Here is a 71,721-nt window from a genome sequence, read left to right as displayed (position 1 = left end):
TGAGTGATGTCAGGGGCAGAGCTTCCGTAGGCCCCTCTCCCTCCTTCCCGGCAGGACCATTATTTCTGTAGCAAGATGGACGCTACTGCCGGATTTGGAAAACTGGGCGGCGTCCCCAGTCACTGAGCAGCTTTCTGCTTTTCTGCCCGGGTCTCCCTGCTCTTGTCACCGTTGCCTGTGGTTACGGAGGCCGGGCTCAGCCGCCTGGAAGAGAGGATGCTGACGGGCGTCACGGACAGGGCTGAGGTCAGGGCTGTGAGGCCGGGCAGGCTGAACCAGGAGGAGTTCTGGCTGGTCCGACTCCAGGGCAGGCTGAACCTCCACCGCGGACTCAGGTTCAGCCTCCTCATCAGGGGCAGGTTGAACTTCCTGGAGGAGGAATCGCTCTCTCTCTCCGGGGCCCTCGCCAGCTGGCGTTTGGGGCACTGTAATGGGTTGGAGGGCACCAGCGGCACCTTTTTGGACTGTAGCTTTTCAAAGGGATCGGAAGCGATGTGGTCCTTGAGGTGCCACCAGTGGTGGAGCGGCTGCACTGGGATTGGCAGGAAGGTGAGGATGCCGAGGAAGGTGACCCAGTCCAGGGTTCTCTGCAGGTAGGGCTGCTTCACCTCCTGGCTCTGGAGGCGGAGAGAAGGGAGCGGGTGGGAGGAAGGCGGCGGGCGGGAGTGGGGTTCGGGCCCTGTGATGCTGGGGACTCCGTTTCCCCGGGGTCTGGGAAGCTGGCTAAGGGCCCCTGGGGACGGAGGGAGTCCGGATCGGGTCCCCCCCCCCCCCCCCCCGCTGTGGGATGGACAAAGGGAACAGAGACCTGGAGTGGGTCCCTGGCTGGGTGGGCCCTGGGGGCGTGGACATCACCTCCTGGCTCCATAGATCCAGGCCAGGGCCACATTCTGGAAGGCCACAATGACGACTAGGGTGAACGGGACCAGGCAGTCATCAAACAAGGACATCACGTAGCTGCCAGCGTGGCTGGTGAAGACGAGGCTGCCCAGAAAACCTCCCAGGCAGATGAACACTGTGACAAAGCAGGTTTGGCCACACTGAGGTCTGTGTGCAGGGCCGGGCTAGGGGTCGAAGTGAGCTCTAGAGAATGGGGTGGCCTGGTGAGAGGGGGCGTCAGGGCAGGGTTTTTGCTAGGCCGAGAGCCCACGGTACCTGAGAGCAGCTTGGGATACGTCCTGAAGAGGGAGAAGGAGGTCTGGAGGGGACAGACGATGCCTTCCAAGATGCTCATCAAGGTGCTCAGCCCCATGATGACCAGGCACAAGAAGAAGAGGATGGCCCAGAGAGAGGCCCCGGGGAACAGCGAGACGGCTTGGGAGAAAGCTGCGAACGCCAGGCCGGGGCCCTCCAAGAACTGTGGGGGAGAAGGGCTCTCAGGCAGTGGTGGGTCTGGATCGGGGCGGGGAAACGGTGCAGTGGTCGATTAGCAATGTCTGTCTCAGACAGAGGAAAGAGGCAGAGAGCGGTGGGCGGCGTGGCCGACGGCTGAGTGTCTGCCCTGCTTGCTTTCCTGAGCTGTGTGAGCTTTCACCTCCTGAGGCCTCTGTTTCCTCCTCTAACAAACTGGGCTCCTAGGGTTGAGGTGATTATTAAATTAAGTGACCACTTAGCGAAGACCCTGGTACTTAGGTTACGGCGGTGGAGACACGTGCCTTGGAAGATGCGTGGGTGGCCCAGGAGGCTCCTGGGAAATACACTTCCCAGTGTCCTGCGGGGCCTCTGGGAAGCACCCTCCCGCCCCCACAAACACACCTTCTCCTTCAGTGTCGTGATGCTGCAGGACGGGGAGAAGCGGATGACCTGGCCCTGCAGGTGCTGAGGGAGATTGCGGATCCAGTCCAGGTAGTCCAGGGCGGGCAGGAGGAGGATGTCTTCCGGGGGCTTGGCTTCCTGAGGCAGCACCCCAGTTTTTATCAGGCTCATCAGCTTCGAGACACTCCTGGATGGGAAAACCAGGGGAAAGGAAAGGAAAAGTGGTGAATGGGACGGCCCCTCTGCTGTCCGAGAGGAAGGTCAGTTGCCCAGTAGTTCAGCCGGGTAACAAGGACAAATGGACAGGGACTGGAAGTGAATCTTATGGACTTGAGGGGGGGGGGGTTGTGCTGGGGAAGCCCCCTAAAGGACAGGATACTCTAGATTTGTTGTAGCTAGGATTCCTCAGTGTTTTGGGTTGAAATGTGCCCCCCACTAAATTCATATGTTCAAGTCCTAAGCCCCACTACCTCAGAATGTGACCTTGTTTGGAAAAAGGGTTGTTACAGAGGTAATTAAAGATGAGGTAGGCCCTTCATCCAGTAGGACTGGTGTCCTAATAAATAGGGGAAATTTGGGGGCACCTGGGTGGCTCAGTTGCTTAAGTGTTGGACTTCGACTCAGGTCATGATCTCGTGGTTCATGAGTCAAGCCCGTCGGGCTCTGCGCTAACACCTCAGAGCCTGGAGCCTGCTTCAGATTCTGTCTCCCTCTCTCTCTACCCCTCTCCTGCTCATACTCTCTCTCTCAAATATAAACATTAAAAAAAATTAAAAATAAAAACTCCAACATTCATTTTCATTGGCAGATAGTATCCCATTCATTGAATGAATATACTAAGATATGTTAGCTATTCACCTCCTGGTAGACGTTTGGATTGCTTGCAGTTTGGGCCATTGTAAGTAAAGCCGAAAGCAACATTTGCTGCCCTGATTCTTTCTCCTCTCCTCCTGCAACTCCAGTTAAACATAGATTAGTCTTGGGATGTCTGGGTGGGTCAGTTGGTTAAGTGTCCAACTCTTGATTTCGGCTCAGGTCACTATCTCATGATTCGTGAGATCGAACCCTTCATCAGGCTCCATGCTGACAGCACAGAAACTGCTTGCGATTCTGTCTCCCTCTCTTTCTGCCCCTCCCCCGCTCGCTCTCTCTCTTTCAAAACAAATAAAAAATAAACTAAAAAACCCCCCATGTATATTAGTTCTATAGGTCACCAAGGCTCTTCTTCAGTTTTTTCATTCTTTTTTTTCCTCTCTGTGTTTTACTAATGTAGAACTTCTATTTATGTGTCTTCAAATTAACTGATCCTTTATTCTGCTGGATGTATACTAAATATATCCAGTGAAACTTGTTTTCATCTACTTTTTGAGTTCTACAATTTCCATGGGGTCCTGTTAGATTTTCCGTATCTTTCCTAAAATATCTCCCTTGCTTCCATTTTATTCATCTTCTCTATGCAATCCCTTGATATATTTATAATCGTTTTAAAGGTCTTGTCTGCTGATTCTAATGTCTTGATCTTTGGGTCTTTTATTTCTTGGCTCGGGATTCTATTTTCCTGGGTTTTGGAATGTCTCGAGAGTGTTTAGTTCCATGTGGGATGTTGTAGATAGAACAACAAAGGAGAAAGGCCCGTGATTTATATTGTGTAATCTTGGTAAATTTAAGACTTTTATTCCAACAGGCTAGAGTTAGGGGTATTTAGAGTTTTCTAAGCATTGAGGCGAGCTGGGGTGGGTGACAGTTTTCATTAGTTTTTTTTTTTCTGCCTTCAAATGGATTAAGGAGGGCTCACGTTGCCCTTGGGCCATGCCCCCAACATTCTGCACACTGCCCTCCTCTGCCCCCCCCCCCCCCGCCTCCCACTGTGCAGTGAGGACTAATCTTTGATGCTGTCATTATTTGGGTTGAAGTGGGCTGGATAGTGGCTGTAGATGTTTTTGGTTTGTCTTTGGATACAGCTTCAGTGGGGCCACAAATCCCGGCACCACGAGACTAGGCGGAGCACCTCTGCTTGCCCACCTTGTCTCCCTTGTGTCTTCTGCCTCTTCTCCAAAAACCATTCTTGGGAACAGAGAGGCAAACTGTTGGGTCGAGCAGTTTATTTCCTTGTTGGGGGCTCATTGCAGTTCCAACACCACTGGCAGCCCATGCTATTCTTAAACACTTGCATGGTTTCTCCTTATCAGTGCAGTCTCCCTGCAGGCCTGTGCCTCCAGCCACATGCAGCTGAGGCAGCCACTTACCCCGATATAAAGGCATTCATGGTTCTTTGCTCACATATGATGATCCCATTACTCTCCAGGCTTTAGTTCATGAGGGCTCCTATGTGTCCACTGCTCTTCAGGAACGTTATAGGAAAGTATTACTTTTATTTTATCCATTTTTTAAATTGCTGCTACCAAGGAAGCATGGACTTTTGCATCCTTCAACATCCTAACTGGAAGAAAATTCCCACCTTGGAGATTTTTTTTAAAGAAAAATTTTTAAAATTTTTTTACATTTATATCCAAGTTAATTAGCATATAGTGCAACAGTGATTTCAGGAATAGATTACTTAATGCCCCTCACACATTTAGCCCATCCCCCCTCCAGTAACCCTGTTTGTTCTCCATATTTAAGAATCTCTTATGTTTTTGACCCCCTCCCTGTTTTTATATTATTTTTGATTCCCTTATGTTCATCTCTTTTGTGTCTTCAAGTCCTCATATGAGTGAAGTCATATATTTGTCTTTCTCTAATTTTGCTTAGCATGTTACCCTCTAGTTCCATCCATGTAGCTGCAAATGGCAAGATTTCATTCTTTTTGATTGCCGAGTAATACTCCATTGTGTATATATGTATGTGTGTGTATATATATATACACAACATCATCTTTATTCTTCCATTGATAGACATTTGGGCTCTCTCCATACTTTGGCTACTGTGGATAGCGCCACTATAAACATTGGGGTGTGTGTGTCCCTTCGAAACAGCACACCTGTATCCCTTAGATAAATACCTAGTAGTGCAATTGCTGGGTCGTAGGGTAGTTCTATTTTTAATTTTTTGAGGAACCTCCATACTGTTTTCCAGAGTGGCTGCACCAGTTTGTATTCCCACCAGCAGTGCAGAAGAGATCTTTCTCTGCATCCTCGCCAACATCTGTTGTTGCCTGAGTTGTTAATATTAGTCATTCTGACAGGTGTGAGGTGGTATCTCAGTGCGGTTTTGATTTGTATTTCCCGGATGAGTGATGTTGAGCATTTTTCACATGTCAGTTGGCCATCTGGATGTCTCTTTGGAGAAGTGTCTATTCATGTCTTTTGCTCATTTCTTCACTGAATTATTTGTTTTTTGGGTGTTGAGTTTGGTAAGTTCTCTATAGATTTTGGAATACTTATCCTTTATCTGATATGCCGTTTGAAAATATCTTCCCCCATTCCATCTGTTGCCTTTCAGTTTTGCTGTTTCCTTCACTATGCAGAGGCTTTTTATTTTGATGAGTCATTTTTGTCTTTGTTTCCCTTGCCTCCAGAGAGATGTTGAGTAAGAAGTTGCTGCAGCTGAGGTCAAAGGGTTCTTGTCTGCTTTCTCCTTGAGGATTTGGATGGCTTCCTGTTTTACATTTAGGTCTTTCATCCATTTTGAGTTTATCTTTGTGTATGGTATAAGAAAGTGGTCCAGGTTCATTTTTCTGCATGTTACTGTCCAGTTTTCCCACCACCAGTTGCTGAAGAGTCTGTCTTTATTCCATTGAATATTCTTTTCTGCTTTGTCAAAGATGAGTTTGCCATAGGTTTGTGGGTCCATTTCTGGGTTCTCTACTCTGTTCCATTGATCTTTGTGTCAGTACCAAAAATGTCTTGATGATTACAGCTCTGTAATATGGCTTGAAGTCCAGGATTGTGATGCCTCCAGCTTTGGTCTTTTTCAAGATTGCTTTGGCTAATAGCCAAAGTCTTTTCTAGTTCCATACAAATTTTAGGATTATTTGTTCTAGCTCTGTGAAGAATGCTGGTGTTATTTTGATAGGGATTGTATTGAATATGTAGATTGCTTTGGGTAGTATTGTTATTTTAACAATATTTGTTTTTCTATCCAGGAGTATGGAATATTTTTCCATTTTTTTGTGTCTTCAATTTCTTTCATGGGCTTTCTACAGTTTTCAGTGTATAGATTTTTCACCTCTTTGGTTAGATTTATTCCTAGGTATTTTATGGTTTTTGGTTTTATAAAAATTTTTAAATGTTTGTTTATTTTTGAGAGAGAGACAGAGAGCAGGGGAGGGGCAGAGACACAGAATCCGAGGCAGGCTCCAGGCTCTGAGCTACCAGCACAGAGACTGATGTGGGGCTTGAACTCATGAACCGTGAGAGCATGATTTAAGCTGAAGTCAGATGCTTAACCTACTGAACCACCCAGGTACCCCCCACCTTGGGGATTTATTAAAAAAATCCCAGCAGCACCTGGGTGGCTCAGTCGGTTAAGCGTCCGACTTTGGCTCGGGTCCTGATCTCGTGCTTTGTGGGTTCGTGCCCTGCGTAGGGCTCTGTGTTGACAGCTAGCTCAGAGCCTGGAGCCTGTTTCAGATTCCGTGTCTCCCTTTCTCTCTGACCCTCCCCTGCTCATGCTCTCTCTCTCTCTCTCAAAAAGATAAAACATTAAAAAAAAAATCCCAATGCCTGAAGACCAAGTAAATCAGAATCTCTGGAACTGAGACTCAGGTTTAAGTGCTTTCTAAGGCTCCCCAAATAGTTTCAATATGCAGCCTAGGCCAATGACCTTTGATTGTGGCTCAGGATGCTGTACAACCTCCTCTGTGAGTTAAAGAATCGATTTTGAAGTCTTCTTTACACCAATTACAATTTATGGAAACCTTTGGAGAGTCCTGTCTCTGGACCTATTTTCTTATCTATAAAGTGGTGGATATTAGAATATTATCACTTGGGGGCACACACGTGGCTTAGTTGGTTGAGTGTCTGACTCTTGGTTTCAGCTCAGGTCATGATCTCACAATTTGCAGGATCAAGTCCTACTTTAGGCCCAGCGCTCACAGTGCAGACCCTGCTTGGGATTCTCTCTCCCTCTCTCTCTGTCCCTCCCTCCACCCTGTCTCAAAATAAATAAACATTAAAAAATATTTTTATCATCTTATCATTTGCCAGCTTTCTCTGAGAATGTGATATTATTATGACTATAATTACTATTGTTATTGTTGTTATTACTGGAGAGCCCTGAGCGTGAAGGCCCATGAATCTGCGCGACTGCTAAGGTAGAGGGACGGACCTCCTGTTGGACCTGCAAGGCTGTGATTACTCACTTCTCAACACAGGTGTGGCCGCTGGTGGTGGCCCAGAACCCCAGCATTATAAAGATGATGGAGGTGAGGAGCAGTGAGGTCACCAGGTTGACCAGGGCCACCAAGGAAGCCACCTGGATATAGTTGTTCCCTCTAGCCTTGGAGAAGTTGATGGTGGTGCCCATGCCCAGGCCTAAGGAATAGACCACATGGCCTCCTGCCTGACGCCACAGGTCCAGGGAGGCCCAGGAGGAGAGCTGTGGATGGGTTTGGGAGAGAGACATTTGGGGGTGGGTTCGAGGGTAGACCCGTTGGTGAGTTGGAAGAGGGGCAAGCTGGGCTGGGGAGCAGAGGGATGAGGGGCAGGCTGGGATAGGAAAGGTCTAAGGAGGAGAGTCAGAGAAGACCTGGTGAGTTGCGGGAGGGGGAGGTGTGGAGTCCCCAGCCTCACCTCTGTGGTCACCATACGTCTGAGGCTGGTAAGTGCGCCTTCCAAGAAGAGACTTCGGATGAGGAAGCAGAGGAGGAGGATGTAGGGGAGGAATACCGAGAAGGTCAGGATCTGGCCAGGTGGGTCAGGGCAGAAAGCAGGAGTCAGGAGAAGTGGGGACGGGGGCAGGCAGAGGCAAGCATTAGCAGGGAGTGCAGGTCAGCAGGCCCAGACAGGGACAAGCTGAGCCAGGTGAAGGTGGCCTGGGTGTGACAGAAGGAGCTGTCGGAGGATTATTCTTGGGAGACAACAGTGTTGTTTGGGGCGGGGAACAATCCACCAATAAGCTGCTCAGAGGGGAGAGGTGAGACAGCAAGTAGAGACGAAGGTTACATGGTAGGGCAGCTGGACGTTATAATCATCTGCCCGGGTTTATGGTCTTTGTGCGAGTTAACCGCACGGAACAACATCATAGGTGAAGATGGAGGAAAAGCAACTGAGGAGAGACTTTGGGAGAGGGTAACATGGTCAGTGGGAATTTTGAAGTATTTCTGGTTCTTTCTGCCCTGGGAGAGGAAGGCGGGCCCCCCTCCCTCCATGTGCCCCTACTGAACCTTTAGTAAAATCTGCTTTATCTTGGAGGCTATGGAGAGATGGTGGGGTGAGGCCCCAGGGACACATGGGGCAGAAACAGACTGCGTGAACTGTTTTGGGGCCAGAAGCTGCGGGTAAGGGTAACCGAAGTGACCTAACACACACTGGAATAAATTTTCCATGTAAAGAGACAATGATCCAAGTGGCAGAGGTATGAATTGGAAGTATGGGTTGGAGTAAAATAAAATGGAAGACTCTGGGAAGGAAACGGTAGCCAATTGGCTCCTTCGGGGATTAACAGGCCCTGAAGGCGTGGGGTGCGAGGATCACGGGGTGAGGCTGTGGCCTGCTCTAGAAGGTCTCCACTGCTGTGATCTGGGGCTGAAGTATGGGGAAGAGGGACCTTAGTCAGTACCAGGCACTCCTTCCTGCAGTGGGTGGGACAAGGGCAGTTCTTTGTGACAGGAGGGATTGTGCTGCTGCCTTGCTGAGCCCTGGATGGCGAAGCCTGTCCTCTGGGAGTGGGGGAGGGTCTCGGGGATTAGAGAAGAGAGGTCAACAGGAAGGAGTCCCTGGTGGCAGGCAGATTAGGGTGGGGGGGTGGGGGGGCTTACCGGCATTGAAACCTTCAGCCCCGTGGTCATGGTTAAGAAGAGGAGGAACCAGGTTGCGAAGATGCCCAGGGTGAGGTGCAGGACGAGGGCGTCGACCCCTTCCTCAATGTGGCCTGAGGCGCTCAGGGTGGTGTGGTACCAGAAGTACTGGTGGGACTCAGTACTAAGGCAAGAGAGGTCTGGGGGGGACCGAGGCACTTAGTTAGGCCCCACCTCACTCGGTGCCTGTCCCCCCCTCTTCACTTCCTCCCCAATGGCTCTCACTCCGTGTGTCTTGTTCCTTGGTGCCCTGGCCTCCCTTGGGCCTGCTGGCCGCCTCTCTCCCTCTCCTCACCAGTGACATTGGTGGTCTTCACCAGTGGGCACTGGTTCCAGGGCAGGGAGTTATCAAAGGAGTTGGCCAGGTAGGAAAGGCTCCAGGTGATGATGATGCTATTATACAAGGTCATCAAGATGCACACCTAGGGATGGACACAGCGGGCCTGAGGGACAGGATGGACAGAGACGGGGGACCTGGAGACCGCAGGGGGTGACTTGGGGATGCCTCTTGGCCTGGCCCCTCATTCACCAATATGCTAGCGTATCCTATGCCGCCCAGCCAGGGGACGAGCTGCTTCCAGACCCGGATGTTGTCCACACGCAGCCAGTGTCCCATGATCATCTCCATGTACAGGAGGGGAATCCCGAACAGGAGGAGCATGAAGAAGTACATCAGGATAAAGCTGCCTGGAGAAAGGAGGCAGGAGCTGTGCTCAGGCAGGTGGGGGTCCTGGCCCCCCTCCTCTTTAGCCCCTAGAAGTCTGGGTGAACCTCCAGGTGTCTGCTCCCCCAGGACCCAGGAGTCTGGGCTTTGAGCCTTCAAACTCCTTCCCCAAACTAAGGATCCTGATCCCTGGCCTTACCTCCTCCGTTCCGCTGACACAGGTAAGGGAAACGCCATATGCTGCCCAACCCAATGGAGAAAGCGACCTGCACCAAGATGTCCTTGGTTCTTTTAGCCTGAGCAAAGTGGTTTTGGGTCTTAGTGGCCAGAATCTCCTTGGCTGTGAGCTTCCTGGACACACATGAGGAAGTTTGGGGTTCTTTGAGATCCTCTTCCTCTAAGATTTCTTCAAGGGACTCCATGACTTTCTTCTTTCAGGCCAACTGACTCCTGAGGGAATCTTGGGGTCATCAAGAATAGCAGACTTTAAGGGCTGTGTCTCAGATACTGAAACTTCACGACGGCAGCATTTCAGGGCAACAAAGGGCAAGAACTTACGTCTTGGCTCTCCTCACTGGTTGAGTGTGGGCAAATAATTTCATTGCCCTGAGACTCAGTTATTGTGTTTTTCCCCTTCTCTTGTCTTACAGGCACAGATGGATTTCAAAATATTTCATGGCTCTTATGGTGTGAGCACCAATCCAAATGAACTAGCCATAGTTGCTGGAATGTCAGCTGAACATCAGCCCCATCTGGGGGCACTTGGGGGACTCAGTCGCTTAAGCATCTGACTCTTGATTTCAACTCAGGTCATGATCACACGATTTGTGAGTTCAAGCCCCACATCGGGCTCTGCGCTGACAACACGGAGCCTGCTTGGAATTCTCTCTCTCCCCCCTCTCTGCTTCTTCCCCACTCAAGCTCATGCTCTCTCAAAATAAATAAGTAAATAAAAAAATTCAGTAAAAACAAAAACACATCAGCCCCATCTGAAAGGATTAAAAATGACATAGTGGATACTGAGTGCCAAGGAGACTCCGGGAGCTCGGGTTTCTTTCCTTTCTCCTTCTAGTCTACTTGGCCCCGCTAATGCGCACGGGCTTCCAGGCCAGCCTTTCTCAGACCTGTGTGTCCCAACCAATGCAGGAGCTCTCAGAACCCTCCAGGCTCCTGCCTTTCATTCTCTTAGCCTCACTCTTCCAGATTCTGATTCAAGAGATCTAAGGTGGGGTATAGAGATCGGTGGAATTAAAGAGCTTCCTGGGGTTCCATTTCTGGAAAGGCAGCACAGGGAGGGGGTTCTATGGACCCATCCCCTAGTGAAACAAACATAGCCTGTGAACAGTACCAGGAAAGAAACATGCAAGGTCTCTGGAAAATGTCTCCAGGGCATGCAGCAAACATTTAGTCAAGAAAATCTACTAAAACTCACTAAGAACAGGAAGCGTCTGTGGCATGTGAGCCAGGGCCTGCTCCCTCCCTCCTCATTCCTGGCCTAGTGCTGCGGAGACTGGAGACTGCGTGGCTTCCCACTCAGAGGCTACAGGAACCTTCCCCTGAGGGGCGGACCACGGGCACTTGTCATTTCTTTTTGGCAACATGTGGCAGAGACGAAATCCCAGGAGAGTGTGGTATAAAGGTGCCACTCTGCCCTCATCTGTGGCCTGACGGGGACCCTGGTACCCTCCCCCCCCCACCTGGCCCCAGCTCATTTGGGCAGTGGAGGTTATATGTCAGGAGCGGCAAGTCAGTAGGGCCAGAGGCTAATGCTGCACATGGAGCCCTGCTCCAAAAGCACTCAGAGAATCAGGCCGCTGTTCCCATTCAGCTCTGAAGATCTTGTCCTGGGAGAGAGACAGGCCTTCAGAACAAATGGGCCCAGAAGTTTTCCCAAAGGAACTGACTTTATTTGAAACGGTGTGAGGAAGTTTGAGCCTGAGGGCACACTCAGAATCCGTAGATTGTAGGCCAGGAGTACACTAGAGAGAACGAAGGAGGAAAGAGACAGCTAAGAAAATCCCTCCTGGGGTCATAACGAACCTCAAACACTGAGTTCAAAAACTACTCCTGTAAAAAAGCCCGAATTTAACTGGATTAGATTTTGGAACAATTTATGCATCAGACTACTGTCAAAAATAATGGAGCGATCCGCTGGAAACTAGTGGATCCCCCAAATTATTTCAAGAATTAAGACAGAATAAAGACACAACTTCAGAGAGTGCTGTCACCAGAAGCCCTGAACTCCAGGACATAAGACAGAGGATTCTTCCGTAAGAGGGAAAAATCATCTTTTTTTTTTTTTTTAAATATTTATTTTTGAGGGGGGGAGGGACGGCGGGGGGAACAGAGGATCCAAAGTGGGCTCTGCGCTGTCAGCACAGAGCCCGATGTGGGGCTCGAACCCACAAACCGTGAGCCCAAGTGGGATGCTCAACTGACTGAGCCACCCAGGTGCCCCAAGAGGGAGAAGTCTCTTTGATGGAAGGTCGGACATGCAGAAAGGACTCAGGAGTAATGGAAATGCAAGTATGGGGATGGAACGGAGACCGCACCAAAAGTAACGGTAACATCTTGTTTGGTTTTAACTGAGTAAAGAATAAGAATTGCACCACAGTGAAGATGAGAGGGTGAGGATGGCGTCCCATTGTTCTAAGCAGTTTTTATTGTCTGGGAAGAGGATAAAAGTCCCGAGACCAGGGATGCAAGCCTCCTGCAGATCGTACAATTTAGACGCGTGGCTCTCAGCTGCTCCTGACCAGAGTCACACAGCCCTTAGCTGCTGTTAAAGAAACTGCCTCAGGAAATGCCACTGAGTCGCCAGCGGGATGCTGTTCTGCCAGGGTATCAAGTCTAAGGTGCCATGTTTGCAAGAAAACATAATACGTTGGGACTTAGTAGTCACAGGGTATGGAGCTTCTGCCTCTGTACTCTGGAGATGATGTCGCTAAATGCAGTCGGCCCAGAATGGTTTAGGCCCCTAAAGCAAGCGACTACCATGCTACGCTACAGTCACACCCTAACCAGACAGGAAGGTGCCAGAAGTTCAAGATGGTCAAGAAAGGAAATAAAGCTGATCTAATCCTTAGTCAACATGATCCAGGGTGCCTGGGTGGCTCAGTTGGTTAAGCATCCAACTCCGGCTCAGGTCATGATCTCAAATTTGTGTCCCTCCCCGACTCATGCTCTGTCTCCCTCTCGTCTCTCAAAAATGAATAAACATTAAAAAAAAACTTTAGGAAACTAGGGCTAGAAAGGCATACCTGTAATTTCATAGAAGTTATTTATGAAAAAGTTTACAGTAAACACTGTACTTAATGATGAAAAGTTGAAAGCTTTCCCTTGGAGTTCGGGAATAAGACAGGGATGCCCACCAGTGACTTCTAGTCAAACTGGATTAAAGTTTGGGCTGACTGATAGCATTCATGGTTCCAAGTCTCCAGTTTTTCCTATATGCACACCCTTTGCAATGTGATTCTGTAGTTTCTCTCACTAACGAGGCCATAATCTACTTTCCTACCCCTTGAATCAGGGCTGGTATGTCCGTTCAGAGCCTCACTGCAAGAGACCTCCTTGTTGCTTCTTGCTCTCTTAATTTTTTAAAAATTTTATTTATTTTTGAGAGAGGGGCAGAGAGAGAGAGAATCCCAAACAGGCTTCATACCATTAGCACAGAGCCTAATGTGGGGCTTGAACTCATAAACTGTGAGATCATGACCTGAGCCGAAACCAAAGTCAGATGCTTAAACCACTGAGCCCCCAGGCGCCCCGCTTCCTGCTCTCTTACACTCTTGTTAACAGCATGAGGACATAGCTAGGCTAATTTGCTGGAAAATGAGACATGGAAACCTGAGCTGGGCTGAATCACTCCAGTGGTCCCAGCTCAAGCTAGCGGCGATCAATCATAGCCAGTCAACTAACTCCCTTACATATTAGCTGAGCCCACCTTCATGGCTTATGAGGTATAATACATTCCTGTTGTTTAAAAAAATTTTTTTAATGCTTTATTTATTTTTGAGAGAGAGAGAGACAGCGTGAGCAGGGGAGGGTCAGAGAGAGAGGGAGATATAGAATCTGAAGCAGGCCCCAGGCTCTGAGCTAGTTGTCAGTGCAGAGCCCGACACGGGGCTCAAATCCACGAACTTTGTGTTCATGACCTGAGCCGAAGTCGGACGCTTAACCGACTGAGCCACCCAGGCGCCCCACATTTCTGTTGTTTTAACTCACTTCATTTTAAAGTAATTTGTTCTGCAGCATTTGGGTGGCACTAGATAATTGGTACAAGACCCTACTTAGCAAGTGCAACAAGATTTTTTAAAGTGTAAAGTTTGGATAGGAAGTAAAAATGTCATTATTTACAGATACGATTGTGTATGTAAAACATAAAACAGAATCTATAATCACATTATTAGGACCAGTAAGTGAATTTAACAAGGTGGCTAGATACAATGTTAATGGAATACAATTAATAGTATTTCTAGATACCAGCAAGAAATAAACAGGTAATGAAAAAAAATCCCTAAGGGTGACATTAATAACAACATTAAGATATTTCAAGTGTTTAGGAATAAATCTAACAAAAAAATGATAAGACTTCCATACTAAAACCTAATAAAGGATTATTAAGAGAAGTAAAAATTTTAAACAAATGGAGAGATATTTCATGTCAACCCAAAGTATTGTGGAAACGACAGTACTAAATAATTAGGATGGGAAAATGTATATTCATATGGAAACAATGAAATTTGACTATTATCTCACATCATACCAAAAGTAATCCATGAAATTAAAAAATGAAAGGCAAATTCATAAAGCTTCTAAAGAAGTTAATATGAGGGAGTATCTTCATGATCTGGAGGTTGAGAAAGATTTCAGAAATAGGACTTGGAAACCACTAACCATAATGGAAACAACGGGTAAATTTGAGTTCATTAGAATTCAGAAAATCTGTTCAAGAGGCAGCATTAAAAATGTTAAAAGCCACAGAGAAAAAATTTGCCACGTATACAGCTGATGGAGGATTTTTAAAAATCCAGAATCTATAAAAATCTCTGACAAATAAGAAAAATATAAATAACCCAATAGACAAATGTTCCAGGAAATGTGAAGAGACCTTTCACCAAATTCATTCTCCAAATGGCCAGTGAGAAACATATCATAGGGTTCAAACTATTTAAACAGAAAGGAAATTAAACCCTTAAAGGGAAATTAAAGGGTGATTAAAACCACACTGAGGAATGGGCACCTCAGTGGTGGCTCAGTCGGTTACACGTCCGACGTCAGCTCAGATCATGATCTTGAGGTTTGTGAGTTCGAGCTCCACATCGGGCTCTGTGCTGACAGCTTGGAGCCGGGAGCCTGCTTTGGATTCTGGGTCTCCCTCTCTCTCTCTCTGCCCCTCCCCTGGTTGCACTCTCTCTGTGTCTAAAAAATAAGCATTTAAAAAATTAATTAATTAAAAAAAAAAAAAAACACCCACACTGAGGGGCCACCCCACACCAGTCAGACTGGTAGAATGGAAAGGCCAAGAACACCAAATACTGACAAAGATGAGGAGCCACGGAGAATATTATATACCGCTTGGGGTGATGGAAACTTACAGAATTATTTTGAGAGACGGGTGGGCCATTACCTACTAAGATTGAAAGTATACAGGGCGTTTGAGTGGCTCAGTTGATTAAGCATCCAACTCTTGATTTCGGCTCAGGACGTGATCCTGATAGTTTGTGAGATCGAGCCCTGAGTGGGGCTCTATGCTCAAAGTGGAGCCTGCTTGGGATTCTCTCTTTCCCTCTCTCTGCCCCTCCCCAGCTCATGCTCCCTCTCCTTGCTCTCAAAATATGCAAATAAACATTTTTAAAAATATGGAAGGTATACATATCCCACGAACAGCAATTTCGCCATGTGCGACAGAGCACACATACAGGAATTTCCCTAAACAGCACTGTCTGCAACAACCCCAACAGGAAACCATCTGGACGTTCTACACAGTAGCGCGGATATACAGTGATATAGCCAGTCCCAAAGAATACTGCACAACACAGAAGAAAAAAAATGAACTACAGCCACACTTAACAATATGGATAAATCCCCAAAACTTCCTATTTGGTGAAAGAAGCCATACCCTAAAGAATACATATCATATGACTCTATTTATATCAAAGTCCAAAAAACAGGCAAAACTAAAGTGTTTAGGCATGCACACTGAGGTGGTAAAACCATACATGAAAGCAAATGACTAATGGTCCTAAGGGTCAGAATGGTGAGTCCCACTTAAGGGAAAGAAGGGGTCTGGGAGAGGCTCAAGGGAATGTTTTTTTGAGGATACAGGCAACTTTCTTCTGACGAGGATGATTGGGACATCTGCTTGAGAACAACCACTGAGCTCAATGTTTCAGTTTCGTGGACTTCCATGAATTTGTGTAATATTGTATAAATATATTATTAATATAGTAAACGAGGTATATAGGTATGTAAGACCATAACAAAGTCTCCAAAACACACTTCTGGGTGAAAAGTTACAGAATATCAAATGTCCAACACCATTTATGTAAAAAAAGAATCCACAGAAAGAAGATGTCACATTCCCAAGTGTTCATACACATGCATGTAAATGCACAGAGGACTCTTTCTGGCTGCGCTTTCTCACATAACACCCTCCCTTCTGCCCCTTCCCATCCTCCCTCATCCAGACAACTTCAACTCATCACTGATGCCTCCTCTCAGATCTAACTTCCTCCAGGAAGCCAGCCTTGATCACCTTTGCCACTTCCCTGATATGTAGTTGGAACTCTCCAGAGGTCTCTTGAGGTTTTAATACACCTTACACATAAACACCCTTTCTCATGACTAGTGCAAGGCCCCCAGTAGCCTCTCTTGGGAATGTCCTGATTAAAATGCTTCCACAGGGCACCTGGGTGGCTCAGTCGGTTAAGCGTCTGACTCTTGATATCCGCTCACGGTTGTGAGATCCAGCCTACCATCAGAATCTGTGGAGCCTGCTTGGGATTTTCTCTCTCCCTCTGCCCCTCCCCTACTCGCGCTGTCGCTCTTTCAAAATAAACTTAAAAAAAAAAAAAAAACAAAACGCTTCCACAAACTGTTGAAATCTGGAAATGTTGCTATTTTGGTACTCGGATTGCATCTCCCAGGCTTTTCCTCTTACTAGAACAGCCCTTTGTAGGGTAACCAGTTTCCAGTTAGAGGTTGGGAAGTATATGGCCCCTCTCCCACCCCACCCATTCAAGAGCCCACTGCACAGACTCCAGCCAGAGGGGCAGCCAGTCACCCTGCCCTGCAGATGCCTCTCAGCTCCTCTGTGGCCAGTACTGGCACCAGCGTCAGCTTCTGTACCTATGCAGCACACAGCCCGGCCCAATTCAACTGGTGACTTGAGAAGATGGCTCAGGGTTGTTGCTATTTGTAAGGCAGGCCATCTGGCCTTGTCTTGCTTAAGTTTGAGGTTTTAGTTTAACTAAATGCAATGTCTACACAATCTTTAAAAATACCATGATTTAAAATGTTTGCTCCTAGGGGCGCCTGGGTGGCTTAGTCGGTTAAGCGTCCGACTTTCGCTTAGGTCATGATCTCACGGTTCATGGGTTCGAGCCCCGCATCGGGCTCTGTGCTGACTGCCAACTCAGAGCCTGGAGCCTGTTTCTGTCTGTGACTCCCTCTCTCTCTGACCCTCCCCTGCTTACGCTCTCTCTCTCTCTCTCTTTCCTAGAAATAAATAAAATATTTTTAAAAATAAAATAAAATAAAATGTTTGCTCCTGGGGCACTTGAGTGGCTCAGTCGATTAAAGCATCTGACTTCAGCTCAGGTCGTGATCTCACGGTTTGTAAGCTCAAGCCCTGTGTCCGGCTCTGTGCTGACAGCGCAGAGCCTGGAGCCTGCTTCAGATTCTGTGTCTCCCTCTCTCTCTGCCCCTCCCCCCTTGTGCTCTGTCTCTTGCTCTCAAAAATAAACCTTTAAAAAGAAAATAAAATGTTTGCTCCCTTTAGTTCTTTCTTTTTTTTTGGAGACATTGCTGGAATTTCCTTTAGGTTTTAGAAGGAGGTTAGAAGGAGGCACAACCAATTTTATAAATTGGGTATTATTATAGTATACGTACATATGCATATGTTACACGTGTGTATTTCTTACAAACTGGATATTACTATATATTATGTATCTGATAATGTTAAATGAAACATGCAGCGTATTAATACTCAATGAATGTGTATTACTTGCAAATTGGAGATAATATTGGAAATTATATATATATATATATATACACACATTTTATCAAGAGTGTTTTCCTATGTGATATTCTTTACAAATTTGATTTCTAATGGGTACTTATTCCAGCATCATTATATAAACCTGACCAAGTTTACCATTTGCTTAAATCTTCCTGAGGGGACCTAGCCCTGTTTAAGTCAGCACTCAGGGCCCCTCCTGAATGGCCCTCTGCTTCCGGCTCCTCCCAGCCCCCACCCCGGCAGCAGCAGTCACCCATCACTCCATCAAGGCTACCTGCAATTCACTCTACTGCCAATGCTCCTTCTGTCTTTACCCCCCAGAGGTGTCAGCCCAGGTAGTACTTGCCTGGAATAGTTGTCTCTGTCACCAGTGCAGTCGCGCCTGGATATGGGAACTCCGTCCTTCTGGGCTTCCGTGCCTCCTGCTTTGTCTACTCTCCAACAGGCTCCCAGAGAATCAAAGGAGCAACAACCAGTTTGAAGACCAGGCAAGAAACTCTTTGATCCAGACAGGAGAGTCCCAGGAGTCCACCTCGGAGCTGGTCAGGGAAGGACGTGCCTACAGCATCCCAACCCCACAGACTCAGCCCAGGTGACCTGCTGGGGAAAGTTGGTGTCTCCAGCGCAGGCCCAGCAGCGAGCTGTGTTAAGGAGAGAAAGGGGGAGAGGGGAGGTGGGATGGGGAGCGAAGAAGGGGCAAGATGTGCCACCAGACTTCCGAGTTACCAAGGGCTTTTACTACTCTGCCCCTCAGTGTCCGGGGTCCAACCCTCCCCTTCCAAACTCAGGGCATCCTGGATCCCTAAATTCCTGGAGAGAAAGGAAGATGGGAGAGGAGGCTCGGTGGTATAGGTCCAGAGGCGGAGGGGGTGAGGGGGTCGGGTGGCCAGGGGAACAGACGCCTGGCACCCGGAGAGGTTAGGAGCTGGGGGCCGGGACCACGGCATCGCCCCCTTACCCGCCACTGACGCGCGAGTCTGGAGAAGACCGGTCGCTTCTGCAGGCGTGGTGGGGGGTGGGGGAGGCGGCCTGGGCGCGCGCGACGAAGGTCCGAGTTTCTGCGGGAACCACTGCTATTGGGGCCAGAGGTGATTTTAATATTTTGCTGCAGCCATAAGGCGACTTAGGCAATTCACCTTGGAGATGCACACACCTGAGCCCAGCCCCTAGGCGTGCGCCCGCCCCCCCTCCAGCCCCACTGCCTGCGTCTGGGCCCCATCTCTCTAGAGTGACGCCTGGTCCGCGGTTCCGAGCTCAGAAACCCGAAGAGCTGCATGCTTAAGTGTGAAGTGAGCACCATCGGTTCTCCCCACCCCGCCTCCATCCCTTACTCCCTGGAGCGTCATCTCTCCAAGTTAATTCTTGGGGAAGAGCCCGGGGTCACCAGCTACCTGCCAGATTCGGCCTTGCAGTGGGCGGAGTGACGTCACCGGTTGCCAAGCCGATTTAGTCTGGCTGGTAGACTTCATGGTTAACACATTTGGCCGACTGAGGTTAGGGGAGAGGCAAGATACGAACCGAGGGGGCGCCCGTTTCAGCCTCACCCGTTTTAACGTTCACGCTCTTAGCCACTGTGCCAATAAAGACTCAACACAGTATAAAGCTTCCACATCTAAAACAGGGAGGTTCCGGAGGAGGTTTACAGTAACTTGATGGCATAGAATACAAAGTGTAGACGTGTAGAGGGGTAGATGAGGGCTCCAGTACTGATGGAAATCCGGATGATAAGGCAGAATTTCAAATGAGTGGACAAAACATGAATTATTCAGAGATTGGGTTGAAACAATTGGCACCTGGGAAAGATTATGTTCCTTACATCACAATACATTTCAGATGGTTCAAGGATCACGATGTAAAAAATGAAAACAGAACTCACTAGGAAGCAACATGGGTGAACATTTCTATAATCTTGGCACCAGGAAGGGCTTTCAAAGAATAACATAAAAACAAGAATCCATAAAAGAAAAATCTGGATGGGGTGCCTGGGTGACTGTCGGTTAAGTGCTCGACTTTGGCTCAGGTCATGATCTCATGGTTCGTGGGTTTGAGCCCCACGTCCGCCTCTGTGCTGACGGCTAGCTCAGAGCCTGGATCCTGCTTCGGATTCTTTGTCTCTCTCTCTCTCTCTCTGACCATCCCCTGCTCACGCTGCCTCTCTCTCTCTCAGAAATAAATAAAACATTAAAAAAAATCTGGTAAGTTAGACTGTATAATAGAAACATCTCTGTAGGGCAAAATAATAAGAAATGAAGTTAAAAGGCATCAAACTCATAAAACATTCATTTATAACAAAAAGCTTAATTTCCCTAATATACCAAGAATTAAAAAAAATTTTTAATGTTGATTTTTGAGAGAGAGAGGGCGGGAGACACAGAATCCAAAGCAGGCTCCAGGCACTGAGCTGTCACCACAGAGCCTGTCTCGGGGCTTGACCTCATGAACCGTGAGATCATGACCTGAGCCGAAGTTGGATGCTTAATTGACTGAGACCCCAGGTGACCCGTCAGTTGTTTCTTAAATTCCACATATGATTAATCTCACATTTTTAATACTATATTTTCTCTGTGCTACATTGTTGGTAATTTCTTTCCATTTGTCTCTTCCTGGTTTTCTAATTGGTTATTTAACCCATCCACTGATGTTTTTAATCACTGATTTTTTCATTTCTAAAAGTTTTTTCATTCCTCTACAAATACCCTGGTCATTTCTGAGAGTCTTTTGTACCTTGTTTTGAAGTCTGGCTCTCTTGTCTTTAAGTATATTAACCATATTGAGTTTATATTATGTATCTGGTAATTCCACTACACTAGGTTTTTGAAGGTCTAATTCTGCTCCTTGTTATTTCTACTAATCTTCCCTTAGGGTACCTTTTTCCTTGCATGTTCTGTGATTTCTTTTTGTGACCTCATGTTCATGGAACTCTGTGGAGCTTGGCAGAGGCTGTGTTTCCCCCAGAGATTATGTATATTTACTTATGACAGGTGCTGGGGGCAAGGCGCTATCCACTGGCACCTTTAAAAAAATTTTTTTTTAATGTTTTATTTATTTCTGAGAGAGAGAGAGAGAGAGACAGCGTGAGCAGGGGAGGGTCAGAGAGAGAGGGAGACACAGAATCGGAAGCAGTCTCCAAGCTCTGAGCTACCTGTCAGCACAGACCCCGATGGGGGGATCGAACCCACAAACCATGAGATCATGACCTGAGCCGAAGTCAGACGCTTAACCAACTGAGCCACCCAGGTGCCCCTCCACTGGCACCTTTTATATTAATCTCAACCTGGGTTTTTCAGACTATGCATGTTGTATGACTCTGAACCAAAATCCCATGTGAGAGAAGTTTTGGGTTACAAATTCTTAAAAAAAAAATACATTATTTGCCTGCTATCAGAGACAGAACCAAGACATATAGTTTTTTGCTGTCTAGCCCTTTCACAGCTTTCTGTGTGAGGGGATTTCCTTTTCTTTCATGAACCCAAGTTCTTTAGTCAACTTTAAAGCCAAATCACTAACATCCTAGAGTGGCAATTGTCCCAAGGCAGTTGCTAGCTTTAACCCTTGCTGAAGCTTAGGTTTAATTTTTTTAAATGTTTATTTATTTTTGGGAGAGAGGGAGAGAGAGAACAAGCAGGGGAGGAGCAGAGAGAGAGACACAGAATCTGAAGCAGGTTCCAAGCTCCTTGAGCTGTCAGCACAAAGCCTGACATGGGGCTCAAACCCATGAACTATGAGATCATGACCTGAGCCACCCAGGTGCCCCAAGCTGAGGTTTAACTTCTGATTACCCTTAATTTCTTCTAAGCTCATCTGTGAATTTAAAGAGGATTGTTGGGCCTCAGTTGATTAAGTGTCTGACTCTTGATTTCAGTTCAGGTCATGATCTCACAGTTCATGAGTTCGAGCCCCACCTCAGGCTCTGCACTGTTAGCGTTTGGGGTCCTCTCTCTCCCCTGCATTCTCTTTCTCTCTCTCTCAAAATAAATAAGTAAACTTAAAAAATTAAAATAAATAAAGAGGATTGTTTTAATATCTTTGATGTTACACTTTAGGTGTCAATCTATGGAGTGGCTTGTCTTATTTTGTTGTCACATTGCCTTCAATGAATTCCTCCTTGAGTCTTCAAACTCTGCAGTTAGCCTCTACGGTCTCCATCATTCCCTACAAAATATCCTTCCTCCAGGCTCCTAGACCTCCCTAGGAAAAGTATACACTGTTGGGTACAGGTTTAAGCTCCTTGGTAGACTTGGTAAAGTGATCAGCTATTCCAACTGCTTATGAGAGACATGAGGAAGCTGCCAATGAGCAGAGAGCTAACCACTTTGCCATAATCAGTGGTGTTCTGAGACCACTGTCCCTTATCTGTTTACTTACAGGAAGGGCCAGGCAGAGAGGGCCTGGGATTCTAGCATGTGAATTGAACAAAGTCAGTGGAAGGCAAGAGTGGGAGCTGAGCATTATTTTTTTCAAGACAAAAGCAAAGTTCCATGGGTACTAGCACCACTTTTACCTTAGTTTAGCAGGGATCAGACCTGACACGCACCAATTCCAAGAGGAAGGCAGGCTAGGAGAGGTAGGGGGTCAGCTGTCACCATCAATCAAATACTGGAAGTCAAAGAACACCATTATTATGTGTTTGGTGAGGGCAAGTATAGGAGATGCGGAGAATGACAGCTGTGTTAACCTCTATCTGGCCAGAAAAACCTTCCCGATCCAGGAAAACAAAACATCTTTGGGTCCAGTTACATTAGTAATTGCTAATTTTACCTTTTCTAATGTCAAGTTGCCAACTGGGGAGTTCCACTTTGAAAAAGAAGTGATGTTTTGCCAAATAAAATCAAGTATTTATTTCCAAGATGAATTACTCACATGGCAGGGAGGTTTTTCCTTGGTTGTTTATCCATTTTATTAGCCTTCTTTTGGTTTTGCCTCACCTGAAGCCGTGAACGGGGGTTCAGTGAGTTCTTTTTAGCTTCAGGTTTGAAGATAATTGTGCCCTTACTGTGAATCATGGAGACTGGAAAAGCCACATCAACGAGTGTGTATAGGAAGTAGGCAGGGACAGGCAAGATGGCGATGACAATGAAGATGACGAGCAAGACTTTAGCCCATGACGGATAAGTTCGGATCACCTCATTTGACTGTGGAGAAACGGAAGGTTTAGAATCCCAGTTTCTCTGAAGAGGAAGGCTACAGAGGTTGGGGGTAGGACATGAACCAAGGCAAGAGACTAGTTAATTGGATCCCCAGGGAACCCGGGATGAGGCGACATAGTCCTAGAGGCCAGAGAAGATCAAAAAGTCCTCACCCGCTCCCTAGGGGGTCTGGGGTCTGAGAGGGAGGCTCACAATGCTGGAGTCCCAGGCCAAGTAGGTGATGCTCTTCAGAGACAGGTGAATCAGGGTGTTTATAAACAGGACTATCAGCACAAATGGAGACAGAAAGGACCACAGCCAGCGAAAGATCGGGGAGATGGGACGGCCCAACATGATAATCAGGTCTGCAAGGAACCTGGGAGGAAGGGCCACAAGACTTTGGAGGGGCCTGTTCAGGCCTTTCCCAGCCTTGGGGAGGGGTCAGTACAAACCCTGCCCGGGAGACAGAGCTTCACATTTCTTAAAAGCTTCTGTTCGCCTCCACAACCAGTTTTCTTCTAATTCATCCCCTTTGTCTGATTTCTGTCCCAGCCTCAGGATTAAAACAAAACATTTCTCTCCTCCATCATCCTCAGAATAAAAGCGGAGTTCCTAAATGTAGTTTCTTCAAACCCACATATCCACCTTTCCTTGGCGCACCTTCTTAACCCCAACATATATGTACATTGGGTTCCTTTTGCCTAGAATGCCCTTTTATTCTTTCCCTTGACAAACTCCCCTTCATCTGTCTAGGTTCTGTTCAAGCATCCCCTCCTTGCCTGACTCTATCTTCTTTAGAGTATCTGTGTTCCCAGAGTGCCCTTGGCTGCCTCTATCATAGGCTTACTACCCTGCCCTCAAAATCTGCTTACATACGTCTCCTTGGGACTCTAAGAGCAGAAACTCAGTCTCATTTATCCCAGGATCCCCAGGGGTCACAAGACCTGCCTGCCCCTTGGGCACACTCTGGGTAATATCTGAGAGTATTTGAATCAGCAACTGATGCCAAGAACCACTATCACCTAGAAATGCTGCCACATTTGGATTATACAATGCTTCTCAAATGCTAATGTGCAGACAATTTAAATTCTTGTTAAAATGCAGATACAGATTCAAAGGTCTGGGGTAGAGCCCAGGGGTTTTCATTTCTAATAAACTTCCAGGTGAGGCCATTGCTGCTGGTCCAGTACGCATCTGAGAAGCGAGGGACTGTATGCCCACACTACCCTGGTTAACAGTAGGGCTCAGGAGCTGCTAGGACTTGATATAGTCTGTTCATTGCTTTTCCATTTTATAGCTATTTTCTCCAGGCATCAGCCCAGGAGTTCCTCTTTTCCACCCTCCTGGGGGCTCACCCTAAGCCCTGGGATCAGGGACCTGGTAATGAGAGTAAGAGGGGCCAACACTCCCTAGGGACCCTAGCTGTGTGGGTGCATGGCTGGACATCCTGGGCTTGGGACATCACCTCCTGGCTCCATAGATCCAGGCCATGGCCACGTTCTCCAACATGACAATGAAGAAGAGGGGCAGAGATGCCCAGTAATCATCCAGCAAGTTCATGTAGTAGCTGCCAGAAGGCCTCACGAAAAAGAGGCTGCCCAGGAACATAGGCACACAGATGCCCACTGCAGGAAAACATAGATTTGTATCAAGGTCAGAATTCAAACTAGGTTGTAGAAGAGTCCCAGTGGGGTTAAGCTAGACAACGGTCACAGGTGGGAGTGGGGTCATAGGTCAGAGTACCTGTAAGCAGTTTTGTATGTTTCCTGAGGGAAGTGAAGATGTCCTGGAGAGGGGTAATAATGCCCTGCATGATCCCTATCATGGTGCTCAGCCCCAGGTTCGCCAGCAACACAAAGATGATGATGGCCCAGAAGTTGGATCCAGAAAACAAAGAGATGATATCGGTAAATGCCACAAAGGCCACACCAGGGCCCTCCATAACCTGTGAGCGAAGGGAGGAGCGGCAGGGGCTCTGAACTCATTCTGTAGAATCCTACCTGCATTCCAGTCCCCTCCCCTAGGAAACCATCTGTAGCACTGCCAATGGACATTGTTAAACTCTTCTAGCCCTGAGGCTGAGGGTTTCCTTCAGTGAGAGCTGCTGGTCTGGCAACTCTTTGGGGTTGGGGTGAACAGGCTTATATGAACTCCGATGCTTGGTACTACGGAGGCTCTACCTGCCTTATCACAAAAGGATACTGTGAACCTTGGTCTTGGTTGTCCAGGATGCTGCTGAAAATTGCCTTTCTGGATTCTAGAGGCACCTCAGGAGAGCTGAAGTTTCTGGTGCACCGTGGGCTTTGAAGGGAACATTTGGACCCCACTCCTAACCCTTACCTACCTCCTTCAATTGTTCAGATAAGTTGCAATTGGACAAATGGGGTAGGATCATGCTTTTCACTTGTTCAGGAAGGTTCTTGAACCATTCGGAGTAGATGGAGCTTGGATCATAATACAGACTGTCTGGGGGCCGGGCCTCAGGAGGCAACACCCCAGTAACTATCAGATTCATCACTGTCTCGACATTCCTGGGGAGAGGGGTGGAATCACATAAAACCATTTGGCCCTTTAAGATAACTTCTCTCTTATCTTCCACATGAGAAGGAAAACCACTAGCCTGGAGTTTTTGATCTAGTTAAAGTACAGCCTGCACTGAAACCTGGGTCTCCAGGGTCCTAGCGCTCACTGCCGGACACCTACTTTCATAATGTGTCTGCCAGAGGCCACAGAGTTTCTACTTAAGACCTGGAAGGGTGTTTCCTACAGGGTCATGCAGGGCTTTAGGGCCTATACCTCCTACTATACAATTTCAGAACATTAAAGCTTCTCAACTTCCTTGACCTGCTGGCCTCTCCAATCTCTTAACATACAAGTCTTTATTTTCTCTACTTTGGACTCTATCATTCAACCTCTTCCACTTGCCATGCTCCCCATTGCTCAGTATCTCTGGCATTCTCTCTGCCTAGCACCACCCACTCTGATCCAGCCAGTCTTCCCCAATGCTACCACTATATCGTTCTCCATATGCAAATTCCTACAAATCCTTACTCAGCTCCCTGAACTCTGTTTACTGCCATGGAAAATGATTCAAGATCTATTTCCATAAGGGCAAGTCAACAAGCTGCAGCAAAGTAGCCTGGTGTGATCCAATCTTTTTAATGGTATGTTTTTATATGTAGGTCTATGAATGGGAAACATTATGAAAGAATGCTAATGGTGGTTATTTGTCAGGAGACAGACTCAGCTCGGGATTGCTTCCGCTGGGAAGTCTTCTCTGACTGCCCCCAGGAAGTTAGTGGTTTGCTCTTCTGTGTCTCCTCATCATCCCTACTGCCAGTTATCATCTACTTTGTAGTTATCTGTTTAGTATCTGCTTCCTCAAAAGACTGTGGTTTTCTTGAGGACAGAGATGGTAGGCTGCCTCACCATTGGCTGTTTCCAGAACTCAACACGGTTGGCAGATAGGAGATGTTTTATACATGTTTCATGAATATTTTTTAGAATGAATCTTATAGGAGAAGAAAATCAGGAAGGGGCTCTGGGAGCTCTGGTGGTGCCATGGGTCCCCCCCCACTTTTTTTTTTTTTTTGGCCTCTTGTCTAATGATTCAGCTGAAGCTCTTCTCCTAATTTTCCATGGCAATCTCCACTTAAGAACAGAGTGAACACACCATCGAAAACCTCTGAGTTTGGGGCTTTACTAGTTTAGAAAGGCAGCAGTGAAAGAGAGTTGGAGCGATTCAGGTGTTTCTAAGGTTTAGGATGCTCCTGTTTGAGGGTCCCATACTGACTGAGCCAACAACCCTGAGGGATGGGGGCCTAGACTAGAATTCCATGGGCTGTTTCTAAGACTTTGGTCTTTTTGATGATCTCCATATGAAAGATTGGGCTCACTTCAGGTAACATTTGTCGTTGTTCTTTGTGGCCAAGTGGCCCATTATGGCAAATACAAACACCATGGCAGTCAGTGAGGCAGTCAGGTTGAGCAGAGCCACAACAAAGGCATCCAGGACACAGTTGTTGGATCGAGGGATGTATGAGCTGATTGCGGTGAAGCTGCCAAAGCCGTGGCCCATGGATAAAAAGATCTGGTTCCCTGTCCGGCGCCACACTTCCACAGAATACAGGGCTGGCACCTGGGGAGAAGTACCATGCAAACTGGGATATAAAGTGAGGAGGGGTAAACGGTGAGCTGACGGAAGATGAGGAAGAGGTGAAGGAGGGAGCCAGGAGGGCATCTATCAGACTAACAATCATCCTGTCCCTGACACCCCCATGTGGGTAAGAGAATTAAAGGGCAGGGGACACCTCACCTGGGCAGCCAACAAACTGTTGAGACCAAATTTTGCACCTTCCAGCATGAGACTCCGGATAAGGAGACAGAAAAGGATGAAGTAGGGAAGGAGCACTGAGACATACAGCATCTGAGTGGGAGGTATGATTCAGAAACAGAGTTCAGCAAAGACAGAAGCTGGGACAGTAGGATCAAAGACTACTGGGAGTCAAAGGTCATATTAGGAGGAGTTAGAAGGTGGAGGCCTACAGACATCAGGTTAGGAGAATGCTAGGGGGTCTTGGGTGGAAAGGAGTCCATCAGATTAAGAAATTAGAGGGTGGCTCACCTTTCCAGAGGACTTGGGTCCTTTTATTATGGAGATACAGATTATCAACCAGGTCACAAAGAGAGAGACACTGAGATGCTCAACTGGTAGCCCACCAATTTCGATTTCATCCGTGGCCTTCAATACATGCCGGTACCAAAAGTATGTAGTGGATGTTGTCCGCGCACATTCAGGATCTGAGGTGAACTGGGCATGGAGGAAACTGCAAGACCACGTAACTCCCCCTTCCAATCTCCCTCCACCTCCACCCCCTCCTTCCAATCTCATTCATCATCTTCCTGCTCATCCCTATTTTCTCAACAATCTTGTTCCTTCTTCATTTCCCTATCCTTTTTTCAGCCCTCCCACTTGCCCTTTTCTTCCCTCTCTTCTCACCAAAAGTACTGGAGTTCCTTAGTAAGGGGCAAAATGCCCAAGGCAGTGGAGATTGGAAAGACTGAACTAAATAGAAGAGACTCCAGGCCATGAGCACACTGTAGTACAAGCCCACGATGCAGCAAACCTAGGGACCATGGAGAATTCTGGAGACAGAAGAAAGGCAGGCCAGCAGAAAGCAGGGGATTCGACAGAAAAAACTTGACTTGAAGTGAAGTCATGGGACCCATCCCAGGACAAGGGTTAGGGTGGGAGTGAGGTGTCAAGAGCAAGCTGGGGCAGCCCAGGACTCCTCACCATGAAGCTGGTATACCCCACACCACCAATCCAGGGGCTGATGACCTTCCATACGCCAATGCTGCCCTGACGCATCCTCTGACCAGCTGCCATCTCCAGGAATAGAAGAGGAACCCCGACCAAGAACAGCATGAAGATGTAGACGATAAGAAAAGTGCCTGAGCAGGGAAGTCAGGAGGGGCTCTGAGAATCGCCTGGGTTTTCAGTGCCTGGACTTCTTTGGAGGTCCAGGAAAACACATTCCCCGCAGTGACCTCCCTCAGGGACACACTCAACTATTTCCACACCTCTCATAGTCCCAGGTGTCCCTTTCTCCCCAGTTTCTGGAAGACCCAGATGCCTAATTTCCACCCCCCACCATGCTCATGAACCTAAATGTTCAGCTATCCTGTTTCTACCCACCCAGCATCATAGGTGTCCAGGTACCTGCCTCCTGTCCTAGTCAGGATCCCAAATCCCCCATCCCTACATATCTCAGAGACCTCAGAGTAGCCAGGACAGTCCTTTAGCTCGTCACCCCCTTGTGGGTCCATGATTCCTGGTCCCCAGGCTTACCACCTCCGTTGTGAAAACACAGATAAGGAAAGCGCCAGATGGTGCTCAGCCCCACAGAGAAGCCCACCTGGGCCAGGAGGTACTCAATTTTATTGGCCCAGGATGGTCGGTCAGGGGGAGCTTCATCCTTCGGCTCATCATTGCTTGTGGTCTCATCATTATCTTCATCAGACCAAATGTATGATGGCAGAGTGTCAAACTTCTGTCCCTTCCCCATCAATTCCTCAGTTGGCAACTCAGACTTTAACAGCTGGGGAGCTGAGGTAGTAGAAGTAAGGCATTTGGGATCCAAAGGTCTAGATGTCTGAGCTTTCTCATCTTGGGCCTCCATATTTTCACTAACAGTTGTCATCCAGGGTGAACTCTAGTTCCTGCTTCCACAGGGATGAGGCCTCCTTCCTTGTTGACCTTAAGGGCACCAAGAACTATAGACTTTAGATATATGAGCTAAGGAAAGACAAGACTAATTCTAGAAGAGCCCCTGAGGCCTCAAAACCCTCTTATCCTTATGTGGATAAGAACATGGAGTGGCACCTGGGTGGCTCAGTCAGTTAAGTGTCAGACTTCGGCTCAGGTCATAATCTCGCGGTTTGTGAGTTGAGCCCTGCATCGGGCTCTGTGCTGACAGGTCAGAGCCTGTGGCCTGCTTTAGAATCTGTGTTTCCCTCTCCCTCTGCTCCTCTCCTGTTCACACACACACATACACTCTCTCTCACAAATATAAACATTAAAAAATTTTTATAAAAAAAGATGGAGTCTCTGTCCTTGAAAACACACCAAGGATATGCCTCCCTCTGGAAAATAATGATTTTAAAACAATACGATGTACAATAATACCAAAAGACATAAAATGCCTAGCAATAATTTTAACAAAAGATGAGCAAGACCTTTACACACACACACGCACACACACATTATTGAGAGAAAATAAAATTAAGGGATATGTTCATGAACAACAAGTCTTAATAGTATGACAATGTCAATTATCCTCAATCAATCTATATAATTCAATGCAATTCTTACTGAAATCACACAAAGGTTTTTGGGGAAATTGACAAGCTGATTCTAAAATGTACACGGAGGGGGCTCCTGGGTGGCTCAGTCCAGTGAGTAACTGACTCTCGATTTCAGCTCAGGTCATGATCTCATGCTTCATGAGATCAAGTCCCGAGCCAGGCTCTGTGCTGACAGTGCAGAGCCTGTTTCAGATTCTCCCTCTCCCTCTCTCTCTGGCCCTCCCCCACCTGTGCTCTCTCTTCCTCTTCCAAAATAAACAAACATTTTAAATAAATAAATAAATAAATAAGATGTACATGGAAAGCAAAAGACTTAGAATGGTTAATACAATCTTGATAGAGAAGAACCAAATGTAAGGCCTGATTATAAAGCTACAAGAAATAAGAGAGTATTAAGACTGCACAGGGATCTATGGCACAAACAGATTCTTGGATCAAACTGCTGCACTGTTTAATATGGTGGCTACTAGCCACATATGGCTATTTAATTAAAATTAAGTAACATCAACAATTCAGTTCCTCAGTCATACTAGCCATATATCAAGTGCTCAGTAGGCCACATGCCTACCATACTGGAAGGACAGATAGCAAACATTCCCATTATCACAGGAAGTTCTGTGGATACTACTGGGAGAGTTCAGAAACTCACACAAAAATAGATGCCTGATTTACAATAAAGATGGCACTGCAAAGCTGTAGAGGAAAGGGCATTCTTTTCAATGAATCACTGGATGTTAGAGCAACTGGATATCTACACAGAAATAAGTGAACCCTGGCCTCCCCTACTTCACATATTAAACAATAATCTATTCAAAGTAGATTGAAGTTCTAAATGTGAAAAATGAAACAATAACATTCCAGATGAAAAAACCTAGAAGGATATCAGCATGACTTGAATGTAGGCACAGATTTTTTTTTTTTTAAAGAGTACACAAAAAGCACCAATGGAAAAGTTTGACATACTGGATTAAATTAAAACTAGAAACTTCAATGAAAACAACAGTAATTGAATAAACAGACAAGCCCTAAGGCAGTGGAAGATATCTGCAACATACGTGGTAGACAGAATAATGCCGTCCTCCAAGATATCCACATCCTAATCCCTATTACCCATGCATATGTTACTTTACATGGAAAAAGTGACTTTTCAATGTGGTTGAGTTATGGATCTTTAAATGAGGAGATCACCCTGGATTATCTATGATGGGCCCAATGTAATTATAGGGTCCTTACACGGAAAAAGGGAGGTAGGGGAGTCAGAATCCAAGGAGAAATTGGGATGGCAGGGGTAGAAGTTAGAGTATCTTGAATGTAGCGGAAGGAGCCATGATTGAAGGAATGCTAGCTGGAAAAGGCTAGGAAATGGATTCTTCCCTAATCCTATGTAAGGAACACAGAAATGCTGACATTTGCTTTTAGCCCAGTAGCCCAGTCAAACGGATTTCAGATATCTGACCTCTAGAATGTTATGATAATACACTGATGTTATTTTAAGCCACTAAGTTTGTAGTTATTGTTAGAGCAACAGCAGGAAACAAAATATATAACCCGAAAAGGGCTTGTTTCCCAAATGATATTTATAAAAGAGAGAAATACCTATAAATAAGAAAAAGTAGACAAGCTAAAAAGTGGAGGGAAGGGAAAGAAAGCTTGAACAACCTTATTAATAGAAACTTGTAATATATACAAATCAATAGCCATAGGAAATTGTGGTCATTACTCAACTTCACTGGTCAACAAGAAAATGTAACTAAAACCACAATAAGAATAGATGAATATATATGTGATAAACTGCATTGAGTAAAAGGTTAATTGTAGAACCTAGGTTGATGGTCATATGGATGGCCATTGTATAAATATTCCAACTTTTCTATATGCCTAAATATTTTTTCAAAATAAAATGTTGGGAGGAACTCACAATGAGACCACTATATACCCACTAGATGAGCTACTATAATGATAAAGTCTGATTAAACCAAATGATGGCTTGTGTGGAAACTTCTGGAACTCACACAGTTGGCAGAAGCATAGATTGGTACATCTACTTCAGAAAACTAGTTGAGGGGTGCTTGCGTCCCTCGGTTGAGTGTCCAACTCTTGATTTTGGCTTAGGTCATGATCTCATGGTTGTGAGATAGAGAGCCCCATATCTGGATCCTGGGCATGGGGCCTTCTTGGGATTCTCTCTCTCTCTCTCTCTGACCCTCCCCCCTCAAAATAAATAAATAAACATTAAAAAAAAAAAAGAAGAAGACTACTTTCACTTATAAGTGGAACAGGAGAAACTTAACAGAGGACCATGGGGGAGGAGAAGGGGGAAAATAGTGGGGGAGAGGGAGGGAGGCAAACCATGAGAGACACTTCAATACTGAGAACAAACTGAGGACTGATGGGGGTGGGGGGAAGGGGAAGGGGGGTGATGGGCATGGAGGAAGGCACTTGTTGGGATGAGCACTGGGTGTTATATGGAAACCAACTTGACAATAAACTGTAAAAGAAGAAAAAAGAAAACTAGTTGAATGTATCTACATACTTTATTTTCATATTTTACAATCTATTCCAAAGTGACCATCTAACAAACATGCACATAAGTATGCCAAAAATTATGTTCAAGAATGCTAATAGCTATACTATTCACAACTGCCAAAATCTAGAAACAACACAAATCTCCAACAGTAGAATGGATAAGTTATAGTATATTCATATAATGGGTATATAATAAAAAGAGTGAACTGCTGATATGCACAACAATCTGGATGAATCTCAAAAATATTACTTTGAATGAAATAAGCAAGGCTCAGAAGAGAACATAGTATATAATGCCATTTATATGAAGTTCAAGAAGAGGCAAAACAAATTCATGGTGTCAGAAGACAGGATAGTGTGCTTATATTGTCATAATTTACCTAACTATAATTATGATTTGCACACACTTGAGATACTTTCTAATGAAAGTTTATCTTAGGGGTACCTGGCTGGCTCAGTCGGTAAAGCATGCAAGTCTTGATCTCTGGGTTATGAGTTTGAGCCCCTATGTTGGGCATAGAGCTTTCTTTAAAAAAAAAAAAAAAGTTTATCTTAAAAATAAACACTGGAAAACTAAGCAAAAACCCTGGATTTCTATATCGTAGTAATAAACAGAAAACAGATTTTGTTTTGTTTTGTTTTAGAAAGTGCGAGTGGGGGAAGGGGCAGAGGGAGAGGGTCTTAAGCAAGCTCCATGCTCAGCACAGACTACAGAATCTGATGTGGGGCTGGATCCCACAGCCCTGGGATCATGACCTCAGCTGAAGTCAAGAGTTGGATGCTTGGCCAACTGAACCAACCAGGTGCCCCAAATGGGACTGTCTTCTTAATTTGTTTTTCAGATAGTTGGTTGTTAGTGTGTAGAAGTGCAACTGATTCTTGTATGCTGAGTTTGTATCCTGCCCCTTTACTAAATTCATTAGTTCTAACAGTTTTTTTTTTTTTTTGAGGAGTCTTTAGGGTTTTCTGTATATGAAATCATGTCATCTGAAGATAGAGACAATTTTACTTCTTTCTGTGCAAACTGGATACCTTTGATTTCTTTTTCTTGCCTAATTGTTATGGCTAGGACTTCCAGTACTATGTTGAATAATCATGGAGAGATGCAGCACTCTTGTCTTGTTCCTGATTTTAGAGGAAAAGTTTTTGAGCTTTTCACCCTTTAGTATGATGTTAGCTGTGGGCATGTCATATCTGCCTTTATTATATTGATATACATGCCTTCTATACCTAATTTGTTGAGAAATTTTATCATAAAATGATGGTGAATTTTGTCAAATACTTTTTCTACATCTGTTGAGGTAATCATATGATTTTTATCCTACATTCTGTTAATGTTATGTATCACATTTATTGACTTGCGTATGTTGAACCATGTCTACATAACTGGGATAAGTATTACCTGATCGCTGTGTGATCCTTTTAGTGGGCTGTTGAATTCAGTTTGCTAGAATTTATTTGGTTGAGGATTTTTGCATCCACGTTCATCAGAAATATTGGCCTATAATTATCTTTTCTTATAGTCCCCTTGTCTGGCTTTGGTATCGGGGTTAATAGTGGACTTGTAAAATTGCCATAGTTAAGTCCATGGACATCAGGGCTGTTACCAGGCACAGATGGGTATGGCTCCATGTCCCTGTGAACGTCCCTGGGTGGGAAGACTGCCTCAGGAACTGTGGTAGAGCAGGGCCGGAACTGGGTCACAGGGTTGCTTCATGTTCTGCAGTCAAGAACTAGGTCAGTGGGCCTGCCACTAGTGGCTCAGAGGAGTAGGTCTCTCACCAGTTTCCTGGGTGGTCATGGTTGAACTGGCCCCCAACCATGGCAGAGAAGGGGTTGCCACTGAGTCTCAGGGCCATTTCAAGGTATGTAGCTGGGACTGGCTTCAGGGTCCACAGCCAGGACTGAGGTTCGTAAGCCTGCTATGAGGGTAACAGACCAACAGTGCCGGCTACCTGGGTAGGAAGCACTGAGATCAGGGCAGAAGCAAGGTTAGAGAAGGATCCAAAGTCAGAACCAAGATTAGCAGAACTGTTACCAGAAGCATGTCTGGCATAGGGTCCCTGTGCAGTCATGCCTGATACTAGACTGGCAGTTAGAGTGGGGCTTGAGCTGGGTCACAGGGATGCTTCAGGATCTGCAGTTGGGTCCATGGCTGGCAGGCCTGGCACTGGGGGTGTGGATGACCGTGGCTCCTCCTGGTGTCCTGGTGGATGGAAATGGTTGCAGCCAGGTGGGGCTGGAGCCAAGTCCATAAAGAGATGGCGTTATTGTTCTGCACCCGACACCACATTGGGCTGGCCTGCTACCAGGGTTAGGGTCTACTTTCTCAAATCAGTTTTCCTTAGTCCTGGGCTTTCCTGGGGTTTCACAACCTCCTACTGGGATCCCAAAGCTCCCAAAGGCACTTTATTTCTGTGGATGGTGCTGGATTGTTGTTTGTGTGTGTGTTGGATGAAGTGAGCTGGGGACACCCTATTCCACCAGTTTACTAACTAGGAAAAAAAAAACTAAACAAAGACATTAAAGTAACTATTATACCTACTCTCCATTAGGTAAAGGTGAAAACACTTGAAATTATTGTAACAATAGAAGTTCTGAGCAGGGAAACAGAACTATAAAAAATAACCAAATGGAAATTTTAGAGCAAAGAAGTAAAATACTGAAAATCTGAAAATTCATTAGATGGAACATGAAGATAGGACATTAAAAATGATCCAATCTGAAGAAGAGAGAAAAAAAATATTGCAAATAAAATGAGCAGAGCCTCAGGGACCTATGAGACAGTATCAAAAGTCCAAGAATGAGGGAGAAAGACATTGGTGAAAAAAACTTTTGAAAACTCCCCAAATGTGGTGACATATATTTACAGGTTCAAGAAGTTCATCAAATCTCAAATTAAAAAAAAAAATGAAGCCATATCATATCAGTCACATCATAACTGTGCTGGTAAAAGGAAAAAGAGAGGAATCTATAAGGTAAACAGAGAAAAACAACAGATTACACAGAAGGCTACAACAATCAGAATGCTTGTGGAGTTCTCATCATCAAAGATGGCAGCCAGAAGTCAGTGGAATAGTATCTTTGAAGTACTAACAAGGAAAAAAAAATCATCACATAATTCTATATCCATAAAAAAAAAAAATCCTTCAGGAATGAAGTGAGATTAAAAACATTCCCAGCTGGGGGTACCTGGGTGGCTCAGTTGGTTGAGTGTCTGACTCTTGGTTTAGGCTCAGGTCATGATCCCAGGGTCATGGGATCAAGCCCTGCATCAAATTTCATGCTGAGCATGGAACTTGCTTATGATTCTCTTTCTCTCCCTTTGCCCCTCTCTGCCACTCACACACTCTCTCTCTTTCAAATTAAAAAATAAAATACTCAGATGAAGGAAAACTAAGAGAGTCCTCCACTAGCCAACCTGCTTTAACCGAAAGGCTAAAGAATGTTCTCTGAGTTTTAGTGAAATGTTATCAGAGGAGAATTAGAAACTCCAGAACCTCTCCTTCAGAGAAGAATGAGGGAGACACTAAATAGTGGGATAAATACAACGGACACTTTTACTGCTTTTAAAGGCTTTCTTTAAAGGCTTTCTTTAAAATGCTTGCAGTTGAAAGCAAAAAAAATTATAATTGGTTGTGGAGCCTTTCAATGTATATAAACATCATATTTATGACAGTATAATATAAAGGGAAAGGATTCCATGAGGTCATAAGGCTTCTACATTAATGTGAAGTGACAAAATGTTTGCTCAGGTAGTCTGTATGAAATTGGAGGTGCACAATATAATCAATCCCTAGAACAGCCACTAAAAAACTTAATTCAAGGATCTATAACTAAAAAGCCAATATATAAATTGAAATGGAATACTACAAACTATTTAAATAAGTCAAAAGAAGCAAGAAAGACAAAACAGAGGGGAAAAACAGAACAAATAGAAAATAATAAAATGGTAGCCCTAAATCTGACCAGAGCAATAATATGTTAATATATATAACATATTAAAAGTAAATGGCCTAAATAGATCAATTAAAAAAATCATGATTACTAGCTGGGGGCAGGGAGGAGATCCAACTATATGCTGTCCATCAAACACACACACACACACACACACACACACACACACTTTAAATATAATGATGTAAATAGATTAAAAGTAAAAAAAATAGGTTTTGGAGGAAATGATGAAAATGTTATGAAATTACATTGTGGTGATAAGTGCACAATGCTCTGAATATACTAAAAATCACAGAACTTTACACTTTAAATAAGTGAATTTTATAACATGTAAAATATATCTCAATAAATCTGTTTAAAAAAATAAAGAATGGTAAAAGACATCCTATGCAAATGTCAAAAGAAGTCTAGAGTGGCTGTATTCATACCATACAAAGCAGACTAAAAAACTAAAAAAGAAACTAAAAAAGAAAATTCACCAGAGTCAATTCACAAAGAAGACAAAACAATCCTGAATGTATACATACTTAAAACATAGCTCCAAATACATGAAGCAAAAAATGATAGAGATGATAGGAAAAATAGAGAACCCACAATTACACTTTGAAACTCATCACTCTTCTCTGAGTAACTCATAGAACAAGCAGATAGAAAATCAACAACACAGGAGACCTAAATAACATTATCTGCCAACATAATCTAATTTGCACCTCTAGAATACTCCAACAACAGCAGAATACACATTATTTTCAAATGCATGCAGCAATTCACCAAGAGACATCATATCCTGGCTTATAAAACAAGCCATAACATCTCTGTAGTAGAGGCTAAAGTCTGGGATGGTGATGCCTCCCGTTTTGCTTTTTTTCTTCAATATTACTTTGGCTATTCAGGGTCTTTTGTGGTTCCATACAAATTTTAGGATAGCTTGTTCTAGTTTTGAGAAGAATGCTGGTGCAATTTTGATTGGGATTGCATTTAATGTGTAGATTGCTTTGGGTAGTAATGTTAAAAGTTAAAAGTAAACATTTTAGGGGCGCCTGGGTGGCTTAGTCGGTTAAGCGTCCGACTTTCGCTTAGGTCATGATCTCGCGGTTCGTGGGTTCGAGCCCCGCGTCAGGCTCTGTGCTGACTGCAGCTCAGAGCCTGGAGCCTGTTTCAGAGCCTGTGACTCCCTCTCTCTGTCCCTCCCCTGCTCACGCTGTCTCTCTCTCTCTCTCTCTCTCTCTCCTAGAAATAAAACATTAAAAAAAATTTAAAAAAAAAAAAAGTAAACATTTTAACAATATTTATTCTTCCAACCCATGAGCATGGAATGTTTTTCCATTTTTTCATGTCTTCTTCAATTTCCTTCCTAAGTTTTCTATAGTTTTCATCATACAGATCTCTTATATCTTTGGTTATGTTTATTCCTAGGTATTTTATGTTTTTTTTGTGCAAAGGTGTAATCATCAAGATAGTATGGTATTGGCACAAAAACAGACACATAGACCAATGGAAGAGAATAGAGAACTCAGAATTGGACCCACAAATGTATGGCCAACTAATCTTTGACAAAGCGGGAAAAAGTATGCAATGGAAAAAAGACAGCCTCTTTAACAGATGGTGTTGGGAGAACTGGACAACATGCAGAAGAGTGAAACTAGATCATTTTCTCACACCATACACCAAAATAAACTCAAAATGGATAAAGGACCTGAATATGAGACAGGAAACCATCAAAACCCTAGAAGAGAAAGCAGGAAAAAACTTCCTTGACCTCAACTGCAGCAATTTCTTACTTGACACATCCCCAAAGGCAAGAGAATCAAGAACAAAAATGAACTGCTGGGACCTCATCAAGATAAAAAGCTTCTGCATGGCAAAGGAAACAATCAATAAAATAGGCAACTGATAGAATGGGAAAAGATAGTTGCAAATGACATATCAGATAAAGGGCTAGTATCCAAAATCTATAAGGAATTCATCAAACTCCACACCCAAAACACAAATAATCCAATGAAGAAATGGGCAGAAGACATGAATAGACACTTCTCCAAAGAGGACATCCAGATGGTCAACAGACATATGAAATTATGCTCAGTTTCCCTCATCATCAGGGAAATACAAATCAAAACCACACTGAGATACCACCTCACGCCGGTCAGAGTGGCTAAAATGAACAAATCAGGAGACTCTAGATGCTGGTGAGGATGTGGAGAAACAGGGACCCTCCGACACTGCTGGTGGGAATGTAAGCTGGTACAGTATTTGGAAAACAGTATGGAGGTTCCTCAAAAAATTAACACTAGAACTCCCCTATGACCCAGCAGTAGCACTGCTAGGAATTTACCCAAGGGATACAGGAGTGCTGATGCACAGGGGCACATGGATCCCAATGTTCATAGCAGCACTCTCAACAATAGCCAAAACATGGAAAAAACCTAAGTGTCCATCAACTGATGAATGATCAAGAAGATGTAGTGTATTTATACAATGGAATACTACATGGCAATGAGAAAGAATGAAATCTGGCCATGTGTAGCAACATGGATGGAACTAGAGGGTATTATGCTGAGCGAAACAAGTCAGGCAGAGAAGGACAGATACCATATGTTTGCACATATAGGTGGATTAGGAGGAAGTTAATGGAGGACCATGGGGGAGAACAAGGGGAAAAATAGTTGGGGAGAGGGAGGGAGGCAAACCATGAGAGACTCTTGAATGCCAAGAACAAACTGAGGGGTGATGGAGGTGGGGGAGAGGGGAAGGAGGGTGATGGGTATGGGGGAGGGCACTTGTTGGGATGAGCACTGGGTGTTATATGGAAACCAACTTGACAATAAACTAAGAAAAAAAAAACAAGACAACAATTTAAAAAAATAAAATCATACACAGTATGTTTTCTGGCCATAACAGAATTAAACTAGGAATAAAAAACAAAGATACTTTGAGGGGGGAGTCAGGTGGCTCAGTCGGTTGAGCATCTGACTCTTAATGTCGGCTCAGGTCATGATCTCATGGTTCTCTGCACCGACACTGTGGAGCCTACTTAGGATTCTCTCTGTTTCTCTCTCTCTCTCTCTCTCTCTCTCTCTCTCTCTCAAAAATAAACTTTAAAAAACACAAACAAAAAAACAAAAAGGAAAGGTCTCAAGACCCCCACATGTTTGAAAGTTAAATAACACCCTTAAAAATAACCTATGTTTCAAAGAGGAATTATTAAGGGAAACTGGCAAATATTTTGCATGAAACAAAAATAAAATTATAACATGTCAAATTTTATGTGTTGTAATTAAAGCAGTGTTTAAAAGGAAATTTATATCACTGGATGCTTACATCAAAAAAGAAAAAAAGAAATTAAGACATTCTCAGATAAACCAAAGCTGAGGGAATTCATTACCACTAGATATGCTTATAAGAAATGCTCATGGGAAAAAAAAGGGGAGGGGGCCGCCTGGGTGGCTCAGTCAACTAAGCGTCCGACTTTGGTTCAGGTCATGATCTCATAGTTCGTGGGTTCGAGCCCCGCATTGGGCTCTGTGCTGACAGCCAGCTCAGAGCCTGGAGCCTGTTTCAGATTCTGTGTCTCCCTCTCTCTCTCTGACACTCCCCTGCTCATGCTGTCTTTCTTTCTCTCTCAGAAATAAATAAAAACATTAAAAATTTTTTTCTTAATGTTAATTTATTGTTTTGAGAGAGACAGAGTGAGAGTAGGAGAGGGGCAGAGAAAGAGTGGGAGAGAGAATCCCAAGCAGAGAATCTGTGCTGTCAGTTCAGAGCCCAATGTGGGGCTCAAACTCATGAACCGTGAGATTTTGACCTGAGATGAAATCAAGAGCAGACCCTTAATTGACTGAGCCACCCAGGAGACCCAAGAAACCAATACATTTTTAAAAATTGCAATGGACAGATATTCTAAGCAGAAAATCAACAAGGCAACAATGGCTTTGACAATATGTCCAATGACATATTGGACCAGATGTACTTAACAGTTATATTCAGAACATTTCATCCTAAAACAGCACAATATACATTCTTTTTTTTTTTTAATGTTTATTTTATTTTTGGAAGAGAGACAGAGTGTGAGCGGGGGAAGGGCAGAGAGAGGGACACAAAGAATATGAAACAGGCTCCAACTCCAAGCTATCAGTGCAGAGCCTGATGCGGGGCTTGAACCAACGGAGCAGTGAGATTATGACCTGAACTGAAGCTGGATGCTCAACTGACTGAGCCACCCAGGTGCCCCCATTGAGTGCACATGGAATATTCTCCAGAACAGATCACATACTTGGTCACAAATCAGCCCTCAACAGGTACAAAAAGATAAAGATCATACCATGCATATTTTCAGATTATAACACTATGAAACTTGAAGTCAAACGAGAAAAAAATTGGAAAGCCATCAAATCCATGGGAGTTAAAGAGCATCCCACTAAAGAATGAATGGGTTAACCAGGAGATTAAAGCAGAAATAAAAAAAAAATACACGGGGGGCGCCTGGGTGGCTTAGTCGGTTAAGCGTCCGACTTTCACTTAGGTCATGATCTCGCGGTTCGTGGGATCGAGCCCCGCGTCGGGCTCTGTGCTGACTGCCGGCTCAGAGCCTGGAGCCTGTTTCAGATTCTGTGTCTCCCTCTCTCTCTGACCCTCCCCTGCTCACGCTGTCTCTCTCTCTCTTAGAAATAAAACATTAAAAAAAAAATTTAAAAAAAAATACACGGAAGCCATTGACATAAACAGTTCAAACCCTTTGGGATGCAGCAAAGACAGTCCTAAGAGGAAAGTATATTGCAATTCAGACTTATCTCAAGAAGCAAGAAAGTTCCCAAATACAAAATCTAAACTTACACCTAAGGGAGATAAAAAAGGAACAGCAAATAAAGCCTAAAGCCAGCAGAAAAAGGGAAATAATAAATATTAGAACAGAAATAAATGATATAGAAACAAACAAAAAACCAGTAGAACAGATCAACAAAAGTAAGAGCTGGCTCATTTTTAAAAATTTAAATTAGTCTAGGGGCATCTGGGTGGCTTAGTTGGTTAAACATCTGACTCTTGATTTTAGCTCAGGACATGATCTCAAGGATTGTGGGATCAAGTCCCACATTGGATTCTGTGCTGACAGCACAGGGCTTGCTTGTGATTTTCTCTCTTCTCTCTCTCTGCCCCTCCCCCACTCTATCTCTCTCAAAATAAATGAATATTTTTAAAAAATACTAAAGTCTGGTATTATTGTAATTTATGTTTGGACTCCACATTTGGTTTTCTATATAAATTAAGACATTAGTACATTGAAATGAATTATTAGCTTGTGTTTTGGAGCACACAATATATAAATATGTAATTTTGTGACATCATCTAAAAAGGGTGGTGATGGAGCTATAAAGGGGCAGTTTTTATATACAGTTTTGAAAGGTAGGAATTCAAATTAGAATGTAATAATTTTAGGATGTTATATGTAAACACCATGCTATCCATAAAGAAAATAGCTATGAAGTATACAGAAAATGAAATGAGAAAGGAATTTTAACATTCCACTATAAAAAAAAATAAACATCAAAGAAGACAGGAATAAGGAAATAAGCATGAGGGCAAGGGAAGCTATAAGGCATATAGAAAACAAATAGCAAAATGATAGCAGTGAATCTCCCCTTATCAGTAATTACTTTAAGTGTAAATGGTTAAATTATCTAATCAAAGGACATATTTTCACAATGGATAAAAACACATGATCCAGGGGCGCGTGGGTGGCTCAGTAGGTTGAGTGTCCGACATCAGCTCAGGTCATGATCTCACAGTTTGTGGGTTTGAGCCCCACATCAGGCTCTGTGCTGACAGCTCAGAGCCTGGAGCCTGCTTCGAAATCTGTATCCCCCTCTCTCTCTGCCCCTCCCCTGCTTGCACTCCGTCTTTCAAAAATAAATAAGCTTTTTAAAAAAACACATGATCCAATTATGTCATGTCTACAAGAAACTCACTTTAGATCCAAAGACACAAGTAGATTGAAAGAATGGAAAAAGATATGCCATAAAAAAATAGCACCACAAAAGAGAGCAGGGGTGGCTATACTAATATCAGAAAAAACAGACTTTAAACAGAAAAAGTTTACAAGAGACAAAGGAAGACATTATATATTAATAAAAGTTTCAATACAGCAATATGTAATAAGTATAAGTATTTGCACACCTAAGTACAGACAGACTATAAATATAGATAGAACTGAAAGAAGACATAGTTCTACAATAACAATTGGGGATTTCCATACCCCACTCCCAATAATGGATAGGATTACCATCTGGAAACAGAGATCTTAACACAATAAACCAACTAGATCTAACAGACATAAACAGAATACAATCTACAACATCAGCACATATATTCTTCTCAAGAGCACATGGAGCATTTTCCAGTGTATATCTTATATTAGGCCATAAATTAAATTTCAACAGATTTTAAGAGGTAGTTATCATATAAAATATCTTCTCTGACCACGAAGTGATGAAGTTAAAAATCAATAACAAAGTAAAACTGGAAAATACACAAAATTTTGGAAATTAAAAAACATACTCTTAAACAATGAATGGCTCAAAGAAGAAATCACAAGGAAAACTATAAAATACTTAGAGGTGAATAAAAATGAAAATACAACATACCAAAAGTTATGGGATACAATGAAAGCAATATGAAGGAGGGTATTTATAGTTATAAATGCCCACATTAACAAACAAGAAAGATCTCAAATCAACAGCCTAACTTTACAACTTAAGGAACTACAAAAGAAGAACAAATTAAACCCAAACCTAACAGAAAAAAGGAAATACTAAAGATCAGAACAGAGATAAATGAAATAGAGAATAGAAAAGTAGAGAAAAATCAATGAAACTGAAGGTTGGTTCTTTGAAAAGATCAACAAAATTGGCAAACTTTTAACTAGATGGATTAAGAAAAAAAGAGAGAAGATTCAAATTACTAAAACCAGAAATTAAAGTGGGGACACAACTTACTCAATGGAAATAAAAAGGATTATGAGAGTACTATGAATAATTGCATACCGACAAACTGTACAACTTAGGTTAAATGGAGAAATTCCTAGAAACACAAAAACCACCAAAACGAAACCTCAAAGAGGTAGAAATCTAACTAGATGTAACTAGTAAGACTGAATCACCAATACAAAAATCCTTCAAGAAGCATCTGCGTGGCTCAGTTAGTTGAGCATGTTGACCATCCAACTCTTGATTTTGGTTCAGGTCATAATCCCAGGGTCGTGGGATCAAGCCCTGAATAGGAATTTGTGCTGAGTGTGGAGCCTGCTTAAGATTCTCTCTGTCTCTCTCTCCCCCTCCCTCCCCGCCTCCATCTCTGCCCCTCTATCCTGCTCAAACATACTCTCTCTAAAAAATCAAAACAAAACAAAAAACTTTCAAAAAAATCTTTGAACAACAAAAAAGCCCTGGACCTGATGGTTTCACTGATAAAATATATCAAACATTTATTTTTTTAATTTAATTTATATATATTTTGGAGAGTGAGAGCATGAGCAGGAGAGGGGGGGAGGGAGGGAGGGAGGAGGAGAGGGGGAGAGGGGAAGAGAGAGAGAGAGAGAGAGAGAGAATCTTAAGGAGGTCCCACATCCAGTGTGGACCCCAACGTGGAGCTCAGTCTCATGACCCTGAGAACATGGCCTGAGCTAAAACCAAGAGTCTGACGTTCAACTGACTGAGCCACCCAGGCGCCCCAATATACCAAACATTTAAAGAAAAACTAGTATCTATCCTTCTCGGACTTTTCCCAAAAACTGAAGAGGAGGAAATACTTTCTAACTCATTTTATGAGGTCAACATTGTCATGATACCAAAGCCAGACAAAGATATTACAAGAAAAGAAAACTATAGTCCAATATCTCTGATGAACATAGACACAAAAACCCTCGACAGGGGCGCCTGGGTGGCTTAGTCAGTTGGGCGTCCGACTTTCAACTTTTGCTTAGGTCATGATCTCACGGTTCAAGCCCCGCGTCGGGCTCTGTGCTGACTGCCAGCTCAGAGCCTGGAGCCTGTTTCAGAGCCTCTATCTCCCTCTCTCTCTGACCCTCCCCTGCTCATGCTGTCTCTCTCTCCTAGAAATAAATACAAATATAAAAAAAAAACCCTCAACAAAATACTGGCAAACTGAATTCAGCAGCATATTAAAAGCATAATACACCATGACAAGAAGAGATTTATTCCTGGAACACAACTATTCAAAACTAACCAAATAAAAGCTATTTCATAAGAATTGAACAAACTAGTAACAGAAGGAAACTATCTTAACATAATAAAAGTCTATACGAAAAACCTGCAGTAAACATTGTACTCAGGGTGAAAGACTGAAGGCTTTCCTTCTAAGGTCAGGAACAAGGCAAGGATACTCATTTTCACCATTCTATTCTATTCATTCTTTTTACCATTCTACTCACCATAGTACTGGAAGTTCTAGCCAGAGCATTTAGGCAAGAAGAAGTAAAAGGCATCCAAGGGAAAGGATTCAGGGTTTGAAACATGGCCGACAATGTGGACCATCAACAACTACCAGCACTGTAGAAGAGCCCTGGATCTCATCAGGCTTAGCCTTGATGAACGAATTCACATGAAAATGAGAAATGACAGAGAACTTAAAGGAAGATGACATGCTTATGATCAGGATTTAAATGTGATATTGGGAGATGTGGAAGACACTGTGATTACTATAGATATTGATGAGGAAACATACAAAGATGTGTGTGTGTATGTATATATATATACACACACATATATATATACACACACATATATATGTGTGTGTATATATATATAAGCATATGTATATATATGTGTGTGCATACACACAAAATGGAATATTCTGATGATTTGTCCCAGGAGATGATGTTGTACCAGTTGCCCCTCCATTAAGAACTGCCTGAAACAGGGGTAGCCTGTGTGGCTCAGTCGGTTAAGCATCCAACGTTGGCTCAGGGCATGATCTTACAGTTGGTGGGTTCGAGCCCCGCATCGGGTTCTGTGCTGGAAGCTCAGAGCATAGAGCCTGATTCAGACTCTGTGTCTCCCTCTCTCTCTGCCCTCCCTGCTCTCACTCAGTCTCTCAAAAGTAAATAATAAACATCAAAAATTTAAAAAAAAAGAATTGGCTGAAACAATGAATTTTTCATGTATGGAATATGGAAGACTTTGTATGGTTGCCTCTTTAAATGTAGAGGACATTCAAAAGAGAAACTTCTGAAAATTCTGATATTAAGAAATGACCAAGGATTCTTCCACTCCTGAAATGAGTTGATTTGCAGATAACTCAAAAATTCTTACACTTGGGGTGCCTGGGTGGCTCAGTCGGTTAAGCAGCCGACTTCAGCTCAGGTCATGATCTCACAGTCCGTGGGTTCGAGCTCTGCATTGGGCTTGGTGCTGACAGCTCAGAGCCTGGAGCCTGCTTTGGATTCTGTGTCTTCTTCTCTCTCTCTGCCCCTCCCCTGATCACACTCTGTCTCTCTCTCAAAATAAAGACATAAAAAAAATTTTTTTTTTAATTCTTACACTAAAGTGCATTTTTTTCCAACCCTTTCAATAAATGTGATCATTCAAAAATAAATAAATAAATAATTTAAAAAGCCATCCAAATTGTAAGGGAAGTAGTAAAGTTATCTCTGTTCATAGATGGCATGATCGTTTATGTTCAAAATCTAATAATTCTATTTAAAAATGTTAAAATTAATAAATGAATTCAGCAAAGTAGCAGGATACAGAATCAACACTCATAAATCAGTTGCATTTCTATATACAGGCAGTGAACAATCTGAAAAGAAAATTATGAAGACAATTCCATTTACTATAACATCAAAAAGAATAAAATACTTAGAAATTAACAAAAGGAATGAAACACTTGTACAACGAAAACTATAAAATATTGCTGAACAAAATTAAATAAGACATAAAGAGAAACATCTCATATTCATGAATTGGAAGACACTGTTAAGATATTAATACTATCCAAAGTAATCTACAGATTTAATGCAATCCTTATCAAAATCCCAGTGACTTTTTAAAAATAGAAATTTTAATTTCCATCCTAAAATTCCTATGGAATCTCAAGGGATCTTGAATAGCCAAATGATCTTAAAAAGGAAGAAAAAGGGGGCAGCTGAGTGGCTCAGTCGGTTAAGAATCTGACTTTGACTAGGGTCATGATCTAGCAGTTGGTAAGTTCGAGTCCCGCAACAGGCTCTGGGCTGACAGCTCAGAGCCTGGAGCCTGCTTCAGAGTCTGTGTGTCTTTCTCTCTCTCTGCACTTTCCCCTCTATCCCTCTCTCAAAATGAATAAACATTAAAAAAATTTTTTTAAAAAGAACAAAGATGAAGGACTCAGAATTTCTGATTTCAAAACATAGTACATGTACAAAGCTACAGTAATCAAAACAATGTGGTACTGGCATAAAGACAAACATATAAACCAATATAATAGAATGGAGAGCCCTTTGCATGCATGGTCAAATGATTTTTCACAATGGCGCCAAGATCATTCAATAGGGAAAGAATAGTCTTTACAACAAATGGTGCTGGGAAAACTGGATATCGGCATGCAAAATAATTAAGTTGGACCCTTACCTAACACCACACACAAAAATTAATTCAAAAAGGATGAAAGACCTAAATATAAGACCTCAAGCTGTAAAACTATTAGAAAAACACATTGAGAAAAATCTTCATGACATTGGATTTGGCAATGATTTCTTGGATATGACACCAAAGGCGGCAACAATACACACACACACACACACACACACACACACACACACGTTAGATATCATGAAAATTTTTTCAAATTCATTTATAAAAAATAATGCCAAGAGTCAAATGCAACTCATAGAATAAGAGAAAATATTTGTGAAATCATATATCTGCTGTATTCATATCCAGAATATATAGAGAATTCTACAATCTGATTAAAAAATGGGCAAAGGAGGGGCACCTGGGTGGCTCAGTCAGTTAAGCATCCAACTTTAGCTCAGGTCATAATCTTGTGGTTCGAGCCCCGCTTCAGGCTCTGTGCTGAAAGCCAGCTCAGAGCCTGGAGCCTGTTTTGGATTCTGTGTCTCCCTCTCTCTCTGACCCTCCCCTGCTCACGCTGTCTGTCTGTCTGTCTGTCTCTCTCTCAGAAATAAATAAAACATTTTTAAAAATCCGAAAAATGGGCAAAGGACTATAATGAGATACTATCTCACACTCATTAGTATGGCTACTCCACGAAAAAGTAAAAAAAGTTAAAAAAGAAAAGAACAAGCGGTGGTGGGGATGTGGAGAGACTGGAACCCCTTGCTCTGTTGGCGGCAATGTGAAAAGTGGTACAGATGCTGTGCAGAAAACAGTATGTCAATTCCTCAGAAGATGTAAAACACAGTGTATCACTCAGCAATCATACTTGCAGTTATATACTCAAAATAACTGGAAGCAGGGTCTCGGTAATGTTTTTGGACGCTCATGTTCACAGCAGTATTACTCACAATAGCTACAACACGTTAAGCCGTCCAAATGTCCATTGAGGGATAAATGGACAAGCAAAATGTAGTTTATCGATGCAGTGGGATACTCTTCAGTCTTAAAAAGTTAAGAAAATTCTGACATACGCTACAACATGGATGAAACTTGAGGATATTATACTAAGTGACTTAAGCCAGGCACAAAAAGACAAAGACTGTATGATTCTACTTCTATAAGGTACTTAGGAGAATCAAAATCATGGAGACAATTATACACAGTTTCAGCTGTACAAGAGGAAGGAAGTATGGAAGCAGGTGGTAGTAAAAACTAATGTATTTATGTACATGGTATTAATGTACTTAATACCACTAAGCTGTATACTTAAAACTGGCTACGATGGTTTAAGTTTATATGTGTATTTTACCACAAAAAGAAAATTGGAAAAAATGGAATTCAAAATGGTATAGCCATAAAGGGTCACAGTTTCTTAAAAATGCTATGGGGCGCCTGGGTGGCTTAGTCGGTTAAGCGACTGACTTTCGCTTAGGTCATGATCTCGTGGTTCGTGGGTTCGAGCCCCACGTCGGGCTCTGTGCTGACTGCCAGCTCAGAGCCTGGAGCCTGTTTCAGAGTCTGCGTCTCCCTCTCTCTCTGACCCTCCCCTGCTCATGCTGTCTCTCTCTCTCTCCCAGAAATAAATAAAAATTTTTAAAAAATGCTAAACATACACTTCCCATATAACCTACCACTCCTAGGTATTTTCCCAAGAAGTTTTGTTCACAAAAACCTGTATGCCAATGTTTATAGCTACTTTATTCATAACTGTTCAAACTGGAAAAATCCACGTTTTTCAACTACTGAATAACAGATGAACTGGGTACACTTGGGAAATGCAATATTAGCAGTAAAAAGGAACAGAAAATATTGATACAATGAACAACATCCATGAATTTCATACATATTATGCAAAATGAAAGAAACAGACTCCAAAGGCTACAGAAAGCATGTTTCCATTTAAATGACATTCAGTCAGGAGGGCTATGACTCTTGAACTCAGGATTGTGAGTTCGAGCCCCACATCAGGTGTTGAGATTACTTTAATTCCTCATCTCCACTTGACAGATAAGAAAGCTAAGGCTAAGGAGAGAAAGTGACTTACTAAGGGTCATAGAACCACCTGAGGGTTTGATATAATAAATAAACACAGATTTCTTTGTCTCCAAATGCTATATTCTCACCAGGCCAAGAATCTGCTCAAGACAGAGACTGCAACAACATTCTATCAGTCAGTGGGTCTGAGATTAGTCTTGCTGCCATGGACACCTACACCTGCGACAGGACACATGGCCATTTCCATATTAGAGGTCTACAGGGTCCTAAAACAGGTTTTGCCTCAGTTTGCCTGCCTAGGCTCTAGGTCTACCTGCCCTATTCCCTAGGTGGGAACACGGGTGGATTTGTAGGTTTGGGGATGGGAAAATTGATAGAGAAAATGATGAGTTCAATTTGGGAAACAATGAAGGTGAGAGCTTGTGGGCACCAACTTCTAGCTGAGAAACAAATGTCAAGAGGATCAGACCACATGACAGGAAAATATGTAAATGTAAAATCTGAGAAGCTAAGTAAAAATGCTACAATTCTGAATTTGAATTGAAAAAATGAGTATGATTTTATGATGTATTTCATCTTAGGAGACTATTTCCTAGCTGCATCTATTGAAAATGCCTAAAAACAATGACCAATGCAGTAGCAATGAACACCCCTAGTAGAAAATTGTGATCTCTAAATACCACTTCCCATCAAAAGGAACTAGGTATCCTTAGAAAAATAGGCGATTTCAGATCTGGGTATGAAATGTACAAATTAATCCCAGACCATAAGGTGATACCAAAAAGCAAAGAAATTATTATAAACTACTGTGGTCTTGTCAAAAGGATTTAGGAGTCAGACTGAAGATGCCCCCCATGTGCCAAAACTGAGATGACTTGAGCATCAGTAAGAATAGGTACAGGACCACCTGGGTGGCTCAGTCAGTTAGGTGTCCGACTTCAGCTCAGGTCATGATCTCATGGTTCACGGGTTTGAGTCCCATGTCGAGCTCTGTGCTGACAGCTCAGATCCTGGAGCCTGCTTCAGATTTTGTGTCTCTGTCTCTGCCTCTCCCCTGCTCACGTTCTGTCTGTCTCTCTCTTTCTCTCTCTCTCTTTCTCAAAAATAAAGAAGCATTTAAAATTTAAAAAAAATAGCTGCAATGGATGGAAACACATCAAATACATTGAGTGCAGAGAGATGCTACAAAGAAAAAACTCAATGATCATTTTTGCAGAATATTAGGCAATAAATTCATTTTTAAGCTGGCAAATGAGGGGAAAGAATCAAAGTTTATTCTTCTTTTCTCATACAAACTGTGTATCAGGGCAACAAATGTTTGTTAAGAGGAAGTTTCTCTTTCTAGAAGTATTCCAGCTAATAAAAAAAAAGGAGAAATGATAAAGCTAGAATACCACCATTTCATAATCTCTAATGAATATGTGTATCTAGACAATGATCATCATGGCTGCTCACATGACAGAGAGAGAACAGTTTTTGTCTCCTGAGAGAAGCACATAAAACCCTTCACAATGTATTCTTGACAGAATATTGACCCTAAAACTAATCAACCTCTTGCCCTAACTACCAATTTATAAGAAATCCAGGGAATGGAGAACATATTAAATGATACCACAGGGAGGAAGTAGCAAATTCCAGATAGGTAGGAATTACAGGACAAATAACCCAGTTTCATCAGTAAATATATTGGGGGCGGGTAGGGAATAGGGCAGGAGATCTATAGATTAAAAGATTCTTCTAAAATAAGTTTATTTATTGAGCGGGGAGGGGCAGAGAGAGAGTGGGAAAGAATCCCAAACAGGCTGTGTGTGTGCAGTGTGCCGCCTGACATGGGGCTCAGTCCACGAGCGGTGAGATTATGACCTGAGCCAAAATCAAGAGTCAAGTTCTTAACCAACTGAGCCACCCAGGTGCCTCAAAAGATTCTTAATGGATACAGCAACAAATTACAACATACAAATTTTACTTGGGTGATGATTCAAACAATCTAAAAAAGTTCTGAGACAGTCTCTCAAATAGTTAAACATAGAGTTGCAATATGATCAAGTAATTCCACTCCTAAGTATATGCCAAGAGAAAGAAAAATGTATGTTCACCCAAAAGACTTTTACATGAATATTCATCACAGCATTATTCACAATAGCCCCAAAGTGGAAACAACCTCAAAATGTCCATCAACTGGATAAATAAAATGTAGTATAACCGTACAATGGAATATTCAGCAATAAAAATAAAATACTGATATATGCTACACATGGATGGAGCTTGAAAACATTATGCTATATGAAAGAAGCCAGTCACAAAGGACTACACATATTGTATGATCTCATTTATAGGAAAGGTCCAGAATAAGCAACTCTGTTGAACAAAAGTAGATTAGTGGTCGTCTAAGGTTGAGGTTGAAGGCTGGAGCACTTGGGGTGACAGCAAGAGAGTGTGGTTTCTTTTGAGGGTAGTGAAAATGTACTAAGATTGACTGTGGTGATGGGTGCACAGGCCTGCCATACTTTACAAGCCACTGAATATATTTTAAATGGGTGAATTGTATGGTATGTGACTTATATCTCAACAAAGCTGTTAAGGGGCATCTGGCTGGCTCAGTCAGTAGGAGCATGTGACTCTTCACCTCCCAGTCATAAGGTGAGCTCCACCCTGGCTGTAGAGATTACTTAAAAAAATAAATAAAATAAAGCTGCGGGGGAGGGGGGGACAGAGAGCCACAACCAGGAAAATCTTACTACTGACTGGATATTTGATGATATTAAAAAGTTCTGTTATTTATTTTAGTTGTGATAACAGTTTTGTCAGGTGTTTGTGGGTTTTTTAAATGTTTATTTTTGACAGAGAGTTAGTAGGGGAAGGGCAGAGAGAGGTTCCGAATCAGGATCCCCACAGACAGCTGAGAGCCCCCACGTGGGGCTCGACCTCACACACCAGGAGATCAGGACCTGAGCTGAAGTGGGACGCTCAACTGACCAGGTGCCCCTTGTCAGGCTTTGTTTTTAAAGGGTTCTTATGTTTTAGACATATGTAGGGACATACCTACAGATGAAATGATAAATTTGGCATTTGCTTCAAAATAATGGGGAGGCCTTCAGTGAGAGGAGTTAAGCTGAAACCAGACTGGTCGGTCGCCAGTCGGTCACAAGATGGGTGATGAGTACAAAGGAATTCATTAAGTTATTCTTTTACATATGTTGGCACCCTTCTGAAATAAAAGGGACAGAAGCCACAGCAAGACTCTGTATCAGGCTACCCCTGACTCGCTATGTGAACCCCTCTTTCTTCTGGGTCTCCTGATGAAAATTAAGGATGACAACAGCTGTATCTCATACCACTCTCGTGTAAGGTCCCGTACCAAGGGACGGGTCTCCATTTTGTCTAACGAGGCCAGAGAGTCCCAAGAGCAGTGCTAAAGAAACGCTGCTCATCACACGCAAGGGTGCTACAAAACCCGACTTTCGACAGTAGGACCCCCCAGAGCTTTCTAGTAGAGACAAGCCTACGATAGGAGTCAGTCTTTGTGTCTCTACTTAGTAGCCCCTACAGCAGTGTGAGATAGTCGCAATTCAAACAGCCTTGCAGTTAGGTGCCAAAAGACATTCGACAAGCAGCCAGAGAAGATGAAAATTGAGAGTGGGAGGAGACACACCAAAACCTTCATTCCACTCCCTTCGGTTTATCCAGTAGGCCCCGACTTTTCAATCCACTCCCCCAAGCAGGTTCCAATCCCAAAGCTGGAAACTGGACGGGGAGGCAGAAAGGAGGATGAACACCTGCGTTCCCAAAAGGAAGGGGGCTTAAAACTATTTGGTCATGAGAAGGCGACGGCCTCTTCCCCCTGAGTTTCACCTTACCCGACTCTATAGCACCAGGCTTCCAGCAGACAGATCGTTTGGATGGGGGTTGGGGTGGTGGTGAAAGCGGGTGAGGGGCGGGGCTACAAGGTACAGGAGCCAATGGGTGATGACCCTTAGGTTCGAGTTCCTTCAGCCCTCCTATCTTCCAAGCTTGACCCGCGAGAAACACCTAGAAACACCGGGAGGCCCCGGGGCTTGGCGGACCACAGCTGTTCCTATTGACCAGCCCCACCCTCCAATGTTAGGATGTCTGCGTTTTCTTCCTTAATCACGGAGTTAGGTAGAAGCGGCTGCCCTGTGGTGGCTGAGCGATTAGAAATACTGCGATCTCTGAGTACTTAAGGGAAACGCATGCCCTGGATCTTTGGGAACCCCAATCACCTCTACCCACAGCTCCCAACCCCAGACGCTGACTGACCCCCATCTCCTTTTGGGAAGTTCCTCAGCTCAGTTGTGGAGTCACCCCTCCAGAAGTTCTGAGAGATTCACTCAGTCATCACTACTAGGCAAATTCATCTGACTCAGCCCTGTCATCAAACCTGCCACGTCTCCTAGCATGCAGATATGGGGCCCTAGTGGGCTCAGCAATACCTAGTTCCCTAAACTACTTACCTTGATTCGCTCTGTGCTGATAGAGCTCTGTGCTGCTTGGGGTCTTCTCTATCCCTCTCTCTCTCACTCTCTCTCAAAATGATAAACTTAAAAAAATAAAAATAACTTTTAGACTCACATATGATTACCATGTCCCACTGGCAAGTGATTAATGTCCTTTACGTCTTTGCTGAAGCCCCATTTCCCGCGTGTCTTGGCCAAAGGCCAGTCCCTAGTAGAGCAAGTCTAGTAATCTAGATCTGAATTTGCCACAGCAAGGAGAGGGCAGGAATTCTGGGCTGGACATTTGGCTCTCAAAAGAATGGAAGACTTTTGGGGAAAAGGCATTTACAGAAAAAAAAATTTCTGACACCCAGTACTTGGAGTCCTGGTGGACTGACGTACTGACCAACATCATTACTCCTCCAGCTCCCTTCCTGGAGCTGGGCAGCCAGTCAAGAAGCAGATTTGGTAGACATTACCGACAGTGAATATGACGGGCATGTGGATATACTGAGGAAGGTGACTGGGAAAACCCAACGGCAGTGGTAACCAGGAAGGATGGGCTTGGGAGGGGGATGCAAAGCCAGGCCCCATGAGTCCACCAAATTATGCCTCTACTCTTAGGAATAATAGCAGTTCTGGGTCTGGGGACAGCAACAGTTACAAGTTAGTATGAGTTGCCTCTTATGCTGCTTCCAGGAATGTGTGATGTCAAGTCAAAAGAATAAAGTTAGGCAATCATACAACAGGTTGATTAGTAACTTGATTACCACCTCACAGGATGCTCTCCTTTTGGACCTCTTTAATGGGTGGTGGCTGGATTAAGGGTAAGGATTTGGAAGATATCATAGGCTTGCCCTGGCTTGTGGAACTGAAGCATCCTGTGGGTGAGGCGGTATACAAAATATGTGGGGATGGGGAGGACAACAGAGATGAAAAGGGCAATCGTCGCAAGCAGCCCCCATGATGGGAATTGGTGAAGCACCTCTTTCAATTGTGGAAAGATGGGAAAGGGGCTCAGAACATCAAAGTCCCCAGAAAAGTGAGGACTGTAGAAGGGAAGGGTGGGAGGGGAACCAGGCAGAGGACTAATGAGTCTTCAGGGAGTCAGAGAATGAGCCGATAGGGTCTTTAGGCCACGAGTAGACTGAAAGATCTGGCCCCCACTCCCTAGGCAGGTCTAGTGTCTGAGGCGGGAAGGTTACACTGAGACCCAGGCCACACAGGTGATGGTCTTCAGAGACAGATGAATCAGAGTAATCACAAACAGGGCTAGAAAGCACCACAGCCAACGGGATGGGAGAGGCGAGGGGTCCGCACATGATCACCAAGTCTTCGAGGAACCTGGGAGGAAGGGCCACAAGACTGTGGGAGGCCTAGTCAGGCCCCATCCAGCCTTGGGGGTGGAGGGCAGCCCAACCTTAGCATCTTTCAAGTATTCTACTTCACCTCCCAAACTCTGCCTCAGCTCTAGACTCATCCTCTCTTATCTTCTCCCTAGTCAGTTTTGCAGCTCAACCCAAGAAAAAATTTTCAAACATCCCTCTACTGCTGAAAATGGTTCATAGGTACCTAATGCCCTCAGGATAAAGGCCAAGTCCCTGTCATTTGTTCTATGAATATAAAAATGTTTATGATGTGTGAAGGACTCTTCTACATGCTGGGTTTCAAAACTAACCAACTCAGACTGAAAAAGAAGGCAACACTTGACTCTCAGGGGGAAATTTTCTTAGTTTCTTCCAGCCCATGTATCTAACCTCCTTTATTGCAAGTTCTCAATTGTAATAAATATCCAAGTGGGGTCTTTTGGACACGAAGGCCCTTCTCTTTGTCCACCAGACTATCTGTCCAGACTATGCTTAGCCATCTTCTCCTTCAGGATTCCCCCCCCCGCCCCCAGGATTCTCCAGGTTCCCCTGAGTGGCCCTGGCTACCTCTACTATAGACTTGCCATCTTGTATTGGGATCATCTGCTTATATATGTCTTCCTCTTTGGCCTCTGTGCTTTTTAAGAAGAGGAGCTCATTCTAATTTATATGTATCCCAGTAACTACAGGCTTTCCTGACACAGAAACAGCCTCAAGAAATTTTTTGAATGAGTTAACCACTCTTTTTGAATGAGGGAACCACTGTCACCTGAAAATGCTGCCACCTGAACCTTCAACCTCTGAATATGTCACTTGGATGTCCGCACACTAGCCTGGTAAAAAGGCAGGTTCGGGAGTCCTTTGTGTTTGATTTTCCCACTCTTCCTTGCACAGTTATGTCTACTAAGTCCCATTCCCTGATTATATTCTTCCCTCTTCCCTGGTGGCTGTTCCTTGAAGAGTTAGATGACATCTCTCAACATACACCTCTACCACGCTAGCCGAAGCTATTAGCTCTCACTTGGAATACTACATTAGCACCCAATGTTCTCCTTGCTTCACTCCTGACTCCTCATAGTCTATTCTCCACACAGGAGTCACAGGTATTTTTTTAAATAAATCTGACAATGTCACTCCCCCACTCCAAACCTTCCAAAGCCTCCTCTCTTGGGCTGCATAAAAAACTAAGTACTGCTATAGCTTAGAAGGTCTTTCATGATTGCCTGTTATCTCTCTGGCTTCATCTCCTAACATTCTACTCCAAGCTCTCTGATCTTGTTCCTCAAAAATTCCAGGAATGATGCTTCCTCTTGCCTTGGCACTCAGTATTTCCTCTGCTTGGAATACCTCCTCAAAACCATGGCTCCTTCCTTCATTTCCTTCAGGAGTCTGCTCAAATGTCACCTTATCGGAGAGGCCTTCCCTGCAATCTGACCTAAATTAGCACCCACACATACTCCCATTCTTGATCCTTTTACTTTACCTCTTGATTTTCTCCTGTCAACTGTCACCACCTGACATTTTTATTCGTTCATGTGGTTACAGCAGTCACCACTACTAGAATGTAAATTCCTTGAGAAGAGGGATGCCTATTTTATTCAATAACCCTGGTGAGTAAAACAGTGCTTGGCACATATTAAGCACTCAAGAAATATGTTAAATTAATGAATAAACAGGTTTCTCCAAAGGCCCTGAGGTTAAGGGTCCCTATATCACTCTAGCTAGGTGACAGCAGAGGCAACAAGAAAGGGGTCAATCTTCCCTATAGACCCACACTATCACCTCCTGCCCCCATAGGCCCAGCCCACAACCATGTTTTCAAATATGATGATGGTGATGATGGGAGGACTGTGCAGTATTCATTCAGCAGGCTGATGAGTAGATCCCTGAAGGTCGAGTGAAGAAGCCACACAGGAACATGAGCCCAAAGACAACCACTGGAGAAGACATTGGATGGGGATGAAGGTCAGAGGTATGGCTGGGTGACAAGGACTAAGCAGAGGTTATAGACCTGGGCTGGGTAAGAGTCTTGGATAAATCAGGATCATTGGTGGGAGCAGGACATTGGTCAGAGTCCTGTAAGCTGACTGTATGTATCCTGAGAGAAAAAAAAAGGTATCCTGGAGTGGGGTGAGGAGCCCTGCATGATCTCTACCATGGCGCTCAGCCCCAATGTCAGCAAAAACAGGAAGAGGATGGACCAGAAGACAGACCCAGGAATGAATGACACAGTTTCAATGAAGGCCACGAATGCAAAGCTTGGGACCTCCTTAACCTGTTGAGGGGAGAGAGGGAAGAGTAAAGTGTCCTTGGACTTAACAAAAAAATACAGACAAGGATACTATCTACCTTCCCTGGAAAACTCCCTAAAAGCTGTGGGCCATTGAGAAAATCAGATCTCCAAGCTGACCTCTGATATGGAAAAGCAGTTTACCTGGCATTACCCGTGGAGGGCATTCAGCAAGCTCTAGTTCTCTGCATCATCAGGGCTGCAGGTTATCCTGGAGCTCCTGGGATTTTTTTCTGGTGCTAGCAAAGCTGAAATTTCTGTTTCACAGAAGGCTTTGAGTAACTCCAGGCCCTCCTCACCTATTTTTACTGACCTTCAAAAACTGCTTCTCTAAGTTGCAGTCATTCAAGTGGCTGAAGACACTGCTCTTCATGCGTTGGGGAAGGCTGAGTCCAGGAGTGGAAGGCAGAGGTTGGGCTGTCAACCAGGTTGGAAGGGGGCTGGGCCTCACAACGTAATTTCCCCACAGCTCTCAGCTTCTCAAGCATTTCAGCATTCCTGGGGATAAGGAGTTGAATCACATAGGACCATTTGGCTCCTTGGGAGATCGGCTCCTTTCCCCTTATCTTCTAGATAAGGAAGGGCATCACTAACCTAGCGTTATTGATCTAGATGCCTTAGAGCCTAGGATCAAACCTAGAAGGTACTCACCTCCAGGATCATGAAGTCAGAGCCCAGAGAAGTTATGATCATGTGGGAAGCCCACGAGGAGTGTTTTCTATTGTCTTCACAGGAACTCTGGGGGTATCTGCTGGTCTCTTATTCACCACCTACCTCTTCCCTTGTTCTCTTCTCAAACTAGTAGGTAAAAGGCAATCTTCCAGGCTTTGCATTACAGAATGTCAGGAAGCACCATTTACTTAAGATTACCACGTACATAACACTGCCCTGGAAGTGAGCTATGTGAGAGAAACTGCTTCTTGGACTTTTTGATCTGAGTCCTACTCACCTATTTAGCCTTATCTTCCTCCCATGATCCTCTGAACATTTCATGTTCTAATCATGCTTAACTACTTACAATTTCAGAGCTAGCCATGCTTTTTCATGCCCAAGACCACCTCTACCTCCACTACCATTCTTCACTTGACCAATTCCTACAAATCCTTAAAAATCCAACTCATTGCTCTATACAGATTACAGTAGAAGGCTTGACAAAACTTACTCATAAGAGCAAAATCCAAGGTGCAGGGTACTAAGTATAGCTTGATCACATTTTAGAAAACAAAATACTGTATGTCCCTTTGGTAACAGGCAAGTCAAATATTTGGATCAACCCTCTCACTGTAAATAACTTAAAAAGTCTAAAAAATATTTTAATCTTCTTAATTAAAGTATTGAAAAAAATGAGGAATTATTAGACAAAAACTGAAGTGCAGACAAAGACAGTGGGGAAAGGGGACTTCCAAAGCAACTTTTCCCCGAAGGTAAAAGTCAAATACAGTAAACTATACCCCTAGTTTCCGATTTTATGACCTTAAGAAATAAAAGGAGAATGGGGGTCAGATATAAAGTACCAGAGCCTGCACAAAGTAAGAATCAGGCCATAATGTCCCCCTAATCTCATACTTCAAAGGGCTACACCTTCTAGTATAAAAATAAACCAGAAGCTTACACCCAACCCTTCCACAAAACAGAATGGCAAAGAAGGTTGCTGCAGAAATGATCAGAACAAAGGGAAATGTTTTAAAGTTGCTGACATGGGGCACTAGGTGGCTCAGTCGGTTAAGCATCAGACTTTGGCTCAGGTCATGATCTCGCGGTTCACAGTTCAGCCCCGCGTCAGACTCTGTGCTGACAGCTCAGAGCATGGAGCCTGCTTTGGATTCTGTGTCTCCCTCTCTCTCTGACCCTCCCCAGGTCACACTCCATCTCTCTCTCTCTCCCAAAAATAAATAAACATTAAAAAATATTTTTTAATCAAACAATTGAAAACTAAACATTAAACAATTTTGAAAGAGCCAGAGAAAAATGACACACTACATATTGAGGAACAGCAATCTGAAAGACTATAAATTTCTCATCAGAAATGAAGCCCAAGAGCAAACAGTACATTTCTTTCTTCCTTCCTTCCTTCCTTTTCTTTCCTTCCTTCCTTCCTTTCCTTCTTTCTTTCTATCTATCTATCTATCTTGAGAGAGTGAATGTGCGAGCAGGAGAGGGGCAAAGAGAAAGGGAGAGAGACTCCCAAGCAGGATCTGCACTAGCAGCAGTAGTGCCCAATGAATGGCTCAAACTCACAAACGGTGAGATCATGACCTAAGCTGAAGTCAGATGCTTAACTGACTGAGCCCCCCAGGTGCCCCTGAAGTAGAAACTTTCTACAGCAGACTGTAGAAAGTTAAGCGCACACTTTTGTTGGGTTGTCCTCCTAGTGAGTTTTAGGAGTTCTTTACATATCCTGAATATAAATGTACGGAACATATAAATTTCCCCAGTACTGGGACATGCATTTTCATTATTTTCATAGGTATCTTTCCAAGAGAAAATGGTTTGAATTTTTTAAAAATGTTTTATGTTTATTTATTTTTGAGAGAGACAGAGACAGCGCATGAGCGGGGGAGGGGCAGAGAGAGAGGGAGACACAGAATCCGAAGCAGGCTCCAGGCCCTGAGCTGTCAGCACAGAGCCTGATGCGGGGCTCGAACCCACAAACTGTGAGATCATGACCTGAGCCGAAGTTGGACACTTAATTGGCTGAGCCACCCAGGCGCCCAGTAAATGGTTTGAATTTTTATGGCATCAGGTTATTGAGTGTAACAAGGCTTTACGTACTAAGGGGTGAAGAGAACTCTAAAGAATAGAGGAGCCACTGATCTACAGGACAGCAGGCACTACCACCAGGCCTTAGATGATCTAAGAAAGGAATGAACAGGGGAGAGTGATTCCCAGGATATACTATTAAGTGAAAAAAGGAAAAAACTAACTTCTGCATAAGAAAGAAGGGTAAAAAGGGGAGGCTGGGTGGTTCAGTCGGTTAAGCCTCTGACTTTGGCTCAGGTCATGATCTCATGGGTTGGTAGTTCAAGCCCTGTGTTGGGCTCTCTGCTGACAGCTCGGGCCTGGAGCCTGCTTCAGATTCTGTGTCTCCCCTTCTCTGCTCCTCCCCCCACTTGCATTCTGTCTCTCCCTCACCCTCTCTCAAGAATAAACATTTAAAATATTTTTCTTTTATTTTTTTTTATTTTTTAAATGTTTTATTTATTTCTAGGAGAGAGAGAGAGACAGCATGAGCAGGGGAGGGTCAGAGAGAGAGGGAGTCACAGATTGAAACAGGCTCCAGGCTCTGAGCCGGCAGTCAGCACAGAGCCCGACGCGGGGCTCCAACCCACGAACCGCGAGATTATGACCTAAGCGAAAGTCGGACACTTAACTGACTAAGCCACCCAGGCGCCCCTTTTTCTTTTAAATAAAAAGAAAAAAGGGTAAATAAAAAATATATACATCTTTCCCTTTGTTTTTACAAACAAACACAGGAAGGAAATATAAAAAAATAATTAGATTGGTTACCTACAAGGGATAGATGAGAAATGGGATGAAGTGCTGGTGAAACTTCTCTGAGTGTCCTTTTGTATAATCTCTTCTGAAACCACAGTAATGTTTAACATTAAAATAAAGTAAAAGTTTGGCAGGACATTAAAATTCCATACAAACCAAAAAATGAACATAACTGTACTTCAAGTGAGTGCCAATCATACTGTATGAAGGAAAAAGAACTAAATCAAGTAATTCTTGAACACAGCATTTTGACTATAAAATTCAGGATAAAGACAAAAAGTTGTCAACAAATGCTGAACTCTGGGATTAGTATGTTTGTTTCTGCAATAGAATGAGCTAGCAATTCTGCCACTATTTGCCATGCATTCTAGCATGGAAACTAAGCAAGTGTGTGTGTGTGTGTGTGTGTGTGTGTGTGTGTGTGTGTGTGAGAGAGAGAGAGAGAGAGAGAGAGAGAGAGAGAGAGAGAAACACAGACAGAGAGACAGATCATTACAATCCTAATAACACTGTGGAGGGTAACCTGGCCTTATACGGTGAAGCTACACATGTGGTAGAAACAGGATCGTAGTGTTTGGCAGCTCCTCCCATCAAGAGGTAAAGTCTATTTCTCCACCCCTCGAATCTGGGGTGGCTTTGTGACTTCCTTTGACCAAAGAAATGTAGCGGCAATGACAATGAGAGCATTCCCACGCTTAGGCTTGCTGATTCCACCTGTGTTCTCTGTGAGCGGTCATGTGAGGAAGCCCGAGCCAGTCACACAGAGGGGCCTCCTGGAAGAGAGCAGGCCTTGCGGACCCACCAGCACTAGAGAGTGCAAGGGAGCCCCGTCAACACCACTTGCTGCAGAGCAGTGGAGTCCCAGCTGGGCCAAGCTGAATGCACACATGTGAGTTAACCCACAAGCCCGATAGAAGAACTTTCCAGGCAACCCACAGAATCATAATAAATCATTCTTGGTTTCAGCCATTTACTTTTGGAGTGATTGGTCACACAGTAATAGGTAACTCTGCATCAACAGTCTCACTCAGAGATACGTACCCTACACAGATGGGCACGTGTGTGGTGCATCAGGAACATGTGTAAGGATGGCATGGTTTTAATAGCCCAAAATTGGAAAGGCTCCAAATAGTCAATAGTATAACAAATAAATTGTGGTATATTCATACACTGGAACATTATACATCATTAAAAGCACAGACTAGAAGGATGAATCTTACAAACATACGTTGAAACAAAAGAAGGAAAACACAAAACATTGAGAATGTATATGTAAATAAACATATTAAACTATATAAACGGACACAATAAACTATACTGCTTCATGTAAGCATAGAACTAAAGCTATGTTGCTCAGATACACATACATAGATAATAAAATATAAATAAAAACAAAGAACCAATTATCATAAAAGCCACAATAGTTATTGTGAAGAAAGAGTTTATAATTAGAGATTCATAGAGAGCTTCTATGGGTCATTCTAGTTCTTAGCATGGGTGGTGTTTATTTTATAGTTATTTACACTGCGTATATTGTTTTCCGTGTGTTTCTATTTATATGTAATACCTCATAATAAAATGTTTTTTAAACATTAAAGAATACCATTACACTCCCATTAGACTGGCAAAAATTTTAAAGTGTGACCAAGTCTAATCAAATGTGTAGAGGGGCACCTGGGTGGCTTAGTCGGTTAAGCGTCCGACTTTCGCTTAGGTCATGATCTTGCAGTTCATGGGTCATGATCTCTTGGTTCGTGGGTTCGAGCCCCGCATCGGGCTCTGTGCTGACTGCCAGCTCAGAGCCTGGAGCCTATTTCAGAGTCTGTGTCTTCCTCTCTCTCTCTGACCCTCCCCTGCTCACGCTGTCTGTCTTTCTCTCTCTCTCTCCTAGAAATAAATAAAAATATTTTTAAAAAAATGTGTAGAGGGGTGCCTGGGTGGCTCAGTCAGTTAAGCGTCCGACTTCAGCTCAGGTCATGATTTCACAGTTTGTGCGTTCAAGCCCCGCGTCAGGCTCTGTGCTGACAGCCAGCTCAGAGCCTGGAGCCTGTTTCAGATTCTGTATCTCCCTCTCTCTCTGACTCTCCCCTGCTCACACTCTCTCTCTCAGAAATAAATAAAACATTTAAAAAATTTTTTTAAAAATGTGCAGAAAGTGGAATACGTGGAATGCTTACACATCTTAAACCATCTTGGTAATGAAACAATACATGGTGAGACTAAAGGTGTGTGTGCCCTACCTAGCAATTCCATTCCTAAGTATACACCCCAGAGAACTCCTGCACATATGCACGTGAATATGCCCGGGTTAATTCTAGAAGAAAAGAGTGCTTATTTGCATGGGTTAGGATAACCAGGAACAATTTCAGCTTAGGTTTGTTTCCTCTGGGAGTCCTTCTCTGACTAGCCCAGTCAGAACTAATGGCTCTGTCTTCTATACTCCCATCACCCCTGTTATTAGTGATCAGGAGTCTGTAACTATCTGATTACACAATTCCCCCCACTTCCTCCCTCCAAAAACTGAAAACTCAGTGAAAACAAGAATTGTGGTCTGATTCACCTGTCCACATCTCTGTGGTACCCAAAGAGTCCTTTCTAAATGTCTGATGAGTGTTTTTGAAACTAATGCCTAAAGAATGAAAAACTGGGGTGAGGAGACAATAAAAAGTCTCATTCTGAGAGTCCTTTATGGTGGTTAAGTGCGATAGATTGACAGAAATCCCTAAACAGGAGTTGAAAGTTAAGAGTGAAAACATTCAGCAAATGGAAAGTTCTCCAGATGGGTGTGCTCTTAGATGCTGAGACTAGAGTAATCTTGAATGCTTGCCACTTTTAGCCTCTCTCTTTGGTGGTACTCTGAATTGGATGATTGGCAATCTCTGAGTTTGAAGATGTCTAGGGCCAGAGAGGGGCTCTTGGCAAGATATTATATGACAGAGATTCTACTGTCTCTGTGTTCTGCTCCACGGGAGAGTAGAGACTTGCAAGTGCACCTGCGGTTGCCAGGTGTGGACAGGAGTCTCTGGAGCACCTTGAAAGTTCAGGTCTCTGGGTTTTGTAGCTCCCTGGGGCTGGGAGCCTCAACTAAGGGGCTGGCATTACTTCTCACTGCAGCAGTGCATGACGACTGTGGCCCAAAAGCCCAGGACATAGAAGTAGAAAGATGTGACCAGCAGCATGGTGAGCAGGCTGACCAGAACCACAATGAAGGCACCAATGAGACAGTTGCTGGATGGGCACAGGCGCAGGGATAAGGAGGCAACAGGGCCAAAGCCTAGACCCAAGGCAAGCAAGACTTGGTTCCCTGCTTGACACCATACATCCATGTTGTACACAGCTGATATCTAAAAGGGGGAAGACCCGTATAAAGGGATATGTAAAAGGAAAGGAGAACCTTAACAGGTATAGGGGGAAGGACAAGGGTAATAACGGGAAGGATACCCTAAAAATAGACAATAGGTGTCCGCCAAGGCCTGGTAGGGGAGTGAGGAAGATGTATTTTACCTTGAAAAGCATCAAATTCTAAAGCCCAACTACTGCCCCTTCCAGCAGTAGACTCTGGATGAGGAAACAGAGGATGATGCAATAGGAGACTGGTACCAAGACTTACATTACCTGAACTGAGAATGGGACATATCAACAACCATGTACCATGAGGGGTCAACCAACAGGGTTCGATCCCCAGCAGGGATCGAAAGTTCTGAGTCAGAAGTGAGGAGGAGACATTTTCAGCAAGGGTCAAGGGCTGGTGGGAGCAAAAGGCCAGAAAGAGCGAGACATTAGGAAATCAGTGATAACAATGTTAGATGAAGTCTAAGGCATCCAAAACTGTCAGTGGTGGCTTACTTTCCCAGTGAACTTGAGCCCATTAATAATGAAATAACCAACAAGACACCAGGACACCAATAAGAACAAGTTCAGACTGAAGACTGGTGGCCCACCGTCCTCAATTCTGTCTGAGGCCTTCAAGGTCACCTGGTACCAGAAGTACATGGAAGGTGTTGTCTGTGCACATTCAGGATCTGGGGGGACCTGGCTTTGGACATGCCTGCCAGACAGGGTGACCCCTCCCTCTTCTTTAGCTTTTCCCCCTCTTCCTCCATCCCTTTCCCCCATCCATTTCTTCTTCTTCCTAAGGTTTTCCTCTTTATCCCTCCTCACTCCTTTCTCCTCTTCCAAATTCCCTACCAGCTCTTTTCCCTTTCTACTCCTCCTCTCTCACTTCTTCCTCACCAAAGTCACTGGAGTTCATCAATAAGCAATAGTTGTCCCATGGAACTGGAAACTGGAAGGACTGGGCCAAGTAAGACAGGATCCAGGCACTGACCACATTCAAGTATAAGCTGGTAACGAAGCACACCTGAGGGCCAACCAGAATCTAATCATGAGGAATCATCAGACAACACAAATTAAGGAACATTCTATAAAATAACTGGCTTATATTCATTAAAATTAGTCAAAGTCATGCACATAAGAAAGATGAAAGAATTGCAAGACTGCAATCACAACTGAAAGTCTGAAATTATGTGAAAATAAGAAGTTAATACTGGGAGCGCCTGGGTGGTTCAGTCGGTTAACCGTCTGACTTCAGATCATGTCATGTTCTCACGGTTCGTGGGTTCGAGCCCCGCATAGGGCTCTGTGCTGGCAACTCAGAGCCTGGAGCCTGCTTCATATTCTGTCTCCCTCTCTCTCTGCCCCTCCCCCCTTGTGCTCGCTCTGTCTCTGTCTCTCAAAATTAAATAAATATTTTAAAAAATTTTAAGTTAATACTGGAGTTTGAAAAGCAGCTGGATTAGACTTTCAGTTTCCAGTTCACATGTTAGGAACTTGGAAGTCACCACTCCATCCTAACAAGTAAAAAGCTGAACAGGCTACAAATCAATAACTCCTCTTGGATCCCTAAGGGAGGTGGGGGCACAAAGCAAACCACTGCCCCCAAGACTGACAGACAGTCAAATACAAAGACTGCCTGATTACTGGAGCAGAAACTCAGGAGGAGAAACCACCATTGAACCAGTACCAGAAAGGGAAAAACTCTATTATAATTGACATTGCTAGAGGCTCAGTGTGGACAATCTGAGAGTTTAAAACTCCAGGGGGACCCAGTTACAGGGGTGGGACACATTTTGATGAGTTTGACCTCCAGGATCCTGACCAAGTTCTCACAGAATATAGGCTGAAAATCCCTTTGGCTTCCAGAAGGGAGACGAAAAAGGAACCATACTGAAACACTCCAGGGCACTCTATTCTTAACAAGGCCTGCCCTCAGGAGACTAGTGAACCAGAGCCTAATCTGTAGCTAATCAAAGTCATTCTGACCTAGGGGAAAGAAAATATCAACTCCAGCTCACTCCGGCCATCCTGTCCCGGCCATCCTGTCCCGCCTAAGAGGAAGGAAAAAAAAAAAAACAACAACCAAGAAACTCTTGTGAAATTCAGTCTAGGGCCACAGGCTCACTAAGAGGCTGAGACCTAGCACAGAACAGCTTCCCTTCCCCACACCTTATCATCACATTACTTACAGGCCTACTTTACAGCAGCAACTTTACCCAGTACATCATTTCCAGCTAACAACAACAAAAATTTACAAGGCATACCAAAAGGCAAGAAAAAACCATAAACTGAAGAGACAGAGTGAGCATCAGAACCACACATGGCAGGCATGGGACTATCAGACTGGGACTATCAGACTGGGAATTTGAAACAACTAGGATTAATTTACTAAGGGCTGTAATGGATAAAGTAGACAGCATACAAGAAGAGATGGGCAATACAACACCATCAATCAACTGGATATGACTGACATCTGCAGACCACTTCATCCCATAACAGCAGAATGCACATTTTTCTCAAGCCCACATCCTGGATCATAAGACACCTTAACAAACTCAAAAAGACAAAAAGTCAAACAATGTCTGCTCTCAGTCCTCAATTGAATTAAACTAAAAATCTAATGAAAAGATAACTGGAGATCCCAAAACATGTAGAGATTAAACAACTCACTTCTAAATAGTACATGGGTCAAGAAAAAATCTCAAGAGGGGCGCCTGGGTGCCTTAGTCGGTTAAGTGTCCGACTTTCGCTTGGGTCATGATCTCGGTTTGTGGGTTCGAGGCCCGCGTCGGGCTCTGTGCTGACTGCCAGCTCAGAGCCTGGAGCCTGTTTCAGAGTCTGTGACTCCCTCTCTCTCTCCTAGAAATAAATTAAAAAAAAAAAAAGACAAAAGAAAAAATCTCAAGAGAAATTTAGAAGTATTTTTAACTAAATGAAAACAAAGCAAAATTTACCAAAATTTGTGGGATGAAACGAAAGCAGTGCTTGGAAGGAAATTTATGGCACTGAGTGCATACTGGCTGGCTCAGTAGGTTGAGGGTCTAACTCTTGATTTTGACTTAGGTCATGATCCCAGGGTTGTGGGATCGAGACCTGTAACAGGCTCCACGATGAGCATGGAGGCTGCTTGAGATTCTCTCTCTCTCTCCCTCCACCCCTCTCTCCAGCTTATGCCCGCATTCTCGCTCTAAGATAAATAAAAAATTAAAATAATAAAAAACTAAAATTAAAAAAAAAGAAACCTCCTTGAAAACTACAGACTTATGAAAGAAATTAAAAAGGACACATAGAAATGGAAAAGCATTCCATGCTCATGGATTGGAAGAACATTGTTAAAATGTCTATACTACCCAAAGCAATCTACACATTTAATGCAATTCCTATCAAAATACCACCAGCATTCTTCACAGAGCTAGAACAATCCTAAAATTTCTGTGAACCACAAAATACCTCAAATAGTCAAAGAAATCCTTAATTAAAAAAAAAAAACTGGAGACATCACGATCTTGGATTTCAAGCTATATTACAAAGCTGTAGTCATCAAGACAGCACTGGCACAAAGACAGACACATAGATTAATAGAACAGAACAGAAAACCCAGAAATGGACCCATAACTATATGGTCAACTCATCTTCGACAAAGCAGGAAAGACTATCCAATGGAAAAAAAGAGCCTCTTCAACAAGTGGTGTTGGGAAAACTGGATGGTGACCTGAAGAAGAATGAAACTGGACTACTTTCTTACACCATACACAAAAATAAATTCAAAATGAATGAAAGACCTAAATGTGAGATAGGAAACCATCAAAATCCTAGAAGAGAACACAGGCAGCAACCTCTTCAAAACTTGGCTGGAGCACTTCTTACTAGACACATCGCCAAAAGCAAGGGAAACAAAAGCAAACATCAACTATTGGGACTTCATCAAGACATAAAGCTTCTGCACAGCAAAGGAAATAATCAACAAAACTAAAAGGCAGCCTACAGCATGGGAGAAGATATTTGCAAATTATGTATCTGATAAAGGGTTAGTATTCAAAATCTATAAAGAACTTATCAAACTCAACACCAAAAAACAAACAGCCCAGTTAAGAAATGGAAGGAAGACACGAATAGACACTTTTCCAAGATGACATCCAGATGGCTAACAGACACATGAAAAGATGCTCAACATCACCCAACATTAGGGAAATAAAAATCAAAACCACAATGAGATACCACTTCACACCTGTAAGAAGGGCTAAGATTTACACCTGTAAGAATGGCTAAGCTTAACAACACAAACCAGGTGTTGGCAAGGATGTAGAGAAAGGGGAACTCTCTTGCACTGCTGGTGGGAATGCAAACTGGTTCGGCCACTCTGAGGAACAATATGAAGGTCACTCAAAAAACTAAAAATAAAACTACCCTATGATCCAACAATTGCACTATTAGGTATTTACCCAAAAGATTTAAAAAAAAATAAAGATCTTTAAAGCAGCATTAACAATAGCCAAACTATAGAGAGAGCCCTAATGTCCATAGACTGATGAATGGATAAACATGTGGTACACACACACACACACACACACACACACACACACACACACACACCCCACAATGGAATGTTACTCAGCCATCAACGAGAATGAAATCTTGCCATTTGCAATGACATGGACAGAGCTAGTAAGTATTATGCTAGATGAAATAAGTCAATCCAAGCAAGACAAATATCATATGATTTCATTCATATGTGGAAGTTAAGAAACAAAACAGATGAACATATGGGAGAGGGAAGTGGGGGAAATAAGAGAGGGGAAAAGACCACAAGGACTCAACAAGAGAGAACAAACAGGATTGACGGAGGGAGGTAGTTGGGAGGTGGGCTAGATTGGTGATGGGTATTAAGTAGGGAACTTGTTGTGATGAGCCCTGAGTGCTTTATGTAAGTGTATGTAAGTGATGAATCACTGCATTCTACTTCTGAAATCAGTATTGCACTGTATATTAAAGCTTAAATTTTAAAAAATGGAGAAAATTCTGCTACATACACAACAGATAGGACCAAACTGTAGTCACTAAGGGGTTAATTGACATCTATCCTTCCTGATGAAATCGTTCAATATTTTAGGAAATAAGTTATAATTTTCCAGGCAGCTTGTTGGAGACAGAAAAACAATCCCTCTCCAAAGCTCTTCTGCTCCAGTGAACCAACAGCTTCCAGAAGCTGTATCCCAGAGGGTACAAAGACGGGTGAGCCCTTTAAAGAAAAAGTGAATGAGTTAATAGGTCTCTCCCTGAGACAAACTGTGCCACCACAGCATTAGTAAGGAGCATTAATTTGAACCACGAGTGTTCAGAAATGAAGAAAAAATTAGGTAGAGAAACTAACATGTGGCACAATGGCTTTAGTTAAAATTAAAGAAAAATTGGGAAATTCAACAGAGATAAAAAGTTAAGTCTAAGGGCATCTGGGTGGCTCAGGTGGTTAAGTGTCCGACTTTGGCTTAGGTCATGATCTCACGGTTCGTGGGTTCGAGCCCTGTGTCAGTCTCTGTGCTGACAGCTAGTTCAGAGCCTGGAGCCTGCTTCAGATTCTGTGTCTCCCTCTCCCTCTGGCCCTCCCCTGCTCATGCTCTCTCTTCATCTCTCTCTCTCAAAAATGAATAAAACATTAAAAAAATTTAATGTTTTTAAATTTAAAACCTTCTGCTCATCAAAAGACTTAACTTTCCAAATTAATAAACAAGCCAGAGGCTAGGGAAAAACTATCCTAATACATATATCTGACAAAGGACTTGCATTTAGGGAATCTAAAGATCTCCTACAACTTAATAAAAATATATACAACTCAATTAAAAAATGGATAAAGGTTTTGAAAAAAATATTTCACAAAGATATGTGAATGGCCAATACACATCTAAAAAATGTGTTCAACATCATGAGTCATCAGAAAAATCCAAGTTAAAACCACAGTAATATACTAACCCCCTTCCCAAATTAAGTAGAAGCGGTACAAGACTATGGTGCTCTCAGGTACTTTGCAGAACAAATGGAAATCTTCCCTGAAGTGAGACATCTTCATTCTAACGCCTTAAATTATTCCTACAAATAAATTGTCAGGGTGCCTGGCTGGCTCAGTCAGTAGAGTATGCAACTCTTGATCTTGAGTTTGTCACTTCTAGCCATACACTGGGTGTAGAGATTACTTAAAAATAAAATCTTAAAACAAATAATTTGTCAAAAACAAGGAGAAGCATAGCACATAAGGAAAAAAGGGACAGAAACAATAGATGACAAATGCAAATGATTCCAAATATTAGAATCATTAGCCAAAGGTAATAAAATAACTGATTTCCTTAGAAAGAAAGAAAGAAAGAAAGAAAGAAAGAAAGAAAGAAAGAAAGAAAGAAAGACAGAGAGAGAGAGAGAGAGGGAGGGAGGAAGAAAAATGAAGGAAAGGGACCACTCGGCGGGTTAAACAGGACTCTTGATTTCAGCTCAGGTCACCATCTCATGGTTGCTGAGATTGAGCCCCAGGTCGGGTTCTGCGCTGACAACTCGGAGCCTGCTTTGGATTCTGTCTCCCTCTCTTTCTGCCCCTGCTCTGCTTGTGCTCTCTCTCAAAAATAAAAATAAACATTAAAAAGAATTAGAAGAAGCACAAATGTTCCAAAAAGGGGAGTGGGGGCTGTCTAGCCCAGTCCACAGAGCATGTGACTCTTAAGCTCAGGGTCCTGAGTTCTAGCCCCACCTTGGGCATGGAGCCGAGAAGAAAAGAGAAGAAGCACAATTTAAAAAAAAAAAAGGGGGGGGGGGGCAACTGGGTGGCTCAGTCAGTTGGGTGTCTGACTTCGGCTCAAGTCCTGATCTGGAAGCTCACAAATCAAGCCCCAAATCAGGCTCTGTGCTGGCAGCTCCAAGCCTGGAGCCTACTTCAGATTCTATGTCTCCCTCCCTCTGCATCTCCCCTGCTCATGCTCTGTCTCTCTCTATATATACACCTCTGAGAAATAAATAAACATTTAAAAAATAAAAAATAGGAGCACCTGGGTGGCTCAGTCAGTTAAGCGACTGACTGCGGCTCAGGTCATGATCTCACAGTTAGTAGGTTCGAGCCCTGCGTCGGGCTCTGTGCTGACAGCTCAGAGCCTGGAGTCTGTCTTTGGATTCTGTGTCTCCCTCTCTCTCTGACCCTCCCCTGCTCATGCTGTCTCTATCTCTCTCTCAAAAATAAATAAAAACATTAAAAAATTTAAAAATAAATAGAAAAAAGAAAAAGAAAAAAAAAAGCAGCACATATGTTCACTACAACTACATTCTTCGCCAGCAGCTGATATGTAACATACCTCAAAATAACCAGGAGGACTTCTGATTCTCCTAATTCCATGCTGTTCACACTGAGTCTGACTCTCCACTCCCCTGGGGGCAAAAAAAAGGAAAATTGTATCCACGAAAAATACAGCCACCTTTCTTCAACACATTCCAAAGAGGTCTTCCCTTAAAACAAGTTTTCTGGCGCGGCGCCTGGGTGGCTTAGTCGGTTAAGCGTCTGACTTTTGCTTAGGTCATGATCTCACAGTTCTCGCAGTTCGTGGGTTCGAGCCCCGCGTCGGGCTCTGTGCTGACTGCCAGCTCAGAGCCTGGAGCCTGTTTCAGAGTCTGTGACTCCCTCTCTCTCTGACCCTCCCCCGCTCACGCTGTCTCTCTCTCTCTCTCTCTCTCCTAGAAATAAAAATATATATAAAAAACAAGTTTTCTGGCAAATGGGGAAATTGCACCCTTCGGCGACAGAACGGAGTTTGGGCAAACTGGCCACCTGCACCACCTGTGTAGCCCTTGGCCCCGTAGCAGACTCCCCCCTCCTGGCTGAGCGGCCCTAGGGGAGGGGGGGGTGTCCCACGTGTGACCACCTACAGCACCGTTTGCAGCAACCGCTCCTCCACGCCCATGACCTCTGGGGGCACTCGGGGTCCCCCAGAAACCCCTCTTCCGTGCGGTGGCCCTCCTTCCCCGGAACTACAACCTCCGGAGAGGAAAGGGAGCGGATGTCGGGTTCCTCAAGGAGCAGGGGCTAAGTGTCCCTAACAGGCCAATCGATAGTGG

At 43.7% G+C, this 71,721-nt stretch overlaps 2 protein-coding genes across 4 annotated transcripts; both read right to left on the bottom strand.

Annotated features, from left to right (window-relative positions):
• Positions 1-22,442: 22,442 nt before the first annotated feature.
• LOC120242395 (orphan sodium- and chloride-dependent neurotransmitter transporter NTT5-like) lies at positions 22,443-52,599 on the bottom strand. 3 transcript variants are annotated; one of them, XM_039248163.1, is made up of 12 exons: positions 52,552-52,599; positions 28,597-29,004; positions 28,042-28,199; positions 27,745-27,890; positions 27,370-27,571; positions 27,061-27,171; positions 26,642-26,883; positions 25,090-25,276; positions 24,489-24,690; positions 24,211-24,370; positions 22,959-23,121; positions 22,443-22,751 (listed from the first exon to the last, which is right to left on the bottom strand). In XM_039248163.1, exons 2-12 carry the CDS (start codon positions 28,946-28,948, stop codon positions 22,476-22,478), a joined length of 2,199 nt encoding a protein of 732 aa, XP_039104094.1. In that variant the 5' UTR covers positions 28,949-29,004; positions 52,552-52,599; the 3' UTR covers positions 22,443-22,475. The 3 variants fall into 3 exon arrangements, with proteins under 3 accessions (XP_039104094.1, XP_039104105.1, XP_039104114.1); XM_039248174.1 differs by having other exon boundaries at positions 27,370-27,545; positions 27,745-27,871; XM_039248183.1 differs by having other exon boundaries at positions 27,370-27,545; positions 27,745-27,871; positions 28,087-28,199.
• A 3,694-nt stretch (positions 52,600-56,293) lies between these two features.
• On the bottom strand, positions 56,294-65,663 carry SLC6A16 (solute carrier family 6 member 16). Its single transcript, XM_039247247.1, is given in 13 exon segments — positions 56,294-56,361; positions 56,364-56,393; positions 56,396-56,452; positions 56,533-56,543; positions 56,604-56,652; positions 56,655-56,790; positions 57,119-57,194; positions 57,196-57,303; positions 63,403-63,644; positions 63,805-63,915; positions 64,147-64,322; positions 64,534-64,660; positions 65,655-65,663. Coding segments are annotated over 13 exon segments (1,200 nt in total).
• Between the last annotated feature and the right edge of the window lie 6,058 nt (positions 65,664-71,721).

This window comes from Hyaena hyaena, unplaced genomic scaffold (assembly GCF_003009895.1).
Source record: "Hyaena hyaena isolate Hyena2069 unplaced genomic scaffold, ASM300989v1 scaffold_9, whole genome shotgun sequence".
NCBI classification, from domain to species: Eukaryota; Metazoa; Chordata; class Mammalia; order Carnivora; family Hyaenidae; genus Hyaena; species Hyaena hyaena.
This window is presented reverse-complemented; position numbering and strand designations above follow the sequence as displayed.

What these genes read in the sequence shown, in the direction of transcription:
- LOC120242395 (XM_039248163.1), bottom strand. Translation starts at nt 28,948, where the DNA reads ATGACAACTGTTAGTGAAAATATGGAGGCCCAAGATGAGAAAGCTCAG. An exon ending in AAGGAACTCCAGTACTTTTG is followed by an intron (nt 27,572 to 27,744) that starts GTGAGAAGAGAG and finishes GTGGTCTTGCAG; the next exon opens with TTTCCTCCATGCCCAGTTCA. An exon ending in AACGACAAATGTTACCTGAA is followed by an intron (nt 25,277 to 26,641) that starts GTGAGCCCAATC and finishes CCCTCTCCCCAG; the next exon opens with GAATGTCGAGACAGTGATGA.